Source organism: Gossypium arboreum, chromosome 1 (assembly GCF_025698485.1).
Source record: "Gossypium arboreum isolate Shixiya-1 chromosome 1, ASM2569848v2, whole genome shotgun sequence".
Lineage (NCBI taxonomy): Eukaryota > Viridiplantae > Streptophyta > Magnoliopsida > Malvales > Malvaceae > Gossypium > Gossypium arboreum.
The window spans coordinates 34,859,556-34,931,644 of NC_069070.1; the positions used below are offsets into that span (position 1 = coordinate 34,859,556).

General features: G+C 33.1%; 3 protein-coding genes and 1 long non-coding RNA gene across 4 annotated transcripts; 2 read left to right on the forward strand and 2 right to left on the reverse strand.

Annotated features, from left to right (window-relative positions):
• Window positions 1-16,133: 16,133 nt before the first annotated feature.
• Window positions 16,134-18,920, reverse strand: LOC108464989 (uncharacterized). Its single transcript, XM_017765287.1, has 7 exons — window positions 18,576-18,920; window positions 17,761-18,487; window positions 17,409-17,647; window positions 17,206-17,273; window positions 16,866-17,002; window positions 16,569-16,771; window positions 16,134-16,478 (listed from the first exon to the last, which is right to left on the reverse strand). The coding sequence occupies exons 1-7, from the start codon at window positions 18,918-18,920 to the stop codon at window positions 16,134-16,136; spliced, it is 2,064 nt and encodes a 687-aa protein (XP_017620776.1).
• An 8,653-nt stretch (window positions 18,921-27,573) lies between these two features.
• On the forward strand, window positions 27,574-28,233 carry LOC108464992 (disease resistance response protein 206-like). Its single transcript, XM_017765291.2, has one exon. It carries the CDS (start codon window positions 27,673-27,675, stop codon window positions 28,228-28,230), a length of 558 nt encoding a protein of 185 aa, XP_017620780.1. The 5' UTR covers window positions 27,574-27,672; the 3' UTR covers window positions 28,231-28,233.
• Window positions 28,234-67,527: 39,294 nt separating this feature from the next.
• Window positions 67,528-68,415, forward strand: LOC108464991 (dirigent protein-like). Its single transcript, XM_017765290.2, has one exon. The coding sequence runs from the start codon at window positions 67,638-67,640 to the stop codon at window positions 68,199-68,201; it is 564 nt and encodes a 187-aa protein (XP_017620779.1). The 5' UTR covers window positions 67,528-67,637; the 3' UTR covers window positions 68,202-68,415.
• A 1,330-nt stretch (window positions 68,416-69,745) lies between these two features.
• Window positions 69,746-70,458, reverse strand: LOC108464993 (uncharacterized). Its single transcript, XR_001868381.2, has 3 exons — window positions 70,230-70,458; window positions 70,057-70,121; window positions 69,746-69,887 (listed from the first exon to the last, which is right to left on the reverse strand). It is a non-coding gene; the product is annotated as an uncharacterized LOC108464993 (long non-coding RNA).
• Between the last annotated feature and the right edge of the window lie 1,631 nt (window positions 70,459-72,089).

The following is a 72,089-nucleotide window of genomic DNA, read 5'->3' on the forward strand; positions in this document are numbered from 1 at the left end:
GCCATATCCGAACTCAACTAAAGGAGTACCAAAAAGGGGCTTTGATAGTGTGGTTGACTTCAACTTCTATGATCCCGAATCCGATCGCTAACGAGCAAAATCTATAAACAGAGAAACAAAGAAACGGAGTAAGCAATTTATGCTTAGTAAGTTTGAGCCATAATATACACACAACCAAAGCATAGCATTCAAGTAGCTAAACAATAATTCATATGCACAATTTCTCAAAGACATGCTTACTTCACAATCCCAACTCTTATATTCATACACAAATAACGGCCTAGTTAATGCCGATAGCTCATTTATCATTAGAGCGAATATTCATACGACTTACTCATAGTGTGCAAAGCACACACAAAACATACCTTGTTGTTGGGAATTTCACAAGTGCATTAACTGAAAATTTTCCAGCAGCTTATAAATTTCAAATCACATACCTTTGAGTTTATCCGGATATAGCTACTCGTTCAAAACACCTTCGGGACATAGCCCGATTATGGTAACCCGCACAAATGCCTTCGGGACTTAACCCGGATATCACAACTCGCACAATTGCCTTCGGGCTTAGCCCGGATATCATAGCTCGCACAATTGCCTTCGGGCTTAGCCTAAGCCCGGATATCACAATTCGCACAATTGCCTTCGGACTTAGCCCAGATATCACAATTCGCACATTCATTCACATCTTTGTTTCAATTTCATAACAAACTTTAATGCACATTTTACTTAATCAAAAATATCATTTCGGCTCAATGGCCATATACAAGGGCACAATTTCGATTGCTTATTACTTCATTCAATCGAATCAAAATCTAAGTTTCGATACTCGAAAACTTACCTCGGATGTTGTCGAACGATTCCGATGGCTATTCGACTACTTTTTCCTTCCCTTTATCGGATTTGGTCCCCCTTTGCTCTTGAGCTTAATTTAACAAATAATTTGATTCAATCATTTGAGTATCGAAAAGAAGAACTCAAGGCACTTAGCCCACATGTATTCACTAGACATTAAAGTCACATAAGTACGGAATTCATGAATCGACTCAACACACAAAGCCTTCAACATGCTTACTCATGGCCGAACAACACAACCTCTTAGGTACTCATTCATGGCCGATTATGCATGTTGATGTTGAGGCCAATTACATGTTTAAAACCACACATGAATGGCACACATTTTACTAGCTAATGCTTTACATATTGTAGCTCAATACTTATAATATAGCATCAAGCACTCATATGGCCGATTATACTTAGTCATTCTTGCACCAAATCAACAATAAATTCCAAGATTTTCACATCATATGTGTACTAGGCCGAATGTACTTGCAATTTCACAACCATTCTTCAACATTTTCTTCTTTAAACAAACATATTTATCACTTACTTCGTAATCAAAACATCATGTGCAAACATATACACACATATAGGTGCAAGGCCGAATCTCAAGGGGTTCATACCCATCCAAACACAAATTTTTACCAATCAAGTAACAAGCATAAATCATGCTCATGAATGCACCATGGCCGAATACATCACAACCATACCCTTTTAACTTTGGTCATGGTTAAACAAAGAATTCAATGTCCTACTCAAGAATACTAAAAAGAAATTTCAAGAGTAGTCAATCCTTCATTACATGCATCATCAACAAGCTTCACATTTAGCATGCAATGGCTTTAACACAATATCAACCTTGGCCAAATACCATTTCTATGGCACAACAAGGATTTGAACCATGGGCTAACATGAACATCAAGTTAGCAACTAAAACATGCATGAAACTCATGACACAACCTCATACATACCTTAATCTTGGTACAAGTATGGCCAAATCTCCTTCTAGTTCTCTTCTTAAACCAAAATGGAGCAAAAATCCTTTCTTCCTCCTTATGATTTTCGCCAAAAGATGAGAAAGGATGAACACAACAATTTTTTTCTTCCTTCTTTCTCAACTCACGGCAAGGGGGAATACCACACTCACACACATTTTTTTTTCATTCTTTTATCACCCATACACCTTTGTTTATTATTTCACCCTAATGCACCAACAAAACATGTTTCATGACATGTTTAGCCCATACCCTCTTGTCATGGCCGGCCACTTCATGTTAGGGGGGAATTTGACATGCAAATCCCTTATTTTTGCATGCATTATCAACTTGTCATCACACATTTCCCCATCATACTTTCAAAGTTTACTACTAGGTCCTTTCTAGTGAAATTCACATTTATAACTCTAAATCGAAACATCAAAAATGTCACACATGAATTAACACATATTATAGGCATCAAAATAAATTATAAATTATTTTTATGCCTCGGTTTTGTGGTCCCGAAACCACACCCCGACTAGGGTCAATTTTGGGCTGTCACAGAGGAGAAAGCTCTTGAATGTTCGGTCACTTGGGGAAGAAAATTGAAGGTAAGTTCATGGTAGTTTGCTTTTATTTTGAGGTTCATGAGTTCTTCTTGATTCTACCTTAACTCTTGAAGCATATTTTGGTTTTTAGTTGTGTTGTGAGCATTTAGTCATGAATTAAAATGAAGGAAATGGTTGTTGTTTCATGTTCTTTTGATAAAAAATGGAAGATAGGTGAAGTTGAGCCAAACAAATGAGCATGCATGTGCCTTAGATGCTAAGGGGAAAAATCGGCTAACATGTTGTGATTTAAAATGATGAAATGGAGATTATACTTAAGTAAAATCATAGATATGTGATGATTGATTGGTGATATATATGTTTAAATAACAAGCATGCAAGTTAGGTGTGAAAGAGTGATTTGGTAATAAATCTGCTTGGGACAGCAACAGTAATGTGATTTTGGAAAATCACCATAAATTGTGGAAGATGAGTTAGAAGCTGAATAAATTATGTAATTAAAGATTAATGAGTCTAGTTTCAAATGGAATAAACGAGAACATATTTTGAATTCTGTACAATGAGAAATTTGATTCGTAATGAAGAGTGGTCAGATTAGTCAAACAGTGAAACATGGGAAATTTTAAGAAAAATCTGGTATTGATTGGCTAAACCAAAAATTCTGAAAATTTTATGGATAGAAGATATGTGAGTCTATTTTCAGTTAGAATTAACGAAACTTGATTTGGAGTTTCGTAGCTCCAGTTATAAATGATTTAGTGACTGTTGTTCAGGAAGACAGCTTGCAGTGAGATTATGATTATGTGGTAAACATTGACAAAAAATTGTTAATGAGTTGCTTATTGATTTCTTATAAGCTTACTATGATCTGTAGGTGTGGTTGGCCAAATATTTTAAGGGGTTAATACGTAGTTCGTATTTGAATAGTTAGATTAATGTGTTAGTAATCCAATTGTAGGCAGTTCGTGTGTAGATCTCGTCAGCATATTGTCGCAAACAGGTGTGTAACTAACACCCTCTTATAAACTAGATCGGCACAAGCCGAAAAGCCAAAATGTCGAAAAGCCGGTATTTTGAGATCTTGCGAGTGTGTGAATGCTCATGAGATTAATAGTTTGATGTATATGGTAAATTAAAGTGATAAGATTGCAGAGTGCGCGATTCTGTGCATTTCGATATTTTTGGGCTTAATGGGCCAAAAAAACGGGATAATGGGCCAACGGGCCCAAATTGGTAAGAAAACGCCGTAAGTGTTTCTGATAGTACGTAAATAGTTAGGATATGCATGAAAACCCTAAAAGCAGTTAAATTACTTGAATGCCCCTATGTATGCAAAATTACCATTATACCCCTAGGGTTACTTTTGACTGAAAAGCATGACGATCTGATTCTGTATGATGTATGCCATGATTATATATCTGTTGCATGGGGACTTGGGTTATATTATGGAGGAAGCATCCTGGTGGCTATGCCACAATTATCTGATCTGGTGGCTCTGCCACATATATCTGATTCGTGGCTATGCCACGATTATCGATCTGGTGGCTCGCCACATATATTCTGATCGGTGGCTCGCCACAATATCAGATCTGGTGACTTCGTCACAATATCCGCGACCTCGCTGCGATTTCGTGGTTTGTAGCGGTTGGGTGGGTCGAGTAGTCTCCCACATGGTGTAAGGCTGGTACGGTGTGTTATGGATGAATCGGGTTGGGTTTCGCATAAACATGTAATATCGTTACGTTACATTGCGGGCCTATGGGCTTTATTCTCAATTGCATTACGAGCTAAGGCCAACTTATTCTATTTCGTGGTTTGAGCTGATATAGGCTATGGTTGGGTTAATTTACATACTGAGTTTTCCCCAAACTCACCCTTTTATTTTCATCCACGCAGTAATCCCCAACCATAGTGGGTTTGGAGTCGTGAGGGAATTGAGTGGCCACCGCTCGAAAGTTTGATTTTCTTCTGGTGAACTGGACATCCTTTTATTTACGTTTGAAGTTTTAGGTTTTTAAATGTAATAAGGCCGCTTAATTATTTTTTATGGTTTTAATATGTATTATAAGATAGGTATTACTTATTTTAACTGTTGAAATTGGATAGCTTTAGGGCGCGTTTTCAAAAACAACAATTGATTTCAAAATAACACGACAACAAGCAAAGCTTCCGCAATGAAAGTATTTTCCAAAATTAATCACTTTTCCTAAAAATGACTTAATCAAATCAGTTTTTCTAGAAATATCCATGACGTTAAGGTGTGGCAATGGCGGTATGCATGTCTAGGATTGGATCCGAAGGAGCTTGGTACTTAAGCGATTCGATGGACTCACCACCTCTTTTCCGGTTTCCTACCGGTGCATGACTTCCATTCACTTTAACCTATAATGAAATTATCTTTTAAAACACTAAGTAAGTTTTTCGGATCAACAATATAAAATGTTTTGAACGCTTCGATGTGGCATGTCGGATCCGGTCATAACGTCTGGGCCGGGTTTGGGGTGTTACATAATTATTAATCATTTGAGCTCCAATCACATATTTTCAATCGGTATCTCCGTTGGCTCGTTGAAACTAGAAGTGAATTGCATGTTGAATCAAATGAGCAGAAATAAATAGAAAGGATAAAGTTAGAGTAATTAATTATATTCAGAAATGAATGTGGTTTCTCACAGAGTATGGAAATGATCTGAGAATTAACTTAAGTTTTTCAAATTATTATTTAATTAAATAATTGAACTTTGAAAAATGGAATTAAATTAATTAATCATTGTGAATTAGTTGAATGTAAAAATTAAATATATTTTCTCATAGATTCTTTTACGGTAAAGTTGTCATGATTTTAACGAAATTAGAATTGGGTTGAGAAAATTATTTAATTGGAAAATTAAACTATTTAAATTAATATAATAATATTTATTTTTGGAAATAGAAAAACAGGTATTAGGTTGGATTAAATTATAAAGTGCTAGGTTAAAAGTTCAATAAGTACATATAATTAGACCTGATATAGGAGAGGCCGAAAACCCCCTCATAACAATTATGAGGGGCGGAAACCCTAGTAAAATAACTAGGGTTAGCCGCCTCTCTCTCTCCTATTTCAACTAGAAGATTATTTTTTTATTAGATAAGTATTATTTATATTCTACTAATTTAACTAGGGTTTCACTTCCTCTCCTTATAAATAGATAGCACCGGTAAGGCTAAAAATAAAGTAAGTTATACATAAGGTTGCAATATTTTTATTTTTCGAGAATAACCTTTAAATTTGGAATTTTGGAGGGAAAATATCAATTGGTAAAGCAAGGGAAATGTGGGAGTGGCCATTGGGCAAATTTCTTAATTTTTAAATTTCAGGTGGGTTGCTTCAGTTCAGATTAGAGAGCTATAAAATTCATTTTCTTTTCATTGTTTTAAAGATCTATCATCAAAGAATATATTCAACAAATTTCCTTCTCAAAATACTCTCTCTTTTCACCCAAAATTATTCACAAAAGTAAAAAAAAAATATTCTAAAATTTCTCAAGATTTTTGAATCAAGATTTTTAATCAAAGGATTTAGAATGAATAAAAGGTAATTATTATTTCTAAACTTATTTTTATGATGATTAGAAGCATATTTACATGATATGAGTGATAATTTCAAGACTTTTTATCAATGTCATCTTCTTCAAAAGCTTAAGTGCTTTAATGGTGGATCTTGAATTTTGAGAGGAAATCCACAAATCAATGGATGCTCCAACTCAAAATGGATCTATTAGAAGGTTTTTGACCTTATTTACCAAGACTAAACATGTTTTGTAAGGTAATTTAAAGAAATTAAAATTTCATCATCTTCATGAACCAATTTTCTGGATTTTTGTGAAATTGATTTAAATGTGAAATTGATGCTCAGTATATGTTTATTTGGTCCAGTATTGATGGTTGGAAGTGATTAGGAGGGCTAGAGTGATCGATTTTTTGAGGAATCGAGTTTTCGACTTGATGATACAAATTTGGTAAAGTAACTTTGAGTGAGAATTTCATGTAGCCTAATTGATGAAAATTTGTATTTATTATATCTTTTGAAAGGTGGTACTATCTATTTTATCTTTGTTTAAGCTCTGAATCTTGAAGAGGATTGAGCTAATCGAAATTAAAGCCTGAATTTGCTTGGTTGATCACTTGGTTGTGGTTGAGTTAGTGGTGCGGTGAGTGTTATTAAAGGGCGATTTGGTAAATTGATCGTCACTTATGCTTAATTAGATGATTAATTATTGATTACAAATATTTAATTGAGTTTTGGTTGGTTAATTTTGCAAGATTATTGATATATGTTTAAGTGATGAAATTTTTGTTAAGTGTTAGCAAGTGAGCATCTAGTGATTTTATGTGCTTGATTTGATTGATTATAATGGTGAACTAAGCAAGTATGCTGGAGTTTTTGGTTCATGGTATGTTTGTAACAATCCATTTTCGGTGAGGTCGGAACAGTGGTTTCGAGACCACAAATCCGAGCCAAAAATAAAAATTTATTTTATTTTATTTTATGATTGACATCATGATAGGAAGGCCACATGAAAATTTTGGTATGAAAATTTTACCGATTGTGTGTTTAATTAGGGAAAGGACTAAATTGCATAAAATGCAAAAGTTGGGTTCTAGTAGCTATAGGTATCAAATAGCTATGGAATTCAAAACTTAAGGTCCTTATATGGTAATTAGACCATTGAAAAGTAGTTAGTAGATATTTTAATGACTCATCCATGAAAAAATTAGAAAAGGGTAGGGACTAAATTGGAAATCAATAAAATTAATAGATGATAATTAATTAAAAAGAAAAAAAATCATTTAATTTCATATCATCTTCCTCAATTTTTCTATGGAAACCCTAGGAGAGAGGAAGAAAACTTTTCAAGCTCAATAAGGTATGAAATCAAGTCCCACTTTTAGTAATTTCTATATTTTTGAGATCGGGATAACCTAATATTTCTATTTAGGGGATTTATTTGAAAAGTTATCAAGGTATGAAATCTGGGTCATGGATGAATATGCTAAATTAGAAATTTATGGTAGAAAATGTGAAGTTATTCATAGATAAACAACTTTTACAAAGCAATTTTTGATGAAAACTTGATTTAGGAACTAAAATGAAAAAGTGGTAAAACCCATGAAAAATTCTGAAATTTGTGAAATGTATGTGCTATAATTGTAATATATAAATTTCGGCTAGGTTTGGAAAGAGGGTTAAATTTCATGAATTTCATTTCCCGAGCATAGGGACTAAATCAAAAAATTTTAAAAAGGATAGGGGCAAAATGATAATGTTGCCTAGGATGTAATAAAATGCAAATGTAAATGAAATGTGTTAGATTAATAGTTAAATTTGTCCATATAGATCCGGAAAGACTAACTACGGAACTAGATCGAGGAAAGCAAAAGGTTTCAGATTAGTTGATATTCAAATACGAATTATTTTCAAGGTAAGTTCGTGTAACTTAAATATGTATGTTAATATACTTGAATTGAATTGTATGATTGTGTTGATATGTATGAGATGATACACATAATGAAATAGTCATGACTTGTGAAAAATGGACAAATTGTCATGAACTGGTTGAATGTTGAATTTCGATGGGTTAAGAATAATAGTGCATATGTTGCAGATAGAATTTAGCCCGAACGGGTAATTCTAATGTAAGCCCTCTTGATCTTAGATTATAAATTGGATTTAGCCCAGCCAGGTAACCCATATTAAGCTCTCTAGAGCACATGCTACGGATAGGATTTAGCCTAGACTGGTAATCCTACTGTAAAATATATGGCTCAAGAGTGTGCCTTCTATTATGTACCCTAATGGTACTTTTGCACATGTGTATATTGCTCGAACGTCCATCGAGATTTCAATAGTTCGACGGAAAGGACCCTTGAAGTGTGGAAAGGTGAAATTAACGGAAGCTTGTAATGTGATGAGCTCATCTATGTCTACTTGATATCCATATGTGATTATGTGACTAATTTGTTAAATAAGTGTATATGTGTTTAGGTAGCTTACCCAAAATCGAGGGAATCTAAATTTATGTACGCTTGTATTATTAAATATTATCGGTAAGTTTATTTTCCGTTATACAAACTTACTAAGAATAAATGCTTACTCTGTTTAATTTTCCCTATTTTATAGTGCTCAAAGCTTGCGAAGGTTGGAAGTCGGTCAGAGCAGTCATCACACTATCCACTATCCCATTTAGGTATAAATAGAAATCTCATTTTGGTATAATGGCATGCATAAGCTTATTTGGCCAATGATGGCTTGTAATTGTGGTTTTGTAACCTAGCCATTGGAGTGGCTAGTGATGGTCTAAGTTTAGTTATTTTTGAAGTAATATTTTTGTAATCACATAAGTGCTTATTATGTGTTAGTTTGTTGGAATTATGTTATTGCATATAATTTTATGTTAAAAGTAAGTTTATATGCTTTGATGCATGAAGTAATACCACATGTTTAATGGAAAATTTTGTGTGAATATGATGTTGGATTGGTGGATATATGCTTGTGGGTTTTGATACAGTAAAATGGTAAGTCTTGGGTGACAAATGAGGCTAGGAAATTGCCTTATTTTGCCCACACGGGCAGACACACGGGCGCGTGTCTTGGCTGTGTGTGACACACGGCTTGTCCCATGGGCATGTGGTCCGGCCATGTGTCCCCTGCGTCTTAAAAATGAGAAACATAATACTCAAAATTGGGCACAAGGGCATGTGTCTCAGCCGTGTGGTTGACACGGCCTTGGACACGGGCGTGTTACACAACCTTGTGAAAACTGCACCTAAATTTTGAAAATAAAATTCGCCACACGGCCTAGCAAACGGGTGCGTGACATGGTCGTGTGACTTCAATTTCTTCATGCTTTAAAAGTTAGAGAGTTACACAAGTTAGGGACATGGGCGTGTGTACTACATGGCCTAACCACACTGGCTTGTCCTTAGACCACATGGGTATGTAAGCCCTATACCTTGGAAATTTTTTGAAATGTCGCAAAAAAATTTTATGAGTTTTCGATTAAGTTTCAACTTGATTCTAATGCTCGTATTAAACCTCGAAGGTCCAATTAAAGGATGTTTTGAATGATCTTGGTAAATGAATAGTAATTTATAAGAATTATTTGTAAAATGTTCTGAATGTTCTGATAATACTCTGAATCCCTGTTCTGATGATGGGTACGGGTTAGGGGTGTTACAATGTTGATATTTCAATTGATAAATGAACATTGATAATAGGTAATTGGTATGCTAGATTTAATTTGATGTTAAAATGGCTATGTTACATGATTCACATATGCATTTTGGCACTTTAAATTGAGCACATTATTGACTGAAATTATGTTATGATTGATTGATTATATTGGCATTATAGCATGGTGGATCCATTGGATATAGTTGGCATGCCATAGGATTTGCGAGTACTAACCATATTGATATATTATTTGTGAGCAATAAGGCTATAGGTGGATTGATTTGGAGTAGATAAGAGAGTGTTTTGCTTGTATCTCCACTCAACGGGACTGATTTGAGGCAATATAAGGGAGCGTGTGGCCTCGACCCACTCAATCTGAGACTGATTCTGATTCTGATTGGGAGTAAGGAGATCCGTTTATTCGATGTATGGTCACCTGATTAAGCCATGGTTGTATATGCCAATATAAATGTATGAAATGTTATATGCTAAATTGATGATTATATGCCATGATCAATTATGATTTTTGATACATTTTTGAGCATATGACATTGAACTATTATGGATTGATATAGTCACTGAAAATTTGTATTTGATTGGTTTTGATTTAAGCATGATTTGGGTGCTAATTTACTCGTCATTTTATTAACACTCACATTCGTACAGTTAACCAACGGGATTGAGGAGCTGAGGAGTCGAGCAAGAGAGTTCCAAGAGATTAAGGCTCGGTAGAGATTTACTTACACATTTTAGAGATGTTAATCAGGCATGTGGAACTTTCAGGACTTAGTTTAATTTTGGTTGTAATTGGACTTGGACATTAGACATTTTTTATTTTGGGTGGTTTTATAATATCATATATGCATGTTTGAGTTTGATTATTGAATAATTTATGGTGCATTGTTGCTTGATAACACAGTGATTGATAACACGGTGTGTGAGGCATGATGTTTACACTAACCATTGTTTAAATGAAGCTTCCCTGGAGTGGTTTACTAGCGACTAAGGTATGCCACTTGTTTGAATTAACCGGTAGGTGATATGCATGACATTGAATGTTTAATTCTATTTAATTGAGGCTTAATTGATACTAATAAATTCAATTGGAGGTGTATGAATATGTATGATATTTAATTGTAGTTAAATTGGGTTTAATTATCCATTAAAATACTCAAAATCGGGTTTAAAATTGAATTTTCTCACAAAAAAATTGTAGTGGACTGTTAGGGATTTGAATTCTAGTCTTTTTAAATTGGTTCTCTAGTCCGTTTAAATTACAAATTATTCTTGTAACTTGATAAGTTTAATTAGAGCCTTAAATCATAAGGAAACTTGATAAAGGTTTAGGATTAGACTTGTAATTGATAAAATTTGTTAGAAACATACTCAATTTAATATTCAGGTATAGTTTTGATAGTTTGAAATTGTTATGATTTAGTCTTTAATGATAAAACTTGAATTAGACATAGAAAATAAACTCGGATTAAGTTGGAATTTTTAGGGCTTACATAAATTGACTAAAGAGGATTGGTGAATGTGTAGATCTAAATTCGGGTTAGTTTAACCGTATGTGGTAAACTAAAAAAATGTCCTTAAGTTAAATTACTTATAAAAATTTGGTTCACAAATTGCTTTGCATTAATAAATAACTAATCAAATGGATAAGATTGAGGTGTTATAAGGTCAGGGTGAGTCTTGGGAGGTCGTTAACTAGAGAGTCACTTAGGTGACTAATCTAACACTTCGAATTCGGGCCGATCTGTCCCAGTCGGGTTTGGGGTGTCACAATAAGAGTAGTAGAGGTCATTCGGTTGAAAGCCGAGAACATCAAGGATCCGTCTCGCTTAAAGCACATGTATTATTACGAGAAACAATTATTGCTTTAAATATCACAAATCAACTAGGTTTTTAGAATTTTTATTTTTTTGTTGTTCAAGAAAATCATTTTCAAACTAGATTTTTTTCCAATAATTGGCATCAGATCCAAGTTGTGTTATGTTTATAGTATAAACGATACCAAAATTTTCTCTTTTCTTCATGTTTGGTTGAATTTTTGTAAAATGTAACATTCTTATAATTATTAGTATGTCTTGGATTATGTATGTGAATTAATGTGTGTTTATTATTTTATTATTTACATGATAAATTAATTTTGCCAAAGTTGTGAGTCCTAGAAATTTGGTTGTAATTATTATAATTTTTTTCGGGATATGTAATTAGATCATGGACTATCATCTCCACGTAGGAGTTGTTTTATTTTTTAGAATAATTCATGTGAGTCGGAAACTAACATAAGTATTGTGTAATCAGATTTTTCGAAGAATCCAAAAAAATCGAGACACATCCAAGACTGATCGAGACGACGCAAACCCAACCTAGCCAACCGGAAAAAAGACCGATGGTGGAAGCTACCGATGGTCCGACAAGGTGGTCTATGGTGGCTGAAGGCTGTAGCTTGAAGGTGGAAAACGAAATGGCGAGGACTCAACGACGATGACGTCAACCATGGCTGCAGCAGAAGTCCATAGTGGCAACAATAGATCCCTTCATTGACGAAGAAAGCTCTTGGGGCTAAGTTGTTAGAGCTTGAGAAAATTTACGTCGATGATAATGGTGTAGATGTGTTGACCAAGACCTTACCAAGAGGGAAGTTTGAAGTTTGTTGCTTGATTTTCAGTATGGAAAACATTCCCACATAATGGGAAAAGGAGATTTGTTGGGCTATAGGTGATCCCACTGTGTACGCACCATCTTCTATATGTGCCCTACATATATATAATTTGTAGGGTTTTTGAAGAAAAAACAAGTGTGTGCGCGCTACAAGTTGAAGAAAATAAAAGGATAAAAGTGGGAGAGAAAAGAGTTTTTTTTTTCACATTGATCAACTTTCGTATTTCCTTCAATCTGAGGTCCATTTGGTGTCCATTGGAACTATTTTTTTTTACAGTAGCTAGTAGACTCAAGATCTTTAATGTGTACTGTCCGACTTTCATTTGGGGTACTATAGCTTTAGATTTTTTGCTTTCAAATCAGCCCCTTTTTGGTGATGTTCTCAACTTTTCTCTTAAAGTTTGCTTGAGATTATTTGTTGATAGTCTTATTTGAGTTGTATGCCCTTTATTGTGGTTTTTTTTTTGGTAGATAAAAAAAAATAAAAAATCAAATATCAAATATTAAGTAAACTAGAAACATAATTCTGGTCGATTAACCGCAATCCTGGTTCTTTGTCTCTTCTGAGCTTAACTATCTTATCTGCAATTCCATTCTCTTCTCTAGGGATGTGCTGAGGGTTCCAATGACATAGTAACTTTAAACTCGATAGAATTCTCCTAATTAAGATAGAATTAGAGCCTTCTCAAACTCCTTCATGAATAAGGTTAACCGCTTCAAGATTATCTGTCTGAATAAAAACTTTCTGAAAGCCACAATCAAGAGCAATTTGCAACCCGTCAAGAATGCCCCATAATTCTAAATCAATAGCTTCACAAATTCCCAAATACCTCGTATAGCCTACGATCCTAAATCCCTTCTGATCCCGCAGAAGTCCTCCTGATGCAGCAAACTGATCTTCATATTTGACCGATCCATCAGTGTTCAAAAGAATCCAACCCTTCAAAGAATTAGAGGCTAGATCCATTCGTGAGAGTTTAGTGTTCCTTGATCTGTAAACCAAAACATACTGTTTTGCCCAACATAATGAGGCTTTGATCACCTTATCTGTACTCTAAGAAAGGCCTTGAAATATACGAAGGTTTCGGTTTTTCCACAAGCGCCAAATATAATCCCGAAAAGACAAGGCCAATGGACTCCACTTACAAGCTTCACAGACTACTGATTTTATAGGTTGAGCTCCATCCAATCCTAAAGAGATCCTACAAAAAAAACAGATTGCATACCTGTAAGGACTATCTGCATCCATACCTCCCTTGCCGTTGTGCAATCCCGAAGCACATGAAGGATATTCTAATAATTATGGCCACAAGTGCCACAAGCAGTATCAACACCTAATCCTCTTCGTATTCTTTCAACATTGGTGAGCAAACAGTGCTTAATAACGAGCCAAATAAACACTCGAACTCTCTACGGCCCAATAAAATTCCAAGGTATCTTCCATATATCTTCCTTCCCATTCCAAGAAAGCTCTCGAAGCTTGATGTATGCACTTTTAACAGAGAAAGCACCCGATGTAGTCCCCCCCCAAATAATTCTATCCATACCTAAATTTGGATGAGGTGGCGGAATCCCTACAATTTTATGAATGATGTCCTCAGGTAGCCAAAGGTGAAAGAAATCCAGATTCCAACCTCCATTCTCCGTGACCATATCACTAAGGGAACGGTCCATATCCAATCTAGAGGTGGAGGCAATCTTTTTGGATAATGGACCTAACTTAGGCACCTACAAATCTTTCCAGCAGTTAATATTACACCCATCCCCAATTGACCAAAGTAAATTTTCCCGAACAAGCGGCCAAAAGTTCGACAAGGATCTCCACAAGAAAGAACACTGTTCCCTCGATAAAAACTCTGGTAAACCACTTTGAACCCCATATTTGGACCTCAGCACCTTGACCCACAAAGAGGAATGGTTAGTTACTAATTTAAATCCCAGCTTCATTATGAAACAGGTATTCTGATCGTGAAGAGCCCTCAGACCAAGCCCACCATGCGATTTGGGTTGGCAAATTGAATTCCAGCTAACTAAGGTAACCTTCTTACAAGAATTAGTGGAACCCCATATGAATTGCCTAACCATAACTTCAATCTTGTCACACAAGCCTTTAGGGATCAACATCGATTGCATAAAGAAGCTCGGGATTGAAAGCAAAACCGCTTGAGCTAAAGTAATTCTGCCAGCAAGAGAGAGTTGATGAGCATCCCAACTACACAATTTACTCCGCACTTTATCTACCACAAAGCGCACAGTATTATTAGTAACCTTCTCATGAAAGAGAGGGACCCCTAAATAAGAACCGAGATCCTGCCCCACTTGAAACCCAAGAATTCCTTTAATACGCCATTGAATATTTTCATCCACCGCTTTAGAGAACACCATGTTAGTCTTCTGAAGATTAACTTTATGTCCCGAAAGCCCACAAAAGGTGTTTAAAACATCCTTAATGATTTGTGCCTGCTCCTCCTTAGCCTGCCCAAAAATAATCAAATCATCTGCAAAAAAGAGATGAGATAGATACTGACCTGATCTATTAAGTCTAATGGGCGACCATCTCCCATCTGCCATTGCTGCGTGAATACCATGCCTTAACCACTCCATACACAGGATGAAAAGATAGGGTGACAAAGGGCAACCTTAACGAACTCCTCTTGCTGGTTTAAACTTTTGGGAGGGCATTCCATTCCAAAGCACCTGCATAGTTGAACCAGAAATAACTGACATAATAACATTACAAAGAAATTTAGGAATACCTGCAGCCTGGAGAGAAGCGTCGATGAAATCCCAACGAATGCGATCATAGGCCTTCTCAAGGTCGATTTTAATAGCCATCCACCTTTTACTCTTTTGCTTACTCTTTATTGAGTGAATGACTTCTTGGGCAATGATGATGTTATCATTTATGTTTCTTCCGGGAACAAACCCTACTTGTTCAGGTCCTATGATCTTTGGAAAGACCATTTTAAACCTGTTAGCAATAACTTTCATCACAAGCTTGTATAGTACCGAACAAACACTAATGGGCCGAAATTGCGAGAAACACTCTAGATGCTGCACTTTAGGAATAAGAACAATAAGCGAATTATTGAGGTCCCTATCAATCTTTTCACCAGAGAAAATCCTTTTCACCCAATCACAAACTGAAGGGCCCACCAAATCCCATTGGCTCTGATAAAAAATTGCATGCACACCATCACTACTTGGATCTTTTAAAGGTACCATATCAAACAGAGCCCTTTTAATCTCCTCATCTGACACAGACCTACTAAGGAGCTGGGCCTCATCTTGCTCAAGAGTCGAGAAAGCACCATCACCAAGACTACCCATATTTAAAGGTTGCTCCCCATAAAGATTTTTGTAATAGTTCACTGCTTCTTGTTTCAAAACATCTTCATCTATAATCCATTCCCCTTCTTAATTCTTCAGAGCCACAATCCGATTATGCTTTCTTCTTTGCAGAGTTCGCCTATGAAAGAACTTTGTGTTACGAACACCAAAAACCTAACCAGTCACACCTAGCCTTCTTCTGCCAAAAGAGCTCCTCATGATGTAAAACAAACTCTAGCTCTTCTCGGATTTCTAGCTCAACCTGATTCAAAAAAAATTGAGCTCCTACGATCAATCTCCTTTTGAACATTAGCTAGCTTTTTCTTCAAAAGATACTTCCGATGCATAATGTGACCATAAACCTCCTTATTCCATAATTTCACTCGATCAGTGAAAGTTGCATGAGTTAGTGACATATCTCCCATAAACTTCCAATTCTCCTTAGCAAAAGCAGAAAATCCCGGATGCTCCACCCAACCAGCTAAAAACCGAAAAGGTCTAGTAGATGAAGACTGATCAACAGGCATAATATATATTTCAGAGGTCTGTGGTCTGATTTAAGCTTTTGGAGATAATAACTTTGGACGAAGGAAACTTTAGACTCCAAGCTTCATTACAAATAGCTCTGTCGAGTCTCTCAAAAACACCCCCTCTATTCCAAGTAAAATTAGGCCCATTAAAACCCAGATCTTGCAAACCCATGAAATCCATGAATTCACTAAAGAGACCACATATTTTCCCGATAACTCGACCACCTCTTTTTTCGCACAAAGCTATAATAGCGTTGAAATCACCAATCGCTAACCATGGAGACCCATCCACTAGCATAGTATGTTTAGGAGCCTCCCATAACTGCTTCCTTTTTTGACCATTAGGACTACCCTATACGAAAGTAACTAAAATTGGTCGCCAAAAAACCATCCCAAAAATTCGAAGAAGAATAAATTGGGGATGATTCCCCAAAATATCAACAGTAATATAGTCCTTCCAACCAATCCAAATACCACCTGAGAAACCCACAGCCTCCACGCGATGTGAACACTCAAAGCCGAGCTTAGAAATTATAGAATCAGCTTTAGGTCCACTCACCCTTGTTTCTAAAAGTCCAACCAAATCAGACTTATGCTCTCTATTATACTCCCAAAAGATACTAGGGAATTTCAAGTTGGCACAACCTTGACAATTCCAACAAAAAATAGTAAAATTCATAGATGACTAAAGAAAAAACAAAATTACCACCAAATTATGCAGAGGTGGAATCAGGACCACCTGTCTGTCCTGTAGTGGTCCCTCCAATACCATCCGGTCTAGGCGCTCCTTGCGAATTTACAAGATTAACCATGGAACTTATAGTATCTGATAATGGGATTCGAGAAATTCCAGCTTTTTTTAATCTACGCCCTTGTCTTTAAAAGAACGATTAAAAGAAGCTCCACCACGATTGTTACCCCTTTATTCTCTAAACCTCGTCCTTTGGATACAGAAAAAGATTTATTAGAACCAATTAAAATATTTTTCTTGACACTTTTAGGCATTTTAGGCCGAATGATGCTTAGGATCTAAAAAATTAGTATCTAAATTCACCACCAATTCATTAGATCCTTCGAACGTAGGATTATTAAGAACCAAGTTGCCCTTCCTAAACTCTGAAAGACCCGAATGCTCCTTTCCCATTTCCTGCTCAAATAAAACGTTAGAAGAAGTGTTAACTGCAAATTGATTTTTTAAGACATTATCATGCCCATTAGAAAATGAATTATCAAAACCATTCAAAAAGGGCCCATTAGAAATTAAAATATCATTCGGCCTAGCCTGATCCCCACTTGGCCCACCGCTCGAACCATTTGAAAGCCTACCAGCTTGCACCTTTTTCATTTTTAGATTACCAGACCCTGTAGACGGTACCAGAGAAATAGAATTAGTAAAATTACAACATTGATCCTTTTCTTTTTGCAAAAAATCTCCAGATCCCATAGGCCTTTTCCCCATTGATTTGGACCCGATTTTCCCCCTGCTCAGGTCTGCTCTAGCATTGTCCAGGCCACTCACCCCTGAGCCCAAAACAGGCCTAACCACATCCACAGAGCCCGCATCAGCCCATGGTCCACTTCCTCTAAATCCCCCGAAACCCTTTTGACTAAAGCTCTATTCTCTTTAGAATTACCTTCTAGAATAACTTGGCTCTTTCCTTTTCCACTCACAAAACCCCCAACGAATGCATTAAGACCACCGCCTAAATTATTTCCCTCAACTAAAGGCGTGAATCTAGATCCCAACGGATCTTTGCCTAAAATATCATCCCCTTTTACCCTAGAGTTACGTGATCTCCTCTGTGATTTTTTCTCAACTAACATCCATCGTCCGAAATCATTGTTCTTTCCATCTTCACTACCCCCGACCGTTACACCAGAAGCCATCTCCGGGGAGGCTTTCATCCCTTCCAAAAAAGTCTCCGACCTCTCCAAAACCGCACCAACACCTGCCGCCGAACACAACTCTTTAACGTGCCCATATCGTCCACAGTTGAAACAAACTGTCGGTAGAGATTCATACTCTACCCGTTGGATGTCCCCGTCGACCAAATCCTTAAAGATAAGAGGTTGATCAAGATTGACAAACACAGCCAATCGGGCAAACCTTCCTCGAGTACTTTTATCAGTTTGAAAATCTAATTTGACTACTTTACCAATTAAACCCCCAATTGCTTCGATGATTTGCCTCTTGTAAAGGTAGCCCGGAAGCCCTAGCAGACGGATCCAAGCCAACACCACACTGGGGTAAGGTTGTGTTGGATTAAACGACCTCGTCCAAGGCTGCACAGTGAGGTATTGCCCGAAAAATATCCACGAACCTTGAGTTAAAACTTTATTATAATCTTCCATGTCTTGAAACTTAACAAAAAAATAACCATTCGTGATATCCATTAGATGAAAGGATTTTGTAGTGTTTCCAGAGGTTGAGTATGCAATTATAAAGCACGTTATAGCCAATGTTTTGCCCGAGTAATTTAAGAACAATCGTTGATTCCATCTCCTTGAAGAGAATATCTTTGATGCGCTCTGAAAAAGCGATGGCCGAAATCCCATTAACCATTGAGGTATTCATGTCACCATCCAGAATTTCTAAACCACCATCGTCCCTTCCAAGATTCCTTGCTAGATTTCTATCGGGGGAAGCCACCCCTCCTCCCAAAAGTTTCTCTTTGAATGACATCATCGGCTGTTGCTCAGAATCTACCACCATACAAGTTTCTTCAGTACCTTCGACATCTTTGAAACGTACTTTTTTGGTATTCCGATCACCGTCGTCATAAGGATTACTCATTTTCTAGGATTCAGAATAAAGAAAATTATTTAATACATCGTCGGTTAGGAAAATCCCCTTTATTGTGGTTTGGTTGTGATTTTATAACAAGACTTTAATTATAGTGAAATTTTTTATGGACTTTCAAAGTCCCGTAACTTTTACCCTTTACTTTAAAGGGGTTTTTCATATAAAAATTGTGTGTTTCGATTTATTATTTTTACTTGTAATATTATGATTTATTTGGACCCATTGTTAATATTTATTGTATTATGAAATTTTTATAATTATTAAATTAATGTTTTAAAAGGAAATAATACCGATTATGCTTCCGTGATTTTTCGTCGTGTTGGGATTCGTTCCAAATACTAAATAAAAACTTGCCTACAAATTTGTTATTTTATGTTTTTAAATTTCACTTATACCGTTCAAATAAATTATCAACTATAAATGATAAAATGAAGACTACTACTTATTCAATTTATAAATAAAAATTGCAGGAGCCATCGTGTAAGTAAACATTGCATGTGGTCAAGATTAATACACATACATTGTCAAAAGATCTCTCTCCAATCCCTGCTTTCAGGCTTGTGTAGGAATTCTATTAACAGGACAATTCATAGTATCATTTTCATCCAATACATCCAACATGATAAATGATATTATTAATCACTTTCATTATCATTTTATATAATAGTATTTATATCAACTATTAGTGTATGGAATGATGACTTGACTCATAACTCTTTACAATTGATTTTCGGACTAAATTAAATTAAGAAATAAATACAGAAGTTAAATACTTGTAAAACTCATTTACAAATAAAAAAAAAATTAATCTTGCTAATTCACTTAAACTTGACCTCGGTCATTATGGTTCCACAATCTAATTAGTATGATATATAGAACCATAAAATTAGACCCTTTTGATTCTATTACACCAATTCTAAATATAAGTAAGATGGTGTATTCTCAAGATAATAAAATGATGAATGATTGGGTTCCAGTAACATGTCAATAAAGCCAATAAAAAAAATGCTTTTAGGCATGAGTTTAAACTATCATATCACTCCTACATTTGAGTTTAAATTGTTAATCTTAAGGAAAATATTGTTCCTCCAAAAAATGAAGTTCTTGAGCACGAGATTAAACTACATGTTTAAAAATATTTAAAAAATGTCAAGTCAATATTACTTGATCTTCAATATACAAAGATATATTAATCTTTTTTTATTGCGAATTTCAATTTAAATGAAGAAAAAAAAAATTCTTCACCTTGTCAAGATATTTTGAAAATAATTTTTAGAAACAAATCAAATTTCACAACTTGCCTACTTTCTATGCTCAACAAAAGTTGTGTATATGACCAAGAATAGGCATTTGTAGAAGAAAATTTTGAAAACAAATAAAATTTTATTAAGTGTCATTATTTATTATATCTAACTAAATTAAATTAAATTAATTAAGCCATAAATAAAGAGGTAAAATCATTTTAGAACTCTTTTATAAAGAAATCATATTCCTCAAGGATTAATTTATCTCTAATTAATTTAAATTAACACGAGATAAATAATAAATAAAAGAGCTTAATCAATATAGATAATTTAAACTAAAGAAGCTATAGAAATAATAACTCTCTTCTACTTGATTGACTAACACTATGGAAGGGAATTGCCTCCAAGCCATTTAATACAACTTCATAAATTCAGAAGTCTAGAAGTACAAAATATAAAACTTGAAGAGAAAATTCTTTAAGACTAAAAATTCTTTTCAAAATCCAAATAAATCTTTGAAGAAATCAAAGAACTAGTAGAAATTCTAAAGAACATCACATTAGATTCTAAAGAAAGTTGCTCTTCGATCTTGTCCAATTAATAAAAAGTTAGCTAAACTCGTTCTTTGAGATCAAACCTAGAAGTACCTTGAAGCATAATTATCCATTCAAGATCAATTTTAGAAGATACATAGATCAAAGCTATCCTTATACATGCACAGACAGGATGAAATTTATTAAATTCCAATCACCAAAGCTGCCAATTTTCAAGCTTGGAAAATCAGCAGACTTGCGACGACTTTTTGGATGGGATCCTAGCATTTCTAGGTTGATATGTCTCACGGCATTTAAAGATCTATCTCTTATCTTCGAAACGTATTTTGAATCACTCGATTTTGAGTTCAAGAGCTTAAGTTATGACCGTTTTAGTGAAGACTATGCGAGCAGAATTTCTGAACGAAATTTTGACGAGAATTACGAATTTTGAGTTTTTAATTCGAGTTTAAATCATATTGGGTTCAGCTTTTAGGCTTAATTTTATTATATATGAGTCTAATCTTGTACTTATCAGCTCTTATTATTTCTTTATTATTTTATTCTAAATTTTTATAATTATTAAGTATTTTAAGTTACTTAGTAGTTTTATGTTAACAAGAAAGTTTAATTTAAAACTACTTCATGTTTAGATTAAATTAGAGTTCTAGTATATTTAAGAGTTTTATTTTGATTTATTTAGCTAGCTTATATATAGGCCTTTGCATTATACACAATTTATTAATATTCTATTTCTCTTTTTAGTTAATAAATTCTCTCTAAGTTTTTCTTCTCAAGAATTTCTCTTGAGTTTATTTTAGAAGAGTTTTAACAATATTTTTAGATTGTGGGGATCTATCTTCAAACTTTTTCTTGCCAAGGTTTCTATCTTAGAGGGGAAATTAGAGCTACTTGAAGGAGGTTGTGGATTATTCGTGTTTCCAAGGCTTCTTAGGACTTCTACACCTCGTGTTCTGTCTTTCCATTTATCTTTTTTATTCGCTTCCTTATTATTCTAATATTTGGTTTATTATTTTATTTTTAGTTATTTATTTTTAATTATTTTATTTGACTTGGATTCGATGTTATTTCAGGTTGTGTCAAAAATCCAAGTTTCCTTCCGAACCTTTAGAGCCCTAAGCTAAATCCACAACTTTGAAAAACTTTACGATCCACTTCCACGTTCATTCGTCCCATTCTTTATCATTTGGTATTAGATTTGGACGTTTTAGTTGTTTTTTTGTTTTATAAATTAAGTTCTAGCAAACAGCCTCAAAACAATTTTTTACCCTAATAGTTTTCAAAAAAAAATATTTTTCAGTTGGTAAACGTTTTTCAAACAATCTAAAATTTTACATACTATTTCTTGGCACTATTTTAGAGTATAAAAAAATATTTTCCACAAAAAAAGTGATCGAAAAAGTACAAAAAAAGGAAAAAATAAGAAAATATTATGTGGGGTTGAATTTTGTGCCGAAACTTTCTAGTTTAGATCTACATTATTTTCGAAAGCTCCAATTTAAATTTCGTGATTTTTGGAAATCGAGAACACTTCAAAAGAAGCTTGTCAAGTTGCTTTGCAATTTTTTAGGTTTTCGGGTTTTAGCAATATTCATTGACTCTTAGCCCTATGTTTTCATTTGTTTTTTTCTTTTTATTGCTCCTTTATGCAGTATAACACTTTATTGTTTCTTGTGTTAGTAGGTTAAAGCACGTTGCACATTCCTTCCTCTATGCAAGAGAATTCTTTGATGTCTAGTTGATTTTGGACTCATAATGCTCTTAGGTTCGCTTTGTTAGTTTGATTCTAATACATTAAGATTGATTGATATCAACACTTTTTAAAAGACTCACAAGATTAATTTTTACGTCATTGAGAATTTGATTTTTATTTTTGAGTACATAACAGTAGGGTTTGCTTAATTTTTTTTCTTGAGTGGCGTGTTCTTTTCAAGCTTTCATAATGATTTGCATTACTATGATTGGGAAGTTGAAAAGGGATCAAAAGGTTTGAAATGCTCGAGATCAGCAATGTGACACTATTTTAGACACGATCAACAAAAACTTAGAACGTCTAAGTACAAAAATTGAGCATCGGAATCGTAATTGGGGAGATAAGATTGATCAGCCTCGTCTTCGTGCAAATAATGTTTGACGTGCCTCTCGTGTAAATGATGAGACTTTGGTTAATAATAACTGTAGACAACATTGTTTAGCCAAACCAAAGTTCAACATTCCACCATTTCGAGGGAAGTATGTTCCCAAAGCATATTGTGAGTGGGAATCAAAAATTGAACTTATGTTTTATTACTATAAATGCCGAGAAGAGGAAAAATTCCAATTGGAGACTCTTGGGTTTTGAGATTATGTGTTGAGTTGGTGGATTCAACTTGGAATTGATCGTAAAAAAAAAAACCCTGAAAGGGTAATTGAAATATAGGACGAGTTGAAGCAAGTGATGCGAAAGCATTACGTTCCTTCTCATTACTATAGAAAGGTCTCAACGAGACTTCAATGTCTTGTTCAAGGTAATCGATCAGTTGATGAGTACTTTAAGGAGATGGAGATACTTATGCAAAGAGAAAATATACCAGAGGATGAAGAAACTACCATGGTGCGATTTGTAGATGGCTTGAACGTTTCGATAGCCAATGCTCTTAATCTTCAAACCTATATTGATCTTGTGGAGATGATATACAAGGCAATTGAGATTGAGCAACAATTTCAGCAACATCAATCTCGTCCATTTAGCGTATCACACTATTATCGAGGTACAAGTTCTAATTCTACTTTCAAGAATTCAAAACCTTCTTATGCTACTAATAAGTGGCTACCAAAATGTGATGAGACTAAACCTTTTGAATGGAAAAGTGGGGTTCCTATAAAATATTCTTCTACATCTTCTAAGCAACCCACTTCTACTAAATTTTCACCAAAACAACAAAGAGCTCGTGATATTGAATGTTTTACGTGAAATGGGCATGGCCACTATAGTCGTGATTGTGTCAACACGAGATTTTTGTTGATAGAAAAAGATCTTAAGGGTTTCCAATATCCAATTAAATATCCAACTAGAGAAGAAAGCAAGTATGACTTTGTACCTTTTGTTGACTCTTACTCTAGTGGAAAAGAGATTTGTGATGACGAACTCTGTGAACCAGAAAAAGATGATAATGAGAATTTCTTCCTCAAATCTATGGAGTTAGATGAGATAGAAATGTCATGTTCTCCTATTGAGATAGATTGTACTGAATTGAATATTCATAATACTTGTGATGGAGATATGGGAAGTGAGGAAAAATCATGTGAAAAGACAGAAAGAAAAGAGACCTTTAGTGATAAAAGTCTACTTAATAGTCCAAATTTGGTGAGTGAAAATTCATATGAGGTAAAATTGGATAGTTCTCAAGTAGAGAAAGAAAATGAAATGCAAGAAATACCCATACAAAAGTGAAGAATGATTATGTTGTAACTAACTCTAACTTAAATTTGTTTAGTGGTGTTTCTTTATTATTGGATTTCAAGGATCCATTGACAGACTCTCAATTATATTACTCTACCATCGATAGATGATTTTACTTGTGGAAAAGTGGTAAGTTGAACATTGATAATTCTCCACAAGTGCTAGAAGGTAAGAAAAGTAATGATACATCAAAAATTGAAATATATAGGCATCCCTTGAATGTTTTTGATAAGTATTCTACTGATTTTATTTTTCCTTATGACATGCTTTCTCATTGGTCAAGTTTCAATAAACAATGGTCTAAAAGTTCAATTGATTTTATGGGTTTATCTAGTTATTTAAAGTTTACTTTTGTTGCATTCGACATGTTTATTAAAGAACCTTATGCGTTTGATCTTGCAACAAAATTTTCTACCTTAAAATCTAAATATTAATTTTTATATAATAATATTAAACTACTTTATTTTTATAATTATGTGAAATTCTTGACTCGTCATTTGAAATTCTTATGGATAACCATGCATATTCAAAGAAAGTTACAAGTTATTTTTTGCTTGAACACTAATGTGCCTAATATTTCTTTGTCTAGTGTTGATGGTTTATTTTTGAAGGAGAGATATTTGATCCATGCTGATTTGGGATATCAAAATTGTATATTTGATCTTGGAGATAGTTTTGGCACACAAGAAAGCTTAGGTAAGTATTTTATTCATTTTATTGTTATTTATTCTAATCCCTTTTCTTTCTGTCAAGCTAAAGATTCAGGGACAAATCTTCTTGAGGAAGGGGGGAATGATGCGAGTCTCAAGGCACAATTTCAGACCCATGAATGTGATGGACTCACACTACCTCAAGGCCCAACAACAGTGTCAAAGGATAAGCAAATCAAACCAAGATTCAATTAAAGACAAGATTCGAGGATGAATCTTTTTGAGGAAAGAGAGAATGATACATGCACAGATGGTGTGAAATTTATTAAATTCCAATCACCAAAGCTGACAATTTTCAAGCTTAGGAAATCAGCAAACTTGTGACAACTTTTTGGATGGATCCTGACATTTCTAGGTTGAGATGTCTCATGGCGTTTGAAGATCTATGTCTTAACTTTGAAACGCATTTTGAATCACTCGATTTTGAGTTCTGGAGCTCAAGTTATGACTATTTTAGTGAATACTGCACGAGCAGAATTTCTAAAAGGGATTATGACATGAATTACGAATTTTGGGCTTTTAATTTGAGTTTCTTTCGATCATCTAGAGCCCTAAGTCAAATCTGTGATGTTGACAAACTTTACAATCCGCTTTCGCATTCATCCGTCTCATTCTTTATCATCTCCCCAATCTAGTTGCATCAATAAATTATATATATAACACATTTTTCAATATCAAATCTCAATGACCATTAAAACACATTTCAAAATCAAGTCTTCGTGACGCTTGAAGTGGACTCATTGACTCTAAAATTAAACAGATTCTTAAATTCAAATCAAATTTTCAAAGAAACATCTTTTCGAACCCGTTTTTAAGATCAAGTGTGACGATTCTTGAAGTAGATTAAATACATCCAAAATCAAATCTAAAAAACTTTTGTATCAAAGTTCCATTAAAGAAGAAAAAATAAAAGATTTTCCAAAGATTTTCCAAAAATTGTAACTCAGTATTATAAATATATTTTTTTATTTGTTCTAATTTTGCAGGTCAATATTGTTGACTCTAAATTTGTGGGTACAACAACCAAATCAATAATATTGCAATATGTTCATTTATCTGCAATCACATTATCGTAATTTGAATTTAATTCGATTATCAAGGTTATTAGAGTTAACCAGTCAATTTAATCAATATTTAAATTGAAAACAAATATTCAACCGATTTAATTTATGAAATATAATAAAAAAGTTTCCAACCGGAAATCAAGAATTGAGAAACTTATTAAAAAGCTAAAAAATGAATTTTTTTAAAACAAAAAAGTTTAGATTTTTTTCATGATGTATCTTTGATTTTTTTTATAATTTTAAATATTATTAATCTTTTCAAGTGGTTACCATGAAACTAAAGATCCAATGGGTTCCACCTCTAATTTAATTCTTACAACATCATCCACCACCGATTGCAAAAGTATTTTGCCGCCGACAGCCGACCGACTCTATTTGAGTTCCGGACTTAAGATGAAAAGAGAGTTCATTATTCTGAAAGCAAAGCAATCGGTCATTAATGAGTTGCTAAAAGAAGAAAAGAAAAAGAAAATTGCCTTTTATGATTTCTACTATTTAACCAAGCGGAGTATTTGACCTACCAACTTAACAAATCAAAACAATTTTGTCATTTGTCAACAAAGATCAAAATTCAATGCACCTACTCCATCTATATTTCCCCCAAACTGGGATTGGAAAAAAAGAAAGTTTGACTCTCACAATAATTGATGGACCACATTGCATGTTCACACAATCCCAAATTTAACTTTTATAAACATTTTCTTATTTCAGATTATTTCTTTTCTTCTCTTTTTTATTTTATTTTATTAAAAAGAGATTATTTGAAAACGAATCACTTGAGTTCTAGTTTTTTTCATTCAATAAAGAAAATCAATTATCTTTTATACTCAAGATATTCCAAGTTTTTTCCCCCTTTGATTGTTGGCTTTGGGGGCCAAGACAACTTTACATCACATGAGAGAATTTCAAGGCAATAGGGATAAAAAGTTAGCAAAATTAACTACTTTTTAAATTGGGATTTTTTCCAATTAAATTAGCTTATTTATTCATAATCATTTGTAAACAATAATCTAGGTTGAAACATCCTTTTCAAGCCAAACTTTTATAAAAATTCAATTTTTGGTTTTTCAAAAGTCCATTTGTGTGCTAAAATATAAATTTACTTCTCATCATATTAAAATTTATATTAATTGCTTAAAAATTACTTAAAATATATATATATCATAAATCATAATATTAAAGAAATGAGTATCAATTAAATTAATTTATTTTTCACATTACAATATCATATCTAAAATAAATATTTTAATTTTTATATAATATTTTAATAACAATACATATAATATTTATAACAATGAAACCAATGAAATATGATTAGTTGACAACAATTTATTTTATTTTAATGGGGTAAATTTTTTTTCAAAATTATATGTATGACATATCATATATGAATAAGTTTAAAAGTTTATTAAATTACATTCATGTTATTACATATATTCGTACTCGATATAATAGGATGCAAGTAAATCTTCAGACAGTATTAGGTAGCAACTAAGGCGAGAAGTTTGAAGTAGAAAAGTCCAAATAAATGACTGATAGCATCATACTTCCACGGCAGGTAAAAGATGCTATGTCACTTTGAAATGAGATAACTTTTTCTTTAACCAACCACTGCCACTTATATAAAATCCATATAAGCAAAGCTCTATATAAAGGGTATCAAAAGACAGTGAGAGAGTCACCTCAGCATTCCTTCATATCTTCTTCATTTCTATTTTTCTTTCTGCTAATGGCATCAAATACTTGGGGTTTCCTTTCATTTTTCATGGTTCTCGTTGTAACCTCAGCCTATCCAATAAAAACCAAGCAATATAAACCATGCAAACACTTGGTTCTTTACTTCCATGACATTATTTACAATGGGATGAACAAAGAGAATGCTACATCCGCCATTGTTGCAGCACCACAAGGGGCTAACTTGACCATCTTGGCAAGTCAGTTCCATTTTGGGAACATAGCGGTATTCGATGATCCCATTACCTTGGATAATAACCTTCATTCAAAGCCTGTTGGTAGGGCTCAAGGCATGTATCTTTATGATACCAAAAACACTTACACTGCTTGGTTAGGGTTTTCATTTGTTTTCAACAGCACTGATTATTACCAAGGTACCATTAATTTCATTGGAGCTGATCCATTGATGAATAAGACTAGAGATATCTCTATTGTTGGTGGCACTGGTGACTTTTTCATGCATAGGGGTGTTGCAACTTTGATGACTGATTCCTTTGAAGGTGAAGTGTATTTCAGGCTCAAAGTTGATATCAAGTTCTATGAATGCTGGTGAAAAGGAAAATTCAAGGGGGATGGATGGGGAGAATAAGTGAATTGGAACTTAGTGTGATTGTGTTTGTAAACTCAGTCCTGCATAAAAAATGATTATTGTTGAAGCGTTTTCAATTTCTATGATATTTGCCTCTTAATTATCTGTTATGAATGGAAAATCCTGTCTCAAGCACTAAATTACACTTCACACTCTCAATATTCTAAAATTTATTTTTTAAAATTAAAGTTTACTGTTAATAGAGATTAATCTTTTCAAAGTTTGCGATTATCCCTTTCACTAAAATCATTTTCAAAATTCTAAGACCTTCTTTTGAGAATGAATGTGTTTTACTATTGCATATTTTTTTGTTAAAGTATCATGGAAGCCCTTATATTAGAAGACAAGTTACATTTTGTCCCTCCTACTTAAAAAATAGTTAGGCATATTAGTCATTGTAAGTTAGAGTTAAAAGCAAATGAGTTCTTTTGTTAGAAATTCATCCATTTTTCTAGTTAAAAAATCGATTCCTATACATCAACATGAGGTGCACATGGCACGCTATATGTCATTTTGTGGTTGTTTTGTCAACTTTGCCAGTTTTTAATAGTAAAAATGGGTGTAATTTTTAACAGAAAGAATCAATTTGCTCTTTGATTTAATTTACAAGTACTAATTTATCTACTTTTAATAGAAAAGTAAAATATAAATTAAATTTCTAATACAAGTACTTCGATAATAATTTTACCTATATTTATAATGTGAGTTTGCAAGTGTTAGAATCTGGAGCAGTGGGACTTGGTACTCCAAAAATTCTACATATATTTTTAGTCTTCTAATTAATTAATTTATCATAAATATCAAATCAACTTTTATTTTATTATTAGCATTTTCTACAAAAAACAATACTTCTAAAACTAAGAGTATTCAAAGGTCATATTCATTTTACTATTTTCCTGATTTCTTGTGTATATGATAAATTGATAATTCCTTTATCATTGTTTTTCTTTTGCTTTTTTTAATAAATCATTGGTTAATTTTAAATACTAAACAAAGAATCCACTAGAGGTGTGCATGCCCGGTCCGGCCGGAAGGCCCGCTCGAAAAATGGGAGGGTTCGGGTAAAAATATAGGCCCGAAATATGGGTTTGGGCAAAAAAAAGAGGCCTGTTTAGAAAACGAATCGGGTCTCGGGTAAACCTTTTTTGGCCTAGGCCCGGCCCGACCCAGCACAAATTATATACTAAATATATATATATTTATTTTTAATCACATTTACATTTTATTTCCAATTTTAATATAACACTTTTATTATATTTTCAATTTGTGTATTATTTTAAGAATTGTTTTAGTCTCATTTTTTATTTGTTTTTATGCTTTTAAATATATTTAATTTATTATATTTTAAAATTTTTTATTTAATGAAATAAGCTAAAAGAAAATTAATGTGGGCCAGGCCGGGTCAGGCTCGGGCTTAACAATTTTATTTAGGGTTGGGCTTAGACAAATTTTTAGGCTCATATTTCGGGCCGGGCTAGACTCGGGCCTAAAAAACCGGCCTAAATTTTTATTTGAGCCCGGCCCGACTCGACCCATGCACACATCTAAAATCCATGTATGATCTTCTTTAAAAATTAATTTCAATATATTCCATTATATAAAACTCAAAAAAAATTTGTTTACTTATATTAAGGAAACACTTTAATTGAGCTTTTGACAATTTATTTGCGGTTCCCAACATAAATCACATTAAATGCAAGGAAAAAAATGAGAAAATTTTATTTTTGTTGGCGAGCACAAGTCAAAATATAGGGTAAGTTGAAACTGGAATAACAAACAAGTAGAAATAAGATCAAAGTTGGAAAAAAAACCTTGGTTACGCAAGTTATACTTTTTCTACATCTGCATGTGTTAAGTAGAAGCTATGATTTATGTCATACACATTTATCGTGTAGCAACTTTACATCTATAATTTAATATGGATTACTCTCCATTAAGATTTTTTTCTTGAAAGTTTAGTTGTAAGTTAAGTGATTCACTTGATTTAACTTACAAAAATGTAACTCGAAATATTAGTTCCTTCGGGAACAATGTTAAGAGCTCTCTTTATATTTTTCTATCTAGTACAAGCTGATCATATATAAGAGTTTTGACATGCTAAGATACAAATTAATTACAATCATATTCCCCTATGAATAGCTATACAAAAAGGTCTTCAATCATCCTTGTAAAAGCTACATAAGAATTGAGATCTTAAATATATTTCAAAGTCAACATGGTTCGATCTTGTTTACTAAGGGAACTTGGATTGTATTGAAATACTTTAATTTGATTCTGCACAAATAACACCATGTTTGGTTGCAGGGGCGAAGCCAGAAAATTTTTTTAGGGGGGCCGGATGAAATTTTAATTTTTTATAGTTTATATTTCTATAATTTGTAAAGGATTAAATTGAATTTTTATAATTTTAGGGGGGGCCAAAGTGCAATTTTACCTTTACTAATTTAAAATGTTTAAAAAATTTCAAGGGCCTAAAATGAAATTTTCCATTTTAGGGGGGGCCGGAGCCCATGCCAGCCCCCCTGGCTACGCTCCTGTTTGGTTGGATGTAATCCCATAACTATTACTTGTCTATTCGTTAGGCTCAAGTTATTACTTTGTTTGGTTGGGAGAGTTGGCAAATTCACCTGCAATGTAAACGGACACTATTACAAGACGACCTGTAATAGTCATTCCATGACATGGGCTAAGAATAGGGATTCCATTCTAGATGGAATGAAAATGTAATCATGGCTAGACTAAAATATCCCTTCTTCATCTCTTTCACTCACTCGTTTTTCCCAATTGCTTTCGCAAAATTGAAACCTGCGTTTGAAATCGATGACTTGCAGAGGCTCTATTCGCTCGTTTACAGTTGTTCATCCTGATTGAAAGGTAAGTTATATTAAAAGTTTCATATTATTCGTTCCCCATGTTCATCTCTCTTCAAAAAAAAAAATTTTTTTTGAGGACTTTTTGTTTCTCCAAATTTGGCTTAATCTGGGTATGATCCCTTTTTTCCAAAATTAACAAAGAAATGTGAAGATTTAAAAAATAAATTTTCTTTTTTCTGGACTTTCCTTTTCCTCTGACTATTACTCTGCCAAGTTTTTTTTTTTGTTTCCTAGATGAACAAAAAAATTGTAGAAATAAAAAAAAAGTGCTTTTATTAAGTCTTTTTCTTTTTGTTTCCCCCGAGTTTTCGTTAATCCAACAATGCTATTTTTTCCCAGTTTTAAATTTTTTTTCAAGATTTCTAGAAAAATTTTGATTTGTTTCAGGATTTATTTTTTCTTTCCGACTGAATTTTCCATATATGTTTCTGAATTTGGCAATTTAAATCTGGTTTTGGTTTGTTGTTTGCTTCCCTTCAATGGTTGCTTCATTGTTTCTTTTTTTTTTATATGACTTCTTAATCTGTAAAAATTTCGCAGTTGGCTTGTTTCTTATTCTAGAATTATATTAGTTTTTCATTTTGCTTTTATTATGCAGGTAAGCAATCTAGAAGTTTACAATTTCTGCCGATTGTTTCTCAGAAAAACTTGAAAAGTGATAGATTTAAATTATATAGATTTATTGAGTCATTTTAATTCATATTAAAATATTAGAATAATTTGAGTGAAGTTTGTAATTTTATGCAATTATTAATTTTACATAATTTTGCTATTTTATGCTACATGTTAATTTTTACTCAATTTGTTGCAGTTAGACCACTAAATTAATTCATGTTGGAGTTAATAATATCACACATGAACACAAGTTAATTTCTACTTCATATGGATGACAAGCTCACCAATTGGACTCATAAATTCAATTCAACCCAACTTGGAAGACGATTGCTAAAAAGAATGAAGTCTGCTCTCAATTGGGTTGTCAAAACTGTCAGGGAAAATGGCTCAAACTTGGCAAAGGCATGAGAGCAGCCCAAATTAGCTTTGGGATAATTAATTTGAAGGTCCCTACTTGTGCAACGAAATCACAAATCAACCTCCAACTTCCACCTTGATTACCATCCACCCCCTGCATGATTCATGCTTGACATGCATGAATCAAGCAACCACCCAACCTCCATCCCACATTTCATGGTCAGCCAAGCAAGGAAGTAATTCAAGGGATCTTCAAGCTATTTTTAGTAAACTCTCATGCTACTCTTCAACTATAGTTACCACATCTCATCTCTCATTCCAATCATCATTCATACATCTGTCATTCATCCATCAACTCGCATTTCTATTATCTTTCTTTCCTTGCTTCCACACATAAGACATCCATTTACCCACTTCCTTTTAGTTAGCATTTCCCTTGAGAAGCATTTTGCAAAGGAGCAATCATGAGAATTGGATGAAGCCACCACGATCGATCTTCGAAGAATCACCGAAATCATCAAGAGTTTCTTCTTTCCTATTCTTTAATTTTGTTCTTATTTGTTCAACATGTTTGCAAATTGTTTTAATGTTTTTTCATTAAAGATGATGAATTAATTTTGTTTTGGCTAGAATGATTGCATTAATTTGATGAAGTTCATTTGATTCGTGTTTATGGTGTTTTGTGCCTTAGTTGTTCGTGCTTCCAATTAAAATCATTTATGTATTTCATGCATTAAAATATGTTTGAGTGCATTAGAATTAGTTGATCGATCCTAACCAAAAGGCAATTAATGGACGCAATAATTAAAAGGTTCATGTTTAGTTTAGATCCTAATTCAATTAAATTAAAGGTTTGTAATAACTCGGAAGAGCTCTATAACCTTGTATAACTTTTAGATTTGTGTGATTAAATTGTTTCAAACCTAACTCGTCCCTGATACTTTGCATATCTAAGGAATCCTTAGTTAAATATGGACATAGAAATATGCATGTTTTTCTACGTATAAGATTTCGAAAGAACTTATATTAGATTCCAAGTTAATGAATAATCGAGTTGCCATGAAATTTTTCTGGAACATTGTTAAACATGATGAAAAATGAATTAAGTCAAATGTTGTAATTATTCTAGCCTATTCATGTTATTGTTGTTAACTTGTGAAATTGCTTCTAAACTATCACCTAGCATTTCATTTCATTTGCATTTGGTTAACTTGCATTTAGTTAACTTGCATTTAGTTAATTAACTTAATTTGACACCTATAACTCAAATTACTATGTTTTTCTTAACCAACTTGTGAATAGTAATTTTACAACTATCGATTTAAACACAGTCCTTGTGGAGATAATAACTCTTGATGTGTATACTTGTACACTCCGTCGTGAATCAAAAGGCTTGTTAAATACTCAGCAACTTGATCATCACTTTTGCAATACTCTAACTCAATTGCTCCTTCATTGCTAAAATCTCGTAAAAGTAATATTTGGCATGCTAGCTTCTTCCATGCAACACAAGATTTTTTGACAACTTGATGGATACGTTGTTATCATAGAAAATTATAGTGGCTCTTTCTAGCTTGAATTGTAGTTGTTCAAAGATTCTCCTAAGCCAAATAGCTTGACAAGCACAAGTTGTAACAACAACAAATTTAGCTGTTGTGCTTGATAATGTGACAATGGATTGCTTCTTATATGACCACAAACTAGCCTTTGTGCCAAGCATAACAACATAGTCCGAAGTGCTCCCATCTTGATCTCTTCTATAATCACTATCGGTGAAGCCAATCATGTCTGACTTTTCATCATTCTTATAGAAAATCTCAAAATCATTGGTTTCTTGTAGGTAACAAAGGATTCTCTTGACAGCTAATACATGCTTTTTATTTGGGCTCTCTATGTACTTACTAGTAAGATTCATAAAGTATATAATGTCTGGCATCATAGCAGTTAGATACATCAAACTGCCTACAATTTGTTTGTAAAGTATGCTATTCACCTTCTTCCTATTTCCTTCTTTAATTAGCCTTAAACTAAACTCAGTTGGAGCTTTGGTAGAGTTGCAATTCCTTATCTTGAATTTGTCCAAAATTTCTCTTACACATTTTTTCTAGGAAACAAAAATTTCATCATCAGATTGCATCACTTCTAAGCCAAAGAAATAGTGCATCTTTCCAATATTAGACAACCCAAATTCATCTATCATAGATTTATTGAAATCATCAAACAAGGCATTATCATTCCCAATAAAAATAAGATCATCAACATATAAGCACACAAAGAACATTTTCCCATTATCTCTAATTTAAACAAAAAATATATATTCATATGGACACTTTTGAAACCCTCAACACAACCATACCAAGCACGTGAAGCTTGTTTTAGTCCATAAAAAGCTTTCTTCAATCGATAAACTTTATGCTCATCTCCAACTTTAATATAACCAAGGATTGTTCAACAAATACCTCTTCCTCCAAGTATCCATGTAAGAATGTCGATTTGATATCTAACTGGAAGATAGGCCAAGAGTTCTACACTACTAAAGCAATCACCAATCTAATGGTATCTTGTCTTGCAACCGGGGCAAAAACTTTTGTGTAGTCCACACCATACTCTTGTTTGTACCCATTAGCTACTAATCGCGCCTTGCACTTATCAACCTCCCTATTATCCTTGAACTTCGTCTCGTAGACCCACTTGGATCTAATGGTTTTGTACCACTTAGAAAGATTAACCAACTCTCAAATATCATTCCTTTCAATGGCTTCAATTTTAGCATACATTGTCTCTTTCTATTTTGCCTCATTAACAACACTTTCAAAACTTGTTGGGTCACAATCTGCAAATTATGCAAAATGAGAAATTACATAATCATTTTCTCTAATTTTTTTACCTTATAATCTTTTATCCATGCAGGCCTTCTTCAAACACAACAAAGTGCTTCAACTAATGCAATAGTTCCTTCTCCAAGTGTAGGCAATACTTCAATGGCTAGTGAGAAGTGTTCTCGATCATTTCTTCAACTTTATTATCACAAAAGACCTGAGTAGGTTGCACTTCATCCCAATCCCAAGTGTTCTCTTCATCAAACATAACATCTCTGCTAATCACGACATTCTTTGTCACAAGATTGAACAATTTGTATGCCTTTGATGTTTCGCTAAAACCAAGAAAGACGCATTTCTCACCTCTGTCATCAAGCTTCTTCATTTTCTCCTCTGGGACATGTGCATAGGCAATGCACCCAAAAATTTTGAAGTGATCTATCGTTTGTCTCTTTCCACTCCAAGCCTCCTTCGGAATCACATCTTAAAGAGCATGAGTAGGACTTTTATTCAGGATGTCGATGCCCTAATTTATAGCTTTTAGCCAAAACACATTTGGAATTTTCCCTTTTGCTAGCAGGATTCGAACCATGTTGAGAATGGTTTTATTTTTCCTCTTTGAACACCATTTTTTTGTCATGTATAACTAGCTATGAGCTCTCTTTGGATTCCATGAACATCATAAAAATATTCAAATGCCTTACAATAATATTCACCACCACGATTAGTTTAGAAAGCCTAAATGGTTCTTTCTTTCTCATTTTCTACACGAGCCTTGAAGCTTTTAAATACATTAAAAGCCTTTGATTTTTCTTTTAAAGGTAACCCAAGTTTTACGGGAATAATCATTAATAAAGGTGATAAAATACCTTTTACCTCCATTAGAAATTGGATTTATTGGCCCACAAATGTCTAAGTGCACCAACTCCAATACCTCTTTTGCTCTCTATAACTTGCCTTCAGAAAATTGAGATCGACTTTGTTTACCAACAACACTTTCTTCACAAACTAGAGAGGAGATAATTGGAGGAAAACTAGTCACTATATTTTTCTTTTTAGGTATCTTCAAATCACTGAAGTTTAAATGACCATAGTGAAAATACCATAGCCATGAAGGATCTTTAACTTCCACCATCAAACAAGATTGAATAGCCTCAATCTTCAATGGAAACAACCTGTTCTAACTTATTTCCACAATAGCAACAACTCTTCTAGATGGATTAGAAATCTCACAAGCACATTTTTTTTATAGTGGCAACATACCCCTTTTTCAACAGTTGACCAACACTCAATAAATTATATTTTAAACCAGGAACATATAACACATTAGATATGGTTCCACAAAACCATTTTAGGTTCTAATATTGATGTTACATTTTCCCATGACATTCATAGTAGAATAATCACCAAAGTTAACTGTAGAATGAAAATCATCATTTAAATATGAAAAAGATTATTTACCTCCACACATGTGGTTAATGCAACCTATATACATATACCAAACATCTGGCTCAAGTTCCTTTTCATCTTGAACCGCCATCAATAAGGTCCCTCCTTTCTTGTTCTCAACAAAATGTGATTGTTCATCTTTGACACTTGATAGCCTAGCATAATATTCAAAACAATAATGACCAAAATTTTGGCATCTAAAGCATTTTATATTGAATTTATCAAAATCTCGTCCTTTACCTTTACTTTGGTTATCATTGATTCTGTAATTCCTATTGTCATTTCTATTGCCACAATCTCTACTACCTCAATCTCATTTTCCTTTACTTATACATATACCTCTACCTTTACCGCTTCCTCTAAAACTAGAAGAAGAAATAATAGTAAAAGCCTTCAAAGCTTGTTCCTTGGAGGCTGAATTACGATTCATCTTCTGCTCATACAGCAGCAAAGAGTTTTGCAACTCATCAAGAGACAATTCATCTATGACTTTTGACTCTTCAATGGCACAAACAACAAAATCAAACTTTGACATCCTGGAGCGCAAAATCTTCTCCACTATGGTGACATCCTCCATCTTCTCACCATGGAACCGAATCCTATTACAAATCTCTATGGTTTTAGCATAATAGCTAGTGACAAATTCCCCTTCCTTCATCTATAGAGTCTTGAAGTCCCTCCTCAAGTCTTGAAGTTGGGTTCACTTTACTCTGACAGAGCCTTGATCCTTTTTCTTCATGGAATCCCATATATCCTTGAAAGTTTCTTTGCAAAGAATAGTTTTCAAGATGGGACGATCAATAGCCTGAAAGAGATAATTTTTTGCCTCCAAATCTTTCAACTTTCTTGCTTTGACATATGCTTTCTGGGCATTCGTCAAAGTTTCTCCTTCTACAGGCTTTTGGATACTTGACTCAATAATTGGCCAACACTCTTTTGACTATAGGAAATTCTCCATTAGCATACTCCAATGGTCATAGTGACCATCAAAACAGGGAATGACTGCTTGAACAAAACTACTTTCTGAGGCCATAGGTGAAATCTTTTCTAGGCTAACAAGAACAAACATGGTTCGAATACTACTGTTGCACTTACAAGTAGAGAAAGAGAAAAACAAGCTCTCAACTTAAATGAGAGAAAATTATTTTTATTGAATTGATGAATAATTCCAAATGGTTCTAACCTTTTATAGGCTTTTCAATAGTTAAAATTAATAAGCTCAAAACAAAAAATAACAAAACAAAATACGAGAAAAATCATCAACCATATTTAATAATCTCTAATTTTTAAGGACAATTTATTTACCAAATATAAAAATATTTCAACATGGAGCACCTATAATTATAAAAATACTCATTTAAATCTAAAATTTTAAATAAATTTTATATAATAGTTTAGTCTGGTAAGTGGTCAGAAGGTGGGCAAATGTGGCTTGTTATAATCATGATCGAAAAGAGAGACCCACTTTAAATCTGTCTCACTTTACAAGTAAAATTCCATCATAAACCCAGTTTCTAAATTAGTTGCTATCATATTTATTTAGCTAGCAAAAAAAAAAACATGATTCCAGCAAAGCGTCTATATTTGTCAATATTTTACTTGCATTAGAAAAATTCAATACAATGGTGGTGATGAAGCTAATTTCTGGTAAAGGGAGCTTAATATATGAAAATTGTCAATATTTTTTTTTCAACTGCTTTTATAACATAAAGAAAAAGGTACAATTAGTTAGGGTCACCAATGTTAGGCAGGTAGCGCAGAGACGGTGTGACACTCCCAAATGTGGAGGATAGATAGCATCATCATTTCAAGGGTTTATAATATTTAATATTTTATTATTTAGAAAGTTCAATAAATTATAATTACTTAATATTAATGAATAGTTATGTTTTAAACTTTTTTTTGATATTATACATATTTAATTTTATAGTCTATATTCAAGTTTATAGCTACATTATCTAATAATGTTGTCTTCAATATTTAAACTTAATATTCAAAATAAATAATATAAAGGAAATTATTCTATACAAGTAAATAAGTGCTAAGCGCATTGAATTAAGCCTATTTAATAAGCTTTCATATATTATGTCAGGTAAAAGATGAGCATTTGGACTTGATATTTCTAGTGTAATTATTTTATTTTAATTAATGTTTTATTTATATTTTTAGAATGTATTTTTATATTAGAATAGTTGCGTAGAAATACATAATTTATGCCGATAATTTTGTTTTGAAGACAAAATTCATGATAATAGTTAGGTATCTATTAGCAATAGCTATATATTGCTTTAATTTAACAACTTTTCATTATCAGCCATTTGATGATTCGATTTAAACGATTTAGGATTTTATTGTATTTTAGAGGCATAAAAATATGTCACGCTTCAAAGTTTATTTTAATTATTTTTTTAATTTTTTTTGTAAAACAACACAATCTTATAAAAGGGTGTTATCCTAAGCAAAAATTATATATATGAAAAGGTATTACATGCAAGATACATCTATTTGAGAAAATTTTTATTAGTTATTTTACAAATTTGCTTCGAATGTGTAGGGTATGACAATTTAAGGAACTTTTAAGTAAAGTGTTTTACATGCTTTAAACTTATTATATTTTATCCAAAATAGATAATTATTTGATATATTAATGGTAAAATTAAAATTTTTAATTTTTTAGTGGAATTAAAATTTCTACATATTAAATAATTATATTTAAAGTAACAAGGCTTTTTTACCTAAATTAACATGAAAAATAATTAATTATCAAAATAGGCACCATACCAATTATTTACAAAAATGGGAAAAATCTATAGTACCCAGTCAGTGCCGTCTAGGTGTTAGGCGGCACCCCCAAAATCTACCGCTCATCATTCGGCCATCATTATCTTTTAAAAAATATAATTTTTTTTATTTTACCACTGTGTTAGATGACACCAATGTGTATTTTTTTTCAAAATATCTAAAAATATACTAATATACTGGATATAAAGAAAAAAAAATCTTAATAGTGTTGCATAGTTGTCAAGCAGCACCGAAAAATTAGTTTAAACTTTTACCTGGTCAAAAGGGAAAAAATGAAAAAAAAAAATTAAGAATCGGACATGGGAGCCCCATGACACCCCATCACGTTTGTAACAGCCCTTTTCAACTTTGTTTTTAGGCTTAAGGATGTAAAAAGCCCTCAAACTTAAAAATAAAAAATAAAACAATTAAGCTTCTATTTTTTTTAACTCAATTGGGTACTTGAACTTTCAATATGTATAAAAAATCCTCAAACTTTAAGAAAAAAAAAGCAATTAAGTCCTGACTTTTTTTTTTTTTTTGCACTCAATTGGATATTTGAACTGACAAAATGTATAAAAAATACCCTCAAATTTAAAAAAAAAATTTAAGCCCCTTCTTTTTTTGCACTCAATTGTCAAAATGCACCAAAAAGGCCCTTCGATCATAAATTTTAACAGTTGACTATTAAAGTTAATCTGTCTTTAATTTTTGCAATTATAGGCACTCGTGTCACAGTCACTACATCACATGTGACAAAAATTATAAAAAATAAATAAAAATTATTAAAATTTAATAAAAATATAAAAATATTTAAAATTTACTAAAACTTAGAAAGAAAAATACATAAATCGTAAAAAATATATAAAAATTATAAAATGCATCAAAAGGTATTTTAACTATTAACTTTAACAGTTGACCGTTATAATTAACGATCCTCAAATTTTTTCAGTTAAAGCTATCACATGTCGTAACACAGTGTGACATGTGGCGAAAAATGATAAAAATAAAAATCAATAAAGTTATAGAAAAATTATAAAATGTTTCTTTTGGTATGATAATTTTATAATTTTTTACTTAATTTTATATTTCTTTACATTTTTATCATTTTCTTATGACTTTATAAAATTTTATATTTTTTCTATATTTCTATATACTTTATCATTTTTTAAGATTTTTATAATTTTTTTTTTTTTTATAAAATTAAATATTTCTTATATTTTTATTAAAATTTAATAATATAATAATTTTTATTGATTTTTATTTTATCATTTTTCGTCACATATCACGCCGTGGTTGTGACACATGGTGACTTGAACAGAAAAAATTAGGGGCAATTAGTTTTAACGGTCAACTGTTAAAGTTAACGATCAAAGGGCTTTTTTGATGCATTTTGGCAATTGAGAGCCAAAAAAAAAAAAAAGAAGCAAGGGCTTAATTGCTTTTTTTTTTTTAAGTTTGAGGACTTTTTTGATATATTTTGAAAGTTCAAGTATCTAATTGTATGAAAAAAAATAAGAACTTAATTATTTTTTTAGAAAAAGCTTGATAACATTTTACCCCCTTAAGCTTTTTTTTAAAAGTTATTTCAGCCTTGCTTTAGCCTTTTTATTCTTTTAAGTTGTATCAGCTCTTTTTTTTTTTCTTTAAGCCTTGTTTCAGGCTTTTTTTTTTATCTGTTTTATTTTTTTCTACATCAATTTTTTTTAACTTTCTTTTATTATTTATTGTAAGTATATAAAGGGGGTTTGGTCCCCATTTTTATCAAAATAGAAAGTAAAAAGGAAAGAAAGAAGTTTGTTTGTCTTTTTATTTTGTTGGAAGAAATTTTGTGTTGAAGATTATTATTAAGCAAGGGTGAAGTCAAAAAAAAATTTAAAGGGCGGCCGGATAAAATTTTAATTTTCTATAGTTTATATCTTTATAATTTGTAAATGATTAAATAAAAATTTTATAATTTTAGGGAGGCCAAAGTGCAATTTTACCTTTACTAATTTAAAATTTTTAAAAAAATTTAAGGGCCTAAATGTAATTTTACATTTTAGGGGAGGCCGGGGCCCATACCAGCCCCATAGCTACGCCCCTGTTATTAAGGTATGTTATTTTTTAATAATAATTGTTTAAAAATATGTAATTTTATATTTTTAATTATTGTTTATTTTAGATATAACTTTTAACATTAAAGTTATGTTTAGTTAGTTACTAAAATTTGTTTATTTGTGCAGATATCAAAATAAGTTTTTTTTATTAGAGCCAACAACCACACATCAATGATGATTAATGTGTCAGTATATTTTTTATTTGTTATTTTTAAAGTGACACGCCATTTTTTTAATTTGAATTTTAACTAATGCGGTAATTTAATATGGTCAGACGAGTATCGCATTTTAAGGACATGTATCCATGGTGCGAGCTATCGACCGAATGAATGGATTATGCCATATTTGGATGCCGTCAGCTTTGTATCAGTGGCACTAATCTAAATGTTTGAGCTAAGGGTAAACTTAATATCTGTCTTGGTTGAGCGGTGGCGCCCGGAGACACACACATTTCATTTTTCGTGCAGGGAGTGCACCATCACATTGGAAGATGTTGCACTACAACTTGGGCTCTTGTTGACGATTTTGCTATGATGGGTTCAAGTAAAGTGTTGCAACTTGAGACGCTATGCTATTGTCATGGGTTGCGCATGGGAGCCCACAACCATGGCGCACTTCTGTGAACCATCATGATCAAGAGAGGTCATTTAGCCTAACCGGACTGGCTCATTACTTGGAGAGATTGAAGACCCATCTACAAAGCTTGGCAAATATGGACGTGAGATAATTTTTAATCATAGCCATTGATGTACTTTGTTTTGTACCATTGATTTTGGGGAGGCTCAATTATAAATAGAGACCTTTCCTCATCATTTTAAATAATTCATTTAGTAATAGAATTCTTGAGAGTACTCACTCAAAACTTTCTCTCTTGGGTTCTTGCTTTTCTGTAGCTTTATTCATCTTTTGAGTTCTTTCAATTTTCATTGCTTCTGGTTTATTCCTTGTTGTTTCCTTAGAGGAATTCTGTTGAATCCTCAATTGTTGGGAGTTTGGTTGACTTAAGCATTTTTAGAGCGAAGAAATTGCCTAAGGCCGCATGGATTGCGAGACTAAAATTTTAGCCCCGTGAGAGTTGGTATCAAAGCCAGAGTTTTAAAGGCACCATTGAAAGATGTCGAAAGAAATTATCAAGTATGTTAAGCCAATAGAGACCCGTGGGAGGGCCAAGAAAGCTAGTTGTTCGAGGGACATATTGTTAACTTTGGAAGGATGGGTTGTCACTCTCGAGGAGTCTACAGGGGACGTCAAGGAAATGATCGATAATGTCAGTGATAGAATCATCGATGGGCTGCAATCAATGAAGGTGCAACTTAGAAAGTGTATGTGGGATTCTCTCGGTTCTGTTGAGAAACAGCTGACTGGTAGAAATGATGCCCTCGAGGCTATGATGGCGACCTTAAAAGAGGAGATTGTAAAGTTCAAGGGTAAAATCACAATCTACAAGGCTGTTTTGGGCAATGGAGGGTTAGTTGCTGCTGCACCAAGCCCAGTGTGGATGTTCCCAATCCCAAGGAGTTCAAGGGGACAAGGTCCGAGAGAGATGTGAATAGCTTCCTGTGGGGAATAGAGCAATAATTCCATGCAAAATGCATCATGGATGATGCCACTAAGGTAAATACTGTTGCCATGTATTTTATTGATGTTGCTTTGTTATGGAGATGACATAGGCTACAGATGTGAGCCATGGTGAGATTGAAATTAGGACTTGGGAAGAGTTCCAAAAAGAGTTTAAAGTGTATTTTTACCCGGAGTATATTGAGGATGAGGCGCTGGAAAAGTTGCGATAGCTTACGCAACAAGGCACTGTGAAGGAGTATGTACGAGAGATCAGCGAACTCATGCTTTAGATCTTGTATATGAGTAAGAAAGAGGTATTCTTTTCCTTTCTGGATGGATTGAAACCATGGGCAAAGCAAGAGTTGCAATAACAAGGAGTCCAAGAGCTTCCCGAGGCAATGACTGTAGCTGAATCATTTGTTGAGCTTGGTGGAAAAAAAAGGCAAACCTAAATCTTCCGAGCCCAAATTCAAACCAAGGGGCAATGGTGTGAAAGACAAAGATAAGCCCACTAGGAATGACAATAGTAAGGCTCAAAAGCCGTGGGATAAGAGGAAAAATGAGCCTTTAAGTTGCTTCTATTATGATGGTCTGCATATAATCAATGACTATCTGACGAAGGTTGCATTTTCTGCCATTGAAGCAAAGGATGAGGCAAACAAGGTGACTTAGAATCTTGGTTCAATACTAGAGGTGTCAAAGATAAGACGAGTCTTGAGCTGATGCTTGTGGACATCATGGTGGCTGATAGAAGATCGAATGCACCTGTTGACATAGGAGCGTCTAATTTGTTCATGTCCAAAGAGACTACTCGTAAACTTAGTCTCAAGATCCAAAATGAATTGGGTTGATCAAGACGGTTAACTCAGAAAGTGTTTCAATCAAGAGGGTTGCAAAGGGAATGGATCTCCAACTTGGCGATTGGACCGATAAGGCGACCATTAAGGTAATACCACTTGATGACTATAATTTTGTTGTTAGATTAAGTTTCCTTAATTAAGTTAATGCGTCTATTTTTCCTTTTGGCAATTACATGGTGATTTTGGATTCGAACCATCAATGCATGGTAAGAATGAAAAGGAAAGGAAGCATGGAGGGTTAAACACTGTCGACGATCCAATTTGCTAAAGGAGTATGTAGAGATGAAGTTTCCTATTTAGCCACCTTGAAGGTCGAGTAAATCATTAAGTCCATTGGAGAGATTACGAAAGAAGTGGGCCAGTTATTGCAATCTTTTCAGGATGTGATGCCTATCGAGTGGCCTAAGAAATTACCACCAAAGAGGGAGGTGGGTCATAGGATTGAGTAAGTGCCCAACGTAGAGCCACTGGCAAGGGCCCCATATCGTATGTCTCTGCTAAAATTAGAAGAGTTGCAAAAACATTTGAAGGAGCTTTTAGATGCGGGATTCATTAGGCCATTTAAGTCTCCATTCGGTGTGCTAATTTTGTTTCAAAAGAAGCAAGATGGGTCATTGAGGATGTGCATCAATTATCGGGCCCTGACCAAAATCACTGTGAAGAACAAGTACCCAATTCCCTTTATTGCAGATTTGTTTGATCAGCTTAGTAGTGTGAGATGGTTTTCCAAGTTAGATTTGAGACAAGAGTACCATCAAGTTCGAATAGCTGAGGGGACGAGTAAAAAAACAGTTGGTGTGACGTACAACCCATTTCTCATTAGTGTCAAAACAGTGATTTCGGGGCCACAAATCCGACGTGTGAGCCTGTAAATATTACTATTTAATATTACAAGTCAAATATAGTGTTATAATAAGATTTTATTTAATTATTTATGTTAAATGAAAGAATAAATAGGTTTAAGTGGTATGTCCCTAAAGTTAAGTGGTTTTAGAAAATGAGGTATCGTGACCTCGTTTCTATAAACCAAGTCGTAAATATTTTATTAAATATTTATTGTGTAATTAAGGTTGTATTAAAATTTGGTTAAGAAATTTTAAGGTTTAGATAGTTAATTATGTAAAAATAACTAAATTATAAATATTGCAAATATAGAATTTTAATAGCTAAAAAGGGCCAAATGGTTATGGAATCTATAAATAATGGACTTAAATGGTAATTAAACCATTCATTTTTATAGTGGATAATTATGATTATGTTTTTGTTAATTTATAATTTAATAACCTAAGGGTAAAATAGTAAATAAATAATAAAATGTAAATTAAATAAAACTTTAGATTTTCATCCTCCTTATTTTGGCTTGGTAGAACCGAAACACCATTAAAATAGGAAGAAATCTTTTGGCTTGGTTAATTTTCATGCATGGTATGGTGTTTTTGCCCCGTTTTTAATATTTTTATGTTTTTGAGCTTGTATTAACTTAATCTAGCTAACCCGAGGGTCAATTTGTAAAACTGTTAAATGTTAGATTTGTAAAACTGTTAAATGTTATAGATTATGTCATGAATGGATTTGATATGTTATTGAAGTTTTTGTTGAGTAATTTTTTATGATTTTAAAGTTTAAGGACTTATTTATGAAAACGATAAAATTCAAGGAAAATATTGTGAATTCATGATAAATATGGGTTGTTATGAGACTAGGTAAAAATTGACTAACATGAATTTTAGCTAAAAATGATAAATTTCCAAGTTTCGGGTTTGGGGATTAAATTGTATAAAAGTTAAAATGTTGGGGCAAATTTGTAAATTGTTAATGGAAGAGTTTAATTGCGTAAAATTACTGGTTAGAATGCTGGAAATGTATTAATCGGGTTGAATTATTATCTAGATCAAGAAACGTCCCAATTGGATTTAAATCGAGGAAAAGCTAAAGTTTCAGACTAGTTGTCGGCTCCATTTTAGTAACAATTTCAATCAAGGTAAGTTCGTATAAGGATTAAGTTATTATAAATTATTTTGTATGTCATGTTTGTAATTACTATGTTATAAATGATTAGATTTACAATTATACAATATTCTGGTAATATAGACCAAAATATGATGTTAATTAAATTGAATGACATAGTGCTTTGGTTTGGATAAAATAATAAAAAGGGGAAGGGTTCACCTGTCTCCTTGACATCCATGTCATCACAAATCCTCGTCATATGTGGTTGACCTTTAGAATGTCTACAAAGACTGCAACCTGGTAACATCTCGAAAGTAGGCGATGGTACTTCCTAGTTCGAGGCATCCGACATTACAAGAAACTCATTTTCCTAAATACGCAATGTTCGTTTAGCATGTAGATATCATCTATGAATTGTTAAATAGTTAGGGTAGCTGTCGCACACACTGCGTGAACATGCACACACGGATATCGAAGACTTTGGAACTTCCCACACTCACAATGCCTGTTTTGTAGATCAATTGCGTATGACTTGGGCAGAAGACCCGGGCGACGGTCGATGTATTCTTGAACCCGAAAAGACTCCAAGTCATGGGATACGGTCATGCATTCATCATCTGCGCCCTCCGAGTGTTCACTACCATAGCCTTTCGGATAGCCTCAACGTCGACGTACCTGGTCTTTATCTGCTTTACTTGTCTCAACCCCATCCTTGGCATTAGTGTGACAAGCTTATAGAATGTCATTGAGAAAACTGTAGAAATTGGCAAATAACGTGTACGCTTCAAGCCTTACGAGGTTGGTCATCATCTAACCATAATGAAACCCATTATCATAACTTTAAGTTCACTACTGGAGATTTGTTTGTAACCCCGTCATCTGAGCTTAAAGCCTCATGAACTTTCCCTGAATCGTCGTGATTCTAGCTTGTACCCTACATATGCAATTTTGGAAAATTTATTAAATATCAAGTACGAATAAATAAATTTTGTAAAAAATTACACCAAAAACCCCGATAAATGTAACACCCTTTACCCATATCCGACGCCGAAACAGGTTACGAGGCATTATCAGACTTAAACATAAGCAAACATACAAAATCGAGACGTAAATTTCCATCCAAATTTAAAACTTTTCACATACATTCCTATCGTCCCTAAAACGAGCCTACGATGCCCAAATCATGCATTGGAGGTGGTTCGAGACTAAACCCAGAACTTTAGGAAATTCTACAACACCTAGAAAATTTTTCATCAAAACAAAGTCACATGCCCATGTGGCTTGGGACACGCTCATGTGGGTAGGCCTTGTGGTCACACACGCCCGTGTCCTTAATCTGTGTAACTCTGTTTATGACGTCATGCACAAAAGGAAGTCACACGGCCAAGTCATACGCCCGTGTGGTAGGCTATATGGCGAATTTAATTTTTGAAATTTTTCATAAAATAGGTGCAGACTTCATATGCCCTGAACACACGCCCATGTCCTTAGGCCTTGTTCTTCACACGGCTGAGACACACGGCCGTGACTCTGACCATGTGGACAAAATAAGGCTATTTACCAAGCCATTTTTCCACCCTTACTTGCACCAACCTACACAACAACAATCAACACCAATCCAAGCATATACAGACAACCAAATCAGCCACAAATAAGATATCAATACATCATTTGCACCTACTAACCTCTATCATGCATGAACATCACATGCTTTCTTTTCCATTCATGTCGATTTCATCTTCATGATAAGCATCATCACATAAACATACCAATGACCAATAAGATTAATATTAGCCAACTTCCAATGGCCATATACAAAATGAATCATTAACCATTACAATGCCAACACATTTGGCTAAACCAATATGACACATAACAAAATGACCAAGTCCATTCTCAAATTATTGAAATCAAGTATACCCAAAACAATTGTTCGATAGTGTGAACCGAGCTCCGATGTCCCTCGATCCTTGAGCTAGCTTGGTGACACTATAAGGAATGGAAAGAAAATGGGAATAAGCTTTAAAGCTTAGTAAGTTTGCATACAAATAATAAACAACATAAACCATACATTAATCATATAACTACTCAACATAAGTTAACATAATTATCATCATGTATCTTAGGCTTAACTTACTCATTAGCATACTTACCAAGAGTTCATTTCATTTCCAACTTTGACATACTCATAACATAGTTGCATACTTTTCCAACTTTGACATACTCTTCGGATTACCCATTGAACACTTGGAATATTATCGGATACACGGAAAGTCTTGCACATAAGTGCCACATATGTAGCCAATGCTATATCTCATAACACATAAAGCCCGCACACGAGTTAATCACGGGCTTGCTCACACAAGCTGTTAGTCAAGACGTAGCTACACAGGTTGCTCACACAAGCTGTTAGGTATCTGCAGCACATGCCGAACTACCTAGCCACCAGTAGGACGTACATGACTAGCACCTAGATTCACATAGATCACATAATACATGGTTTCCTGTGACATGTCACTTGTATCCTAAACTATTCCTAATGTTCAACTGGGATTTTCTCATTGTCGAAACTTCGTTGAATATTTTCATCAAAACAATCATACAATTTATGCGATATTAAACATTAAATACATAATACAACATTGCATTATTTACACACAAACTTACCTCGGTATAAAATACTAGGAATGGACTTAATCGCCAATAACCTTATTCTTCCCCCGATCAAGGTCCGAACTTCATTTTTCTTTATCTATAATAGAAATTTTAAATTATTTAATTATCACATTACTGAATGCTATCCGAAAATCACATTATAGAAAAATTATAGTTTTGCCCCTAACTTTTTACATTTTTACAAATTAGTCCTTAGGCTCGTAAAATGAGATGTATCTATTTTCTTTGTCACCCAAGCCTAACCAAACCTAAATCATGCTCATAACATTCCACATTTTTCATCAAATCACATTTATACTACTCATTTTTACAACTTTTACAAATAAGTCCTTTTATGCATTTTCACTAAAAATCACTTAGTAAAAGTTGTTTATCACACCTAAACATACAATATCTTCCATCAAACATTAAAATACATGCATGTCACACATGGGTAAGTTTTTAAAAATGAACCCTACTTCAAAATAATGGTAGAAATAGGTAAATCGGGATACGAGGACTTCAAAAATGTAAAGAGCATTAAAAATTGGGCTAGGCTTGAAAGTTGAAGAAACCCTAGCTATAGTGAGCATGGAAATTTCAGCACATGAAGAAGAAGATGGACACCAATTTTGATTGAATTTTCCCTTTTTATTCTTTTATTTACCAAATGACCAAAATGCCCTTAATACATAACTTTGAAATTTTACCTACTCATGTCCATTTTTGTCCACGAACTTATCCAATGGTCTAATTACCAACTAGGGACCTCTAAATTAAAATCTCATAGCAATTGGAAACCTTTAATAGGTAGAACTCAACTTCTACAATATTTACAATTTAGTCCTTTTGACTAAATTGAGTGCCCAAACGTCAAAATTTTCGAACGATATTTTCACAGAATAGTTCCATAAAACTGCAAACCATAATAATATAATAAAAATAAATTTTTCTATGTCAGATTCATGGTCTCGAAACTACTATTCAGACTAGCGCCAAAATCGGACTGTTACAATAAATTTTGTAAAAATATTTACAAAAAAATAACTAGAAAATTTCAAAAATTATTTTTAAAATAATACAAACTAAAAAATTTGAATCAATATTTTAAATAATTACAGAGTGATAAATTTAGAAAATTTTAAAAAAAATGACAACTAAAAATTTTGAATCAATAGTTTAAAAATTACAAAGTCATACATTTTGAAAACGATTTTAAAAATTTACAAACTAATAAATTTTGAAAAAGATTAATAATAAAATAAGAACCGATAATTTTGAAAACTAATATTAAAAATATGCACCGATAAACTTTCCAAGGATATAAAAAATAAAATATAAACATATCAATTTTGGGACAATATTTATTTACTCATGTTCACAAGTTCTTGTGTCATTCTTTATTCTTATAACCTTTCTGGAAGTTCGTTGCGATCTGTAGGATGCAATAAATGAACCTCTACGGAACCCCCGAGCGCCTTATTGCAGCCAGTAGTCCCTTCAATCTGTCTAATATAAGGCAAATGTTGTCTTGCCTGACAACATGCCTCCGTAGATTTGTTAAGAAAATTTCCTAAGACTCGAAGCTCTCACCCTCCACGATGGCGAAAGCAATAGGAAGTACATTTCAGTTGTTGTCTTGTGCAACCGCAATTAGTAATATCTTAGTGTATTTACCGTAGAGCCAAATACCATCCACTTGCAACAAGGGCTTGTAGTGGGGGAAGGCTCTAACTCATGGCTCAAACGTGCAAAACAATCGGCTGAAAATTGACTCCCTTGTTGTATCTCATTGTCCCGGCCTTTATGCGGTACTGTTTGCAAATTAGTCACCATACCTGGCATATACTCCCGCATTGCGACTATGTAACACCCCTAACCTGTACCCGGAGCTAGAACAGGGTTTCGGAGTATTACCAGAACATTCAGAACAATTTTCATTAAACTATGTAAATTACTATTCATTTACCGAGATCATCCATAACATACCTTGATTGGGCCCTCGAGGCACAATACGAGCATTAGAATCGAATCCGGACTTAATCGGGACCTCTGAGAATTTTTCGCGAAATTACAAAATTTTTCCAAGGTGCAGGGCTTACACGCCCGTGTGGTCCAAAGGACAGGCCCATGTAACCCTGGGACACGTCCGTGTTAGAGGCTGTGTTCAACCCTGTGCAACACTCTGACTTGCACACATAGCCAAGCTACACGCCTGTGTACTAGGCCTTCTAGTTAATTAATTCAATTCGAAATTAGGTGCAGGTTTCACACGACCAAGACACACGTCCGTGTTAGAGGCCGTGTTCGACCCCGTGCAACACTCTGACTTGCACACACAGCCAAGCTACACGCCTGTGTGCTAGGCCGTCTGGTTAATTAATTCAATTTAAAATTAGGTGCAAGTTTCACACGATCAAGACACACGCCCGTCTGGCACACATGGCTAAGACACACACCCGTGTGGACATGTCACTTGTATCCTAAACAATTCTGAGCATTTTGTTTCTCAAAATTAAGGTGCAAGGGACACACGGCCTAACCACATGCCCATGTTACCAGGTTGTGTGTCACACATGGTCTAGACACACGCTAGTGTGTCTACCCGTGTGGACAAAATGAAGCCATTTCTAGCTTTATTTCTCACCCAAAATTTCACCCAAGACCTGCACTTGAACACACAACCAATACCAATCATTCCAAGCATTTAAAGTAGGCAAATTCATCATTTAACAAGGCATACCATTGCATGCATAGGTGGTTATAAACTTACCTTGGATTAACTTAGGCAATAGCAACCTTTGATAACATATTCATTGTGGAAACCTTTTTTTTTTTTGAAAAATGGGGATCGACTTTAAAAATGAAGCATGGAGTCGCCACCAATCCTTTTTTTTAAGTGGGATCAAATCACCTAATAAAACATTCTGTTTTATTTAGATATTGATTTTGGTCTACGAATTTCAAGAAAATGGGTTCGGGAGTCGGTTACGTACGATGAAGGATTAGCACCCTCGCAATGCCCAAAATTGGTACCTGGTTGATTAATTAATGTCCTAATGTCAAAACTTTGAAAAGATTTTGAAATACAATCCCTTTAAAAGTTTTCGGATGACTTGAAGTGAATATCGAGATTCTCTTGTTCTGAAGAAATAAAATATCATATCCAACACGTTAGGATACAACATTTCAAATCCACAATACCAAGATCGTCTCATGATTTCCAAAGTTCATATATTAAAATTTGAAAAGGATATTTGGTTATTTGGTCAACGGAAAATGAAAACCCAGCACATTAGGGCACAATTTCTCAAATTTCCAAACACGAAACATTGCCTTCTTATTGAGGAGTTTTCAAATAGGAGTGATTATAAAAACGGACTTGAAATACATTTATTTGGTTTGTCTGAAGTAAAAAAAATGAAATGATCAATTTTAAGCAAATAAGTTGGCAATCATAATACAAATACATGGAAATGAAAAGCAAAGTAACAAATATGGAATATATACATGGATAACATATTATACAAATTATTGACAATAATATAAAGATACAAAGTAAATCAAAACACATCCAATGATAATAATCTTACAACATTCACTATTTAACATTTCTAGATAAAGACTAATGAATGAAAGAAATTTATTTAAACCATGAAAAAAAACTTTTAAATAGTAATGAGCAATGTTAAAACAAATAATGTAAAGGAAGATAAATTTGAAATTGACAATGAAAAAAATAATTTAAAAGTAAATTATATGTATATATAAACAAATAATACATGCAAAAATTTGAAATAAATCATAAAATAAATAAAATATATATAAAATATATATAAAATATAAAGTTTAACATATGAATGAATTTCAAAATAAGTACTATAAGAAGAAATTTAAGATTAGTGCTATACAAAACAATTTAAAACCAAAATTTATAAATAAAAATATAACATAAATTGGGTACATAAAATCATAATGTATACCCATATAAAATTTTAAAACAAATAATGTACATATTAGAAAGTTTTAATATAAATGGATTATATAAATACAACCATATAAGAATATACAAAAGAATATATATGAATAACAATCTATATAATATAAAATCAATGATCATAAAAATAATTTTGAAACAAAATTTATTCATTCAATTAATAATATACATAAAGTGAAAAAATTTAATATAAGTAAAATAATAATAGATGAGAGTGTTTAAAATAAATAAATTATATATAAATAAATTTAAAAGAAAATATAAATACATATATATATAAAGGAAATTCAAAAATAACAACTAAAATAATGTGAACATAATATACAATATAATTTAAACAATATATATCTTACAACAAAAAATAAATTTTATAAATAATTATTTAAAATGAATAAAAAAACTAAAATTAAAAAAGACTCGATTGAAATAAAAATAACATTAAATGGATAATTTATAAACAAATAAAACTATTAAAATAGAATTAAGGACTGAAATAAAATACACACAAATGAAGGAGGATTAAAAAAGAAAATATTCCCAATCAAAATGCGGCGTTTTGGATATGCGCATTTAAATGGATCAAGGACCAGATCGAAACAAAAAATAAATTTCTGGGCCAAATTTAAAAATAAAAAAACATAAATGATATGAGATTGCATAACAAAGAAAATGCGAAAGGACCTAGGGAGCAAATTGCCCCTTTTAAAAAAAATGTGTGGATCCTCTCGGGGTCAGGTGAAGGCGCGGGTCGAGGGGGCAAATGACGTCTTTTGGACGTTCAGATCCTAGACACTAAACGGCGTTGTTTTACCCTCCTATAAAAACCAAGTTTTTTTTTTAAATAATTCTCTTTATTCTTTTTAAAAAAAAAAAACAGAGAGAAGGCTCTCAACCTCCCCCTCCCTTCTTGCGATTTCCGGCCAAACTCCGGCCGATCACCACCACATGCTCCATCATCGGTGACTGTCGTGCATGGCGGCCGATGCTCCTTTTTCCATGCGAAAAAAAAAGGTACGTCCTCCCTTGTTTTGTATATTTTTCGAAATATATGCATATATATCTAAAATAGATTCAAAAGAAGAAAATAAATAAAGAAAATAAAGAAAGCCAAAAGACCTTAGAATAATCTCTTTGATTTGTTTTTCTTTTCTGATATGCGTGTGTCCGTCCCCAATACAGTGTTTTCATTTGGCTTTTATAACCAAATCTAATAAAATATCAAAGAAAGGAAAAAAAATAAATCTATTTTATTTTCCAACTATACTGCTATTGGATTCTGTTATTGCTGCATCATTTCTTCTTGCAGGTTCGACTGACGTGGAAGTGTATGGAGGCCGTGCGTGGTGGGGACGTGGAGGCACGAGCGGCATCGGGGCTATTGATGATTGCTGCGGTGCATGAGAACCCTAGGGTTCTTGACAGTGTTTTAATTTTTGGGCCATTTGGGCCTTGTATCTTTTGGCTTAGATTTAGTTTAGGTTTGGGCTAGTAATGGGTATTGGGTTTGGGCCTTATTATTTGTAAATGGACTAGGACAAATTTATTTGATTTATTATTTTTTGGTTTTATTTTTGGTTTTGATTTTGGTGTAAGCCCAGGCAGATTGGATAACATCACACATGTGTATATATATATATCATAATAATCTACTAGTCATACCAAAATGAACAATTACTAGTCATTCTAATAGTTAGGTTACAAAATAACATTTCAAGCCACTATTGGCCAAGTTGTCCTATACATGCCATTATACCAAAATGATTTCACTATATGTACCCAAAATTCTAGTTGATAGTGTGACGATGCTCTAATGATCTTCCAACCTTCACGAGCTTCCGAGCACTATAAAATAGGGAAAAATAAAATAGAGTAAGCATTACATGCTTAGTAAGTTCATATAACAGAAACTAAACTTACCAATCTTGTTTATTAAAATATAGGCATACAATGTTATGTTTCCATCCATTTGGCTAAATTGCCTAATCACATACATTCAATCAAACATGTTAGTCTCCAAAATATTCATATCAATCAAGCACATAGATGAGCTCATCAAGCAACATTCTTTCTAATCATTATCATTTCATCTCAAGGTTCTCATACCATGTCAAGAGTTCTATGTCCGTTGAATCATGGAAATTTCGATAAAGGCTCAAGTAGTACACTCGAGGTGTACGATTCATTATTCTGTCATTTCTTATCGAGGTTACCTCTTAGGGCATTTAACCAAGAAACACTCTCTCGAGCCACATATCATATAACAAGATTACCATTTGAGGCTAAATCCTTTTTATAACATATGTTCAGAGGAGCTCGATTAGGATTACCAGTCCAGGCTAAACCCTAATCATGACGTATGCTCAAGAGGTATTATATCGGGATTACCCGTTCGGGCTAAATCCTTTTTATAACTAGGTCAATGGGATTACTCATTCGAGCTAAATCCCGTCTGAAACAAATGCAGGACCTCATTCATGTCGGAAAGTACACCTACTCATCGGAACTCAACATTCAATCGGGACTTAACCCCTTTTTCACCATTTCAAGCATGTATCAGTTTTCCATCATAGCATACAAGTAAAACACTTCAACCTAAATCACATTACATACAAACACAACATTCAATTAACATAATTACATGCCTGATTAAGTTACATGAACTTACCTCGACACTTGTTCACGTAAAAAAGTCTACTAATCCGAAACATTTTCTTTTCCTCAATCTAACCTCAAATTAGTATTGTCCGAACCTATATAAATGAATTTAACCATTAATTTGACGCACTTCATATTTAAATGGACTCAATTTACTTCGAGAAAAAATTACCATTTTGCCCCTGACTTTCTCATAAATTCTAATTTTGTCCCTAGGCCCAGAAAATAAAACTTGTGCAAATTAGTCCTTATTCCAAGCCTATTAAAAGCCCCATTACAAATTTTCTAGCACATATATTCATAAAATTTCAAAATTTTTCATCAAATTCTACAACTTTTCATTTTAGTCCCTAAATCATGTTTTCATAAAAAATTACTTTGTAAAAATTGTTTATCTATTAATAATCTTTCATTTTCTACCATGAATTTCTAATTTCCAGAATAATACATCTATGTCTCATTTTCATACCTTGATAACTTTTCAAATTAATCCCTCAAATAGAGAGATTAAGCTATCATGGTTTCAAAAATACCAAAATTACTAAAAACGGGACAAGAGAACTTACACAATTAAGCCTTGAAAGTTTCCCTTCTCTCTCCTAGGGTTTCCATAAAATTTTAGGTTAAAGATGACAATAATAAGATGATATTTTCTTTTATCATCTTTTAATTAATTTAATTATTTCCAATTCCAATTTAGTCTTTAACCTTTTCTAATTTTTTCATGGATGAGTCACCAAGAATCTACATACTTTTCTTTAATGGTCTAATTACCATCAAGGACCTCTAGATTTGAATTTCATAGCTATTTGATCCTTATAGCTACTAGAATTCTACTTTCGCATTTTATACGATTTAGTCCTTCTCGTAATTAAACACTTAATCGATAAAATTTTCATATCAAAATTTTCACACAACATATCTACCATATTACGGACCATATAATAAAATAAAAATAAATTATATTTTTGGGTCGGATTTGTGGTCCCGAAACCACTGTTTCGATTTCACTGAAAAATAGGCTGTTACAAGTCTCCCCCTTTAGGGATATTTATGCTCAAAAATATTACAAGTAAAAAGATTCGGGTATTGCTTCGTTATAGTATCCTCCAGCTCCTAGGTAGCCTCTTCTATACCGTTTCGTTGCCAAAGAACTTTTACTAAAGCTACGCTTTTATTTTTTAACTCTTTTGTTTCTTGAGCTAAGATTTTGATTGTTTCTTCATATCAGGTTGAATCTCTACCTCTATTGGAGAGATAACATGTGAAGGGTTGGATCGATACCGCCGTAGCATAGACATACGAAAAACATTATGGATTCGATCAAGCTTTGGTGGTAAAGCTAACCGATATGCAACCGGTCCAATTCTTTCAGTAATCTCATAGGGTCCAATGAACTGTGGACTCAGTTTTCCTTTGCATCCAAACCGAAGAACTTTCTTCCAAGGCGACACTTTCAAGGATATTTTGTCACCGACTTGAAATTCTATTTCTTTTCATTTCAAATTAGCATAGGACCTTTGACGATCAGAGGCTGCTTTCAAGCTGTCTCGAATTACTTTTACCTTTTCCTCTGTCTCTCGGACCAAGTCAACTCCATGTAACTTTTCTCACTGAGTTCTGTCCAATACAATGGAGTTCTACATTTACGACCAGACAAGGCTTCATACGGTGCCATTTTGATATTATATTGATAACTGTTATTATAAGCAAATTCAACCAAAGGCAAATGCCTTTCCCAGTTAGCTTCAAACTCAAATGTACAACATCGAAGCTTATCTTCCAAGATCTGTATTACCCGTTCAGATTGACCATCTGTCTGGGCATGAAATACAATACTAAAGTGTAACTAAGTACCCCGAGCTTCTTGCAATTTGTTCTAGAATCGAAATGTAAACCGAGGGTTTCTGTTTGAAATAATAGAGGCAGGCACTCCATGCAATCTGACAATCTCAGAAACATCTAATTCAACCAATTTATCCAAAGAATAATCCATACGTACTGGAATAAAGTGTGCAGACTTTGTCAACCGATCAACAATTACCCAAATGGCATTTTTCTTCCTTGGAGATAGGGGTAATCCTGTTACAAAGTCTATGGTAATTTTTTCTCATTTCCCTTATGGTATAGTGACTAGCTGTAATAGTCCAGAAGGCAATTAATGTTAAACTTTTACTTGCTGACATATCAAACACTTAGATACGAACTTAGAAATATCTTGTTTCATTCCCGGCCACCAGTACATTTTTTCCAAATCATTATACATTTTATTACTACCGGGATGTACAGACATGTTACCATTATGAGCTTCATTTAAGATATTTTGTATTAGTTTTGAATCTTTCGGTACACATACTCTGTCTCTGAATAACAAATAACCACCAGCCTCGATTTGAAATTCTAAATCAGGAGTCGATTCACTTTGTACCCGTCTTGCTTGCAACTTAATATCATTTTTCTGAGCTTCAGAGATCTGTTGTAGAAACATTGGTCTAGCTTTTAACTCAGCTATAATTGAACCATCATCAGACAACAATAATCAGGTATTCATTGCTCGTAAAGTATACAAGGATTTTCTACTCAAAGCATCCTCCACTACATTGGCTTTTTTTAGATGGTAGTCAATAATAAGATCATAATCTTTCAACAATTCAAGCCATCTACGCTGTCTCAAATTCAAATCTTTTTGCGACATCAAGTATTTCATACTTTTATGATCAGTGAATATGTGAAATTTTTCTCCTAACAAGTAATGCCGCCAAATTTTCAATGCAAATACTATGGCTACCAATTCAAGATCGTATGTCGGGTAGTTCTTTTCATGTAGCTTTAGCTATCATGAAGCATAGGCTACTACCTTACCATCTTGAATCAAAACACTGCCTAAACCATTTAATGACACATCACTATAAACTGTAAATTCCTTACTTGATTCAGGCTGGACTAACACAGGTGCTTCTGTCAATAAAGCCTTTAATCTGTCAAAGCTCTGCTGACATTTCTCAGTCCATTCAAATTTTACATCTTTCTGTGACAAAAGAGTCATCGGAGAAGCTATCATTGAAATTTTTTTTACAAATCTCTGATAATAACCAGCTATCCTTGAAAACTTCGAACTTTAGACACATTCTTCGATAGCTTCCAATTAACAATGGCTAAAATTTTATTCGGATCTACCCTGACACCTTCAACAGATACAACATGCCCAAGGAAACTAATATAATATGCCCAAGGAAACTAACTTCCTGTGGCCAAAATTCACATTTACTAAATTTGGTGTACAATTGTTTCTCTCGCAAGGTTTGCAACACTATTCTCAAATGTTTAGTATGTTCATTTTCATCTCGAGAGTGAACTAAAATATCATCTATAAATACCACCACAAACTTGTCTAAATACTGGCTGAAAATTCTATTCATCAAATCCATAAACACTGTAGGTGCATTTGTCAAGTCGAATGGTATTACAAGAAACTTATAGTGTCCATACCTGGTTCTAAAAGTTGTCTTTGGTACATCCGATTCTTTTACCTATAGTTGATAGTAACTAGAACGGAGATCGATCTTCGAAAATATAGTGACACACTTTAACTAGTCAAACAAGTCATCAATCCAAGGCAATGGATACTTGCTCTTTATTGTAACTTTGTTGAGCTGTCTGTAATCAACACATAACCTCAACGATTCATCCTTCTTCTTTACAAATAGAACCGACGCACCCCGAGGTGTGAAACTAGGTCAAGCAAAACCTCTGTCAATCAACTCTTGCAACTATACTTTCAGCTCTTTCAATTTAGTAGGAGCCATTCTGTAAGGTGTTATAGATATAGGTGTTGTATCCGAAACAAGATCTATAGAGAATTCCACTTCTCTATCCGGTGGTAAACCAGGTAATTCCTCGGGAAATACATTAGAAAATTTACATACAACTAGAACTGACTGAATCTTTGACTCAGATACTTTGGTATCCATCACATACGCAAGATAGGCATCATACCCCTTTCTAACATATTTCTGTGTTGATTTTGCCGAAGTCACATTAGGTAATCCATCTAGTTTATTAGATTCAACACGAAGCAATTCACCATTCTCATATTTCAATACAATATATTTATGTTTACAGTACCACTGCATCATATCGGGTTAACCATTCCATTTCCAAAATCACATCAAATTTATCAAATGGCAATAGCATCAAGTTAGCTGAAAAGCGATAACCTTTTACCATCAACGGACAGTTCTTACAGACTTTATCCACCACAACACACTGGGTCAGAGGATTTGAAACTTTAACCACAATTTCAGTGAATTGAACAGGTAAATTTTTAGCAAACACTAAGTCCGTGCATATGTATGAATAGATGGAACCAGGATCAATCAGTGCAGTAATATTAGTATCAAGTAGAGAAAATGTACCAATAATGACGTCAGGTGCAGAGGTATTTTCTCTAGCACAAATAGCATATGTCCTTACAGGTGCTCGTGCCTTAGATCTAATCACTGTATCCTTAGTAGTACCTCGACTACCACTAACATTACCGAGATCACGAGGTAGTTTGCCTCTCACAACAGGATTACTAGGTTTTAGAGTTGACTCTATTTCTTTTTCCACTCTTTTGGGACAATCCCTAAGAAAATGCTCAAGTGAACCACATCCGAAACAAGCTCTACTTCTAGACTGACATTCCCATGATGGAATTTGTTACAATGTTTACATTTTGGTTTGGGATTACCAACACTACCTACACTAGTCACAAATGGAGATGAAGTCCTCAGGTTAGAACGTTGAGAGCCCCACTCTCTTCCAGGATATCCCGTCGAGGTGGTCACATAATTATAATACTTCTTTAATTTCTTAGAAGCAAATGATTAAGATTTACTCATAGCTCTTTTTCTAAAAACCTGAGCCTCTCTTTCGACTTGTCTCTTTTCTTTACTTAATTCCTCAACTTTGTGTGCTCGACCAGCTAACACCACAAATTCCCTTATGCTGAGAATCCAAATCAATAACTTGATATCTTCATTTAGGCCTTCTTCAAAGCATTTACACATTTCAGCCTCAGTTAAAGCCCATTCTTTGGCATACTTGCTCAGTCGAATAAATTCTCGTTCATGTTTCCTTATTTAGGCTCTAGAAATTCTTTCTTTTTCTGATCCATGAATATCTTACTAACATACTTCTTCCTGAATTCAGCCTGGAAGAATTCTCATATAACATTCTCTCTTGGTACTACTGAGGTTATGGTATTCCACTAATGATAAGTTGTATCTTTCAATAGAGATATCGCACATTTCAGACATTCAACAGGTGTACAAGACAATTCATCAAAAACCCAGAAAGTGTTCTCTAGCCAAAACTCAGCCATTTCCAGATCATCATCTGCAACAGCTCTAAATTCTTCCACCCCATGTTTGCAAATTTATTCTATCGAAGGTTTACTAATTCTAACAGGTTCGACACCCTGTGGTACCTCAAGAATCAGTTGGGGAGCAGGTGGGGGAGGTCATTGGACATCAGAGTTTGTTCTCAAGTACTAGGTAAACCATTCATTCATAATTTGAAAGAAGGCTTACTTTGCCTCCTCACTTCAGCCCTCAGACACGGGCCTTTCACTACCAGACGCAGACGCAACTCTTTGAACTGAAGCTGAAGTATTGCTCTTAGTTTCCTCTGATTCAGCTCTAGCTCGGTTGGATGACATTACTATATGAAAAACACATTTAAAATGATCAGGAGTCATCACACCATCACAATTTATGTAATGGCATGTATAACTAAACTCATATTCGCTACATCAAATCTGAGAATCAGCTAAACCGTAGCTTTGATACCACTAAATGTAACACCCCAAACCTGTACCCATTGCCAAAACAGGGTTTCAAAGTATTATCAAAACATTCAGAACATTTTTTCATTAAACTACATAAATTTCTATTCGTTTACCAAGATCATCCATAACGTCTATTGATCAGGCCCTTGACGCCCAATACAATCATTAGAATCGAATCCGGACTTAATCGGGACCTCTAAGAATTTTTTCGCGAAATTATAAAAATTTTCCAAGGTACAGGGCTAACACACCCGTATGGTCCAAGAAACAAGCTCGTGTGACCTTGGGACATACCCGTGTTAGAGGCCGTGTTCAACCCCATGTAACTCTTTGACTTGCATACACGGCCATGCCACACGCCCGTCTGCTAAGCCGTGTGGTTAATTAATTCAATTCAAAATTAGGGACAGGTTTCATACGGCCAAGACAAAATGCCCGTGTCTCTACCCGTTTGCTCAATTCTGAGCATTCTGTTTCTCAAAATTAAGGTGCAAGGGACACACGGCCTAACCACATGCCCATGTTACTAGGCCGTGATTCACACACAGTCTAGACACACTCCCGTGTGTCTGCCTGTGTAGACAAAATAAAGCCATTTCTAGCTTCATTTCCCACCCAAAATGTCACCCAATACCTGCACTTGAACACACAACTAGTACCAACCATTCCAAGCATTTAAAGTAGGCAAATTCATCATTTAACAAGGCATACCATTGCATGCATAAGCAAATTCATCACTTAACAAGGCATACCATTGCATACATAGGTGGTTATAAACTTACCTTAGATTAACTTAGGCAATAACAACCTTTGATAACATATTCATAACATCACACATGTGTATATATATATCATAATAATCTACTTAGTCATACCAAAATGAACCATTACTAGCCATTCCAATGGCTAGGGTTACAAAATAACATTTCAAGCCACTATTGGCCAAGTTGTCCTATACATGCCATTATACCAAAATGATTTCACTATATGTACCCCAAATGCTAGTTGATAGTGTGACGATGCTCCAATGATCTTCCAACCTTCACGAGCTTCCGAGCACTATAAAACAGGGAAAAAGAAAATAGAGTAAGCATTACATGCTTAGTAAGTTCATATAACAGAAACTAAACTTACCAATCTTGTTTATTAAAATATAGGCATACAATGTTATGTTTCCATCCATTTGGCTAGATTGCCTAATCACATACATTCAATCAAACATATTAGTCTCCAAAATATTCATATCAATCAAGCACATAGATGAGCTCATCAAGCAACATTCTTTCTAATCATTATCATTTCATCTCAAGGTTCTCAAACCATGTTAAGAGTTCTATGTCCGTTGAATCATGGAAATTTCGATAAAGGCTCAAGTAGTACACTCGAGGTGTACGATTCATTATTCTATCATTTCTTATCGAGGTTACCCCTTAGGGCATTTAACCAAGAAACACTCTCTCGAGCCACATATCATATAACAAGATTACCATTCGAGGCTAAATCCTTTTTATAACGCATGTTCAGAGGAGCTCGATTAGGATTACTAGTCCAGGCTAAACTCTAATCATGACGTATGCTCAAGAGGTATTATATCGGGATTACCCATTCAGGCTAAATCCTTTTTATAACTAGGTCAATGGGATTACTCATCCGAGCTAAATCCCGTCTGAAACAAATGCAGGACCTCATTCATGTCGGAAAGCACACCTGCTCATCAGAACTCAACATTCAATCGGGACTTAACCCCTTTTTCACCATTTCAAGCATGTATCAATTTTCCATCATAGCATACAAGTAAAGCACTTCAACCTAAATCACATTACATACAAACACAACATTCAATTAACATAATTACATGCTCGATTAAGTTAAACGAACTTACCTCGACACTTGTTTGTGTAAAAAAGTCTACTAATCTAAAACCTTTTCTTTTTCTCCATCTAACCTTGAATTAGTGTTTTCCAGATCTATATAAATGAATTAAACCATCAATTTCACACATTTCATATTTAAATGGACTCAATTTACTTCTTAGTCAAAATTACCATTTTGCCCCTAACTTTTTCATAAATTTCAATTGTCCTTAGGCCCGAAAAATGAAACTTGTGCAAATTACTTCCTATTCCAAGCCTATTAAAAGCCCCATTACAAATTTTCCAGCACTTGTATTCATAAAATTTTAGAATTTTTCATCAAATTTTACAACTTTTCATTTTAGTCCCTAAATCATGTTTTCATCAAAAATCACTTTGTAAAAGTTATTTATCTATCAATAATCTTTCATTTTCTACCATGAATTTCTAATTTCCAACATAATACATCCATGTCCCATTTTCATACCTTGATAATTTTTCAAATTAATCCCTCAAATAGAGAGATTAAGCTATCCCGATTTTAAAAATACCAAAATTACTAAAAATGGGACAAGAGAACTTACCCAATTAAGCCTTGAAAGTTTCCCTTCTCTCTCCTAGGGTTTCCATAAAATTTTAGGTTAAAGGTGACAATAATAAGATGATATTTTATTTGATCGTCTTTTAATTAATTTAATTATTTTAAATTCCAATTTAATCCCTGACCTTTTTTAATTTTCCCATGGATGAGTCACAAAAAATTTACATACTTTTTTTAATGGTCTAATTACCATCCAAGGACTTCTAGATTTGAATTCCATAGCTATTTGATCCTTATAGCTACTAGAATTCAACTTTCGCATTTTATGCGATTTAGTCCTTCTCGTAATTAAACATTTAATTGATAAAATTTTCATATCAAATTGTTCACACAACATATCTACCATATTACGGACCATATAATACAATAAAAATAAATTAAATTTTTGGGTCGAATTTGTGGTCTCGAAACTACTGTTCTGATTTCACTGAAAAATGGGTTGTTATAGATTATCCACCCTTGAAGTTCATTGTATCACGCATCCCAGTCACCATATAACTGCTCCATCGCCATTTGTTTCACCCACCATGCTTTCTTGTAGGAAACCCAATACTTAAACCAAGCTTGCATGTCTGCAATAAGGACCGATACAAGGATGGTGGGCATCTCTTTCACTAATGGCATGATGTAGTTGCATACAATTTTTTCATCCAATTTTAGGTGTTCTTGCGATATACGAGCTACCATGCATGTGTGAAGATTTTATATTTTCTTGATTGTCCACATCTGAGTCCATTGTATTAATACAGCCCGAACATGCCAGTTACAACCACTTGAGGCTTTCCAACATTCTCTAACATATAAAGATTGTATAGACTTTGTGACTTTGTAGTTGACAGACAACTTCAAGCTATGTTGCTTAATTGCATTTTCACAGTCTTTCTTATTACCAAATTATTGTCCTACTAGTAACTCTTCAGCATCCAATTCTCTATCTAGTAGTTGAGCAAGCAAAATATCTTGATATACAAGGAACTTGAGTGTATGCTTCGCATTAGGATCTACGTCAGACATGAAAGACCTTGGATTATTATGAAAATCTATATCGGATCTTATGCTCCCGACTGAATGGAGATGCACATCTTCACCCTCCTCTATGCCTTCATCGTCTGTCTTCAGGGATCTCATTTAAATTGGGGTCACTAAAATCTTCATTATCCTGGTGGGATTGATCTTCATTATCAAACCCTTCATCACCATTTGCTATGGCGCCCAACACCTCTGGATAAATCTCTAGACAAGGACAAGAGATTGGGATGTTATACGAACATCTACCGTAGTTTGAATTTTTGGGAGTTTGTAGTGAGCCTCCATAGCCCGACTGATATTCCCAATAGACATTAAGATCAAAATCATATTCAAAATGCTGACTTATTAGAATTACAACTTGAATGGGTTCTGGATTAGCTATCTCTACGAACAACTCAACCGGGCTGGGATTCTCTATCTTAGAGGGGCAATAAATTGCTATCATTGTCCCTAAATCATCATCATCTTCAAGCTCCATTTTTTAGAACTTGAGCGGATCTTTTGAAATCTGAAATTTATAAAACAATATTAACATTTACTTCCCACAACAGGTAGTTGTCTTTGTATAAATCTTCTGTTTCAAATCTGCTAGCAAAACACGCTTGTTGAATCTTATTCTGATTTTTTGGCGACTTTGAAAGACACAACCTTCTTCAGTTGTATTTATCATTTCTCTATCAAAATGAACATACACTAACAAAATTTGGGAACTCATTTTCAACAATATCTTCTTCCTTCTCAACAAACAAAACACTGATATACTTAATTTTGGTTTTCAACTGATAAAGCAAACAAAAAACTCAAATGGAAGACAGAAAAATCTATATATACATGGCTTCAGTGCAGAGTAATGGAAGTCCAGCACCTAAAAAATATATATATTTTTTAAATACAATTGGGGTACCTACCATGTCATACACGACACCTAAAAAATATTTTTTTGAACTAGTAAAAAGGGTGTTGGTCATCAATGTCCCAACACCTCAATTTTTTTTTTAAATTTGAAAAAAGGGTGTCGGTTATTAGTGTTCCAACACCCTAATTTTTTTAATTCTAGAAAAGGGGTATTAGCCATCACTGTCCCAGCACCCCAAAAAAATTTAATCAGATAAAAGGGTGTCAGCCATCAGTGTCCCAACACCCCAAAAAAACTTTTTTTTTAATCAGATAAAGGGGTGTCGACCATCAATATCATAACACCCCAATTTTTGTTAAATACTGGTATGACATGTATACCAATATGATATGGTTGACAAAAAAATACATGGGTGCCAGCCATCTGATGTCCAAAACCCAAAAAATTAATTTTTTACTCCCTGACACAATCATGAGGCAAATGATTGTGTCAGAAATTATGTGGGTGTCGGCTTTCTAGTGTCCATTACCCCTGTGCACTATTTATTTCAGGTTATTTAGATGATTATTTTTTAATCAGAATCATTTATGTAATTAATTATTTTTTTAGACCATTTATGTAAAATAACCAATCAAAACATAAATTTACTAATAATTTAATTAACTTTGATATAGTTTACACTTCAATTATTAAATATTTCCTATATTATTTTACTAAAAATTTAATTAATACTCGTAAGTTAATAACTGTCTAAAAGCTGTTTTTCAATATCAAAATATAATCACAATTTTATTAATTTTTACTTTTGGGTTAGAATATAAGCTACAAATTTACATATTCAACCCACGTATTGTACAAGTAAGGAAACAATTATACATACCCTGTTTGATAATCGGTTGATAGTTGATAGTTGATAGTTGATAGCGGATTTTAACTACAGTGGTTGGTTTGACTAACTGATTCTATTAACGAATTTGACCAACTGGTTTTTATTAACTGTTTATTTAAAAATGTTTGTAAAACTTAGTTGATAACTAAAAGTTGATATGTGTAAAATCACAAATAATGGCATGACACATTTTATTGATAAGTATTTATTTGTTTATAATATTTTAGTCTTTATTGGGTGAAATTCTTGAAATAAGATACTATTACCAAGGAATTAAAACATCCAATATAAAACTAATTAGTGAATATTTTTAAAATTTAAATAAATAAATTTCTTAAGTTCTTTATTTGTAAATATTGACCTTATGGGAATTGATAAATATTAATAGTGTATTAATATAATTATAAACTATATTCTTAGTGATAATTATGTCATGTTCTTAGAATGTAAATAGTGATAATTATGGCACACTCTGAATAAATTTTTCATGTAACATATTTCAATTAATATAAAGTTGCATAAGAAATTATTTTACACAAGTAAATTAAAATAAATTAAGAGTACATAAATATCCAAGAAATATATACATGTGACAAAAGGAGTAATTTTTAGCAAGCATGGTTAGAAATCATTCCCAATCAATTATAAAAAATGTTGTTCATCCTAACTTTTTTTTTTTTGAGGTTTTAACGCTCTTACGAACTTCCATTCACTAAACATTATAATCAAAAGTTTGATTATTCAATCCTCCATTTGGACTAAAATCAATAAAAAAAAACTCAAAACTCTATAATTTTAGTTGAATCAAAATTTAGATTACAATTTAAGAGAGTAGATATTAACATCAGGTTTGAAACTTAGACCTTAAGTTGTTAACAAATAATATTAACCAGTTGTTCCTTTGGTTGCTGCTATATCATTTGTGAAAAAAAATACTTTAAAACAGAAACAAAACAAGAACTTATCAAAGGGTGATTTTATTTTAAATTTCTAGGAAACCTGAATGAAACACAGAACAGTAAACCTCAATAAATGCATTTGCTGATTGCGTAATCTGCCATAACGTGAAAACCATCCCTTAGCTTATTAAGTTATAGAATTCTTCCTTTATTTCATTGAGAAAAGGAAAACCATTAACTTCGCACTAACAAATCTCCCTTCAACGTCCAATGATTGTCTTAAACTTTGAACTGAAGCTACCATAAATTAAAGATGATCAGTTGAATAGGTCAATTTCAATTTTAGAAATTTTGAAGTAATTTTGAAGTCTTTTTGAATTTATTTATTTTTATTTGGATCATTTGAATTTTTTAAATTAAGTTACTTTAAGTTGTGTTGTGGGTTAAACTCATTTTGAATTTTGATTTCTTCTTCACTTTTGAATAAAATGCTTTCTTCTTTCCAAATTAATAGAATGGAAGTTAAATTTGTAGCTAAACTTGAATAAGTTAGTTGATAATTGAATGGATAAAGTAGTTTGTTTTGTCGGTGTCACAGCTAGGCAGCCATTCCTTTAAAGCCAAGTTTTAGTCCCTAGTAAATTAACTAATTAACCAGAAATTCGTACAGTATGAAATTCTCACGTATATAACAAAGCAGCTCGTGTTTATACGAGTTCTATAAACACCACATTACATACAAAAATGGAAGCTAAGAGATCCCTATTAGCCATCTTCCTCCTCCTTTCCTTCCTCTCCATATCAACCGCAACACCAACTCGAAAAACCCGAACCCGAAATCCATGCAAGAGCATGGTTTTTTATTTCCACGACATAATCTACAACGGCCATAACGCAAAGAACGCAACATCAGCCATTGTAGGTTCACCACAATGGGGGAACAAGACCATTTTAACAGGAAAAAACCATTTCGGAGACCTGGTCGTGTTCGACGACCCCATTACCTTAGACAACAACTTGCATTCGAAACCAGTGGGTCGAGCCCAAGGGTTTTATATCTACGACAAGAAAGACATATTCACAGCTTGGTTGGGTTTCTCCTTCGTTTTCAATTCTACCCAACATAAAGGAAGTATAAACTTCGCCGGTGCTGATCCGTTGATGAACAAGACGAGGGATATATCAGTGATTGGTGGAACAGGTGATTTCTTCATGGCTCGAGGAGTGGCTACTTTGATGACTGATGCCTTTGAAGGGGAAGTATATTTTCGTCTTCGAACTGATATTAATTTGTATGAATGTTGGTAAACCATTGAAATTTTAATTTTCGATTTGAAACTTTTTTTAGTTGTTTACATCTTGAAGAGTTTCATCAATGAAGAAGCACCGTTTGAGACTGTAATTTGTGGCTAATAAGGGACCCTTAATGTTTGGCTTCTCATTGATTTGTTATATTCATTTGTTGTATTTCGAAAACAAGTTTTATATATTTTACATCTTTATTTTATGGTTGATATTAAAATTTATTGGTTGAAAAACAAATGTTTTGATTGCTTTAATTTTGTTTATATCAGTAGTAGGTTAGTTATTGGTTATATGGTGAATAGTTTTGATTATAATATTTATATTAATTTATCAAATAAATTATTAAAAGTTAAAATTGAATTAGGATGCGAATTAATACTTAGGTAAAATATAAATGAATTAAAACATCATACCAAATATAATAATTACAATGAAGATGTCATGAAAAATAATATTATTGACGTGTAAATATATATATTGTAGCACCCTATATCCCGCCTAAATATTAAGGTTAAGTTTGAAGAGTTACATCAAATAATTTCAGACAAACCCAAACTTAAATATTTAAAGTTTAACAGTCGAAGATTAATTAAGTAGTTAAAACTAACATAAAAATTCAAGCTTATAACTAGTCATTCGAAATAAAACACATGATAGTATAAGTCTAGATAAAACAATAGATAATTAGAAAAGAAATGATCGAGCTCCTTCCACGTCGACCCGACTAAGTCTGTGAGTTACTTGTAATCCAACAAACAAACTAAATGTGTTTCAACTCAGTGTATAACTTACATTTATAATTAATCAGTAACATAACAAATGTGTTTTCGATTTTTTATTAACCAGTCAATTCTCGGAATCAGATACAAAAACAGAAACAAAAAGCATCAGATATAGTTGCAAACATTTCAGATTCAGATGCAGATTCCTAACCCCAACCGCTACACACTATCTCCGTCCATCCCTATACACCATATAGGGTATCAAGTACCCATCCATCCCTACACACCACATAGTGATTATGTGTCACATTCCAAAATAATTACAGTCTAGCTACCAGATCAAAATGCGATAAATTACCAAAGTTAGATATATATTTGTGGCTTAACCACCACATTCGATAGATTATTAAACTGCTCACACTTCCTCCTTTTCACAATCTCAACTCAATGCAGATGCAAATTTAGCAGATATCAAATATGTGTATATAGTAGTACAATTCAGGTCATGCTCATGTTATGCTATCACACTTACTTATTAGATTTCATATAAAGTATTTACATGAAAATAATAGATTATTCAGTAACAAATCATCAAATAACGGTTACATTGTCTAGTTCAGATCATATGGATCCTACGGTAGGCCTACGTTCAATTTTAATGACGTTTTCCTGATTTTTGGGCCACACACTCGTCTAGTCTACATAACTTAGCACACTGTAGTGTGGCTCAAAATAGTGAGTTACACGGTCTGGACACACGCCTATGTCTCTAGCCCGTGTGTCCTTAATTCCAAAATAGTGAGTTACATGACCTGCACAAATGCCCGTGTCTCTAGCCCGTATGTCTTTAATTCCAAAATAGTGAGTTACACGGCCTACCAGACTGCCTAACACATGGTCGTGTGGCATCAACAGCCATGTTTTTCGGCCTCTTTCATTCGTAACAATTCGGGTTTTTGTTATACACCTGACACATTTTCGATATAAAAGCGACAGAGGTGAATCCAGAGCGTAAAAACAACAATCCAAAGGCCAATTACACAATTAATCACAACGAAATGCTAGAATTAGAGTAAAAAACCGAGTTACGTCGATAAGTTTCGATGAACCCCGAACCCAAAGATTCCATCCATTACCTTCGCACCAAACATCAATTCATAGAACCAAAATGTTTGCGGAACGTTGTTCTCACGATCTTTTCCTACAAGAAGACCAAACGAACACTTAATCAAAGAATTCAAGCAACTAAGCAAAACCCACTTCGACAAGATGAACAAACAATACTAACAGAAATTCATATCAAACTTACGCAATTATCCTAATAATCGAAGACAACGAAATACGAAGTTTCCCCGTTGTAACAGCAGCAAAAATGGCAACAAGAAATAAAAAAACAAGGCAAAAGCGGGAAAAAGAACACAAGGGAAGGAAAATAAGGAAGAAAGATAAAAAAAATAAGAAGAAGAGAAGGAAAATGTTTTTCCTTATTGTATACGCAGAGACTTGAATACAAAACCAAAAGGTATATAGAAGTTGAACCATTGAACCAACAAACTCATTCTTGATATAGATTACACAGAAATAAATTTAAGTCGAGAGTTCAAGGATAAGGGTAAAACCAAAATAAACTAAAATTCAAGAAGGAAGGCTCGAACCCCCAATCTCAAACACATAAACAAAACACTTAACCACAAATACAGATGCTTAATTATTAATAGAATTTATCAAACAAATGTTCAAAATTTGGGGCGTTGCATATATAAATTTACGATACTCCCTACATAAAAATAATTTTAAACCTAATATGAATATTTTTTCTCTATTTTGAATTTGATTAACCAATCATATAAATATGAGAAATGATTATATGAAACAGGATACTATGTCATTTATATCCCTTTCTAATAATTTAATGTCATTTCAGATTTTTATCCTGAAAAAAATAATAAGTTGAAATTTAAGAAGAAAATATTGGAATGACATTAAATTATTGAAAAGGGATACAAATGGTATGGTATCCCGTTTTATATCATCTTTTCTCCATAAAATATATATGATGAATTAAGATATAATATAAGTATAACACATTACAAACATAAAAAGTAAATTTTAAATTAAATTACTACAACTATACAGAATATAACCAGATAAAAGAATAACATAAACATGATATAAAAATATTATTAATACATAAATTTATAATACTTTAAACATAAAAACGTAATATAAAATGAACATTCTTTACTTAAAGTCTAAAAAAAAAAAAAGTATGTAACGAAGTAAAGGGATGCAACTCTCAATTGCTAATGAGAAGGATGACTTTTAATAGGTTTTACAGTTTTGTATATATTGAAACGAGGGTTAAAGGAAAGTATTAATTTCATCATAAATAACATTTATGAAAGGTAAATTATCCACACTTATTGATGTACTGAGTTAATTGGAGGTACCAAATTAGTTTGGAAAAAGTAAAAAAAAAAATTATTTTAAATAATAGTAATTTTATTTTATTTTATATTTTAATATAATTTTGAACAAAATATATTCAAGAATCAAACCCATGTTTAATAAATTTTGTATACAAACTATTTAGCACTCTATCCATAATAATTGTTGAATAAATTTTAATAAAATTATTTTTACATAAATATTTTCTTTCACTTGGATCGTGAACATGACATAATTTAAATATTATTAATATATATCAGAAGAAATAAGAGATAATAATTATGTAAAGATGAATTGTATGTTTTGTTTATCTGTTATTGATTCATTTTCACTAATATTGGTTCATGAATCATGACCCTTCAAGATTTGATGCCATAATGATGGCTTCACGTTTTGTTTACTTTGGTTGGTTGGAGGGTCTTAGCGAAAGGTGGGAAATCATTATTAGCCCCCACTTCGTTAGGCCACTCTATCCTTTTAATATTTTAATTAATCAATAGTAAATGAATTTAAATTGAGTTTTACTAAAGAAAGTAAATTTTAAATTTATGGTAATAATTTATTCATATTTTATGTATTATAAATGTGAATTTATATATATAATAGGTAATAATAATAATAAATTGAAAATATTTTCTATATAGTAATAAGTTTGTCCGCTAGGTATCACATCTTAATCGACTTATATGACTTGAGATGTGCACCAACAACTTTAAATATA

Excerpts from the sequence above, each read along its gene's own strand:
- LOC108464991 (XM_017765290.2), top strand. The coding sequence starts at position 67,638 with ATGGAAGCTAAGAGATCCCTATTAGCCATCTTCCTCCTCCTTTCCTTC.
- LOC108464992 (XM_017765291.2), top strand. The coding sequence starts at position 27,673 with ATGGCATCAAATACTTGGGGTTTCCTTTCATTTTTCATGGTTCTCGTT.
- LOC108464989 (XM_017765287.1), bottom strand. The coding sequence starts at position 18,920 with ATGAGTAATCCTTATGACGACGGTGATCGGAATACCAAAAAAGTACGT. Across the intron at positions 17,003-17,205 it reads TTGGTTCTTAATAATCCTAC|ACAAGGGCGTAGATTAAAAA; the intron begins GTTCGAAGGATC and ends GTTCTTTTAAAG. Across the intron at positions 16,479-16,568 it reads GTTGGAAGGACTATATTACT|GGTAGTCCTAATGGTCAAAA; the intron begins GTTGATATTTTG and ends ACTTTCGTATAG.